This window comes from Brassica rapa, chromosome A01 (assembly GCF_000309985.2).
Source record: "Brassica rapa cultivar Chiifu-401-42 chromosome A01, CAAS_Brap_v3.01, whole genome shotgun sequence".
NCBI classification, from domain to species: Eukaryota; Viridiplantae; Streptophyta; class Magnoliopsida; order Brassicales; family Brassicaceae; genus Brassica; species Brassica rapa.
The window spans coordinates 26630211-26697651 of NC_024795.2; the positions used below are offsets into that span (position 1 = coordinate 26630211).

The following is a 67441-nucleotide window of genomic DNA, read 5'->3' on the forward strand; positions in this document are numbered from 1 at the left end:
TTCAACTCCAGTTATAAACTACAATTTACATCCAAATATAATATTATTTACATTTCGATCCAAACACCAAAAACTATTATCAAAACACTACAAGAAAACGTATTTTTACCGAGGAAGTTTAACGAGGAAAAATAATCCTCGTAAAAAAACGTTGATTTTGCGAGGAAATTACGTTGCGAAAGAAAAGCATCGTTATTTCGTCGTAAGGTAACGACAAAAAAAATTCGTCGTAAAGACGATGTAAATTGACGTGGCTTTTACGAGGAAATAGTTTTTCCTCGTAAAAGCCACGTAAATTTCGCGAGTGCTTTACGACGAAATATTTTACGTGTACTTAACGAGGAAATTTTGAATCCACCAACTTGGTAGGTGGCTCACGTTTTTTTTTTTGGCCATACAATTAATTTTCGTCGTAATTTCATAGTAAAATTACAACTACCAGATTCGAAATTTTCTATAAATATGGATGTTGGAACATCATTTTAAACACACCAACAACAAAAAACGTGAAAGAAAAAAAAATGGCTGGCTCTGGGACTATATACGAGTTGCGGAATTGGATGTATATGCATAGAGATGCTAACGGGAGAGTGACGAAAGAATACCTTGCGGGGCTGGAGACATTTATGCACCAAGCAGATTCAACACCGCTCGCCCAAGAAAGTGGTAAGATGTTCTGTCCTTGTCGGAAATGCAACAATTCGAAATTGGCAAACCGTGAAAATGTTTGGAAGCATTTAATAAATAGAGGTTTCACGCCAAATTACTATATCTGGTTTCAACATGGGGAAGGTTATAATTATGATCAGAATGAAGCTAGTAGTAGTAATAGCAATTTTCAGGAAGAACCGGTTAATCATCATTTGCATAATGAACATAGTTACAATCAGGAGGAGATGGTAGATTATGATAGGGTTCATGATATGGTAGCTGATGCATTCGTAGCTCATGATGAAGATGAAGAACCTAATATAGATGCAAAAAAGTTTTACGGAATGTTAAACGCGGCGAATCAACCACTTTACAGTGGTTGTAGAGAAGGTCTCTCTAAATTGTCGTTGGCTGCTAGAATGATGAATATTAAAACTGATCACAATCTACCTGAAAGTTGCATGAACGAATGGGCGGACTTGTTTAAAGAGTATTTGCCGGAAGACAATGTGTCTGCTGATTCTTATTATGAGATTCAGAAATTAGTTTATAGTCTTGGGTTGCGTTCGGAGATGATAGATGTCTGCATCGACAACTGCATGATCTATTGGGGAGATGATGAGAAGCTAGAAGCATGTCGATTCTGCAAGAAGCCACGATTCAAGCCGCAAGGACGGGGACGTAATAGGTGAGATGGCATGCCGAGCATACTCAGACGGATGGTGAGATGACTCATCCATCAGATGCAAGAGCCTGGAAACATTTCAACAAAGTACATCCGGATTTTGCTAGCAATAGCCGGAATGTGTATCTCGGATTATGCACAGATGGATTTAGTCCGTTCGGAATGTCAGGGAGACAATATTCATTGTGGCCAGTCTTTCTTACGCCATACAACCTGCCACCGGAGATGTGCATGCAACGGGAGTTGCTATTTTGACGATATTGATACCTGGTCCGAACCATCCAAAAAGGTCCCTGGATGTTTTCCTACAACCACTGATAAAAGAGTTGAAGGATTTGTGGTCAACAGGGGTGAGGACGTATGATTGTTCAACGAAGACGAATTTTACGATGCGAGCTATGCTTTTGTGGACCATAAGTGACTTTCCTGCATATGGGATGTTGTCTGGATGGACTACACATGGGAGATTAGCTTGTCCATATTGTAATGGAACGACAGATGCGTTTCAACTGAAGAATGGTAGGAAGACAAGTTGGTTTGATTGTCATCGTCGATTTCTTCCCATTGGCCATCCTTACCGAAGAAACAAGAATTTGTTTAGGCACAAAAGGGTTGTGAGAGACACTTCTCCACCATATCTAACTGGAGAACAAATTGAAGCACAAATCGACTACTACGGAGCTAACGAAACAGTTCGTTGGGGTGGTAATTGGCATGTCCCTCGTAATATGCCTGATTCTTACGGTGTTCATCACAACTGGCACAAGAAGAGTATATTTTGGGAGTTGCCATATTGGAAGGATCTTCTTCTGCGCCACAACCTCGATGTGATGCATATAGAGAAGAATTTCTTTGAGAACATCATGAATACAATATTGAATGTCCCAGGGAAGACAAAAGACAACATAAAATCGAGGTTGGACTTGCCGGATATTTGCTCAAGAAGCGAGTTACATATTAAAAGCAATGGACAAGTTCCCGTTCCGATATTCAGACTGTCTTCAGAAAAAAAGTCGGTTTGTTCAACTGGGTGGCATCAGAAGTGAAGTTCCCCGATGGGTATGTTTCAAATCTCTCTAGATGTGTTGAAAAGGGTCAAAAGTTCTCTGGGATGAAGAGTCATGATTGTCATGTCTTTATGCAACGACTACTGCCCTTTGCATTTGCGGAGCTACTTCCAACAAACGTACATGAAGCACTTGCAGGTTCGTAGTGTTTTATATCACAATAATTTTATAACGGTCTAGTTTGCAAAATAATATACGACTAACAATGTGTTTAATTGTTTTTGGAATATAAAAGGCATTGGAGCATTTTTCAGGGATCTGAGCACACGCACTCTTAAAGAAGAAGTTGTAGAACAGCTTCAGGAGAACATTCCCATCTTATTGTGCAACTTGGAGAAGATATTTCCTCCTGGATTTTTTGACGTCATGGAGCATCTAGCTGTCCACCTCCCATATGAAGCATTGCTTCGTGGACCTGTACATTACGGATGGATGTATCAGTATGAGCGAGCCATGAAATATTTGAAGGGAAAAGCAAAGAACCTCGCCAAAGTTGAAGGTTCTATAATTGCTGGAAGTTTGACGGAAGAAGTTTCTCACTTCACATCGTACTACTTTGCGTCAAAAGTACGTACCCGTAGAAGAGCTCCAAGAAGATATGATGATGGTGGAGTTGCGCCAACATATGCAGTTGCTGGTGTTCCAGACATCTTTAGCCAGATTGGACGACTCGGTGGGAAGTCTAAAGAGGTTTGGTGGTCGAGTGAACAAGACGCTCATAGTGCACACACCTATATTCTACTCAATTGCGAGGATCCATTGATGCGTTATTTTGAAAGGTAACATATATGGACACTTCAAAACACATATAATTAATTATATAATTGCAAGAGATTCATTCCTATGAAATGTGATTAATTTTACAGCCTATTTGTTTCTCAAGTCGAAGAAACATTTCCTGGTATATCCACAAGTGACGTAGACAAAAGGAAAGATCAGCACTTCATTAAGTGGTTGCGGAATCAGGTATTATAACTCAAACTATTTTTTCATACATGATTTGTATTTTAATGTTCTCTTTATTTTTGCAGGTTGATTATGACGACGATGCAGATTATCCTAAGTGGTTACACGAAGTAATTCAATCTCCACTTGTAAAGGTCACCACATCACAGATGTATTTCACACGAGGCTACACTTTTCACACATATGAGTATGGTAGACAGCGGGCGACCAGTAACTATGGAATATGTGTGAAAGGGGAAACAGATTTCTACGGGATCTTGACGGAGATTATTGAAGTCGAATTTCCAGGGATACTGAAGCTGAAATGCGTCATCTTCAAATGTGAATGGTTCGACCCCGTCGTCAACAGAGGTGTTCGGTCTAACAAATTTGGTGTAGTTGATGTCAACGGTGGACGTCGGTACAACAAATTCGAGCCTTTCATCTTAGCTTCACAAGCAGACCAAGTTAGCTTCCTTCCATACCCTCGGATGAGAGATTCGGGTATAAATTGGTTAGCAGTGATCAAAGTTACACCTCGAGGACGAATCATCAGTGGAGAAGAACCACCATTGCAAGAAGAACAGATAAATGAAGTCGAGGAACCTGAACAAGAAGTTGATGACATCCTTCTCATTGATCCGCATAATCACGAATACGAAGATCTTACCGATGATGCCACAGACGAAGCTGTAGAAGACGAGTTTAATGAAAATGATGATATTTCTAGTGATGACGAGAATGTCGATGTATCCGATTGATGTATTTGATTTTGTGTAGTTTGTTTTATGAATAAGGTAATGTGAGAGTTTGTTTTATGAATAAGGTAATGTGGGAGTTTGTTTTATGAATAAGAAATTGTGGGAGTTTGTTTTATAAATAAGTAAATGTGGGAATTGTGGTTTGGAATGAAAATAAAGATGGGGTTTGGAATATATGAAGTAGAAGATAAGGAATATGGGGTTTTGGGGTTTGGGGTTTCGGATTTTAGGGATTAAACGTAATACTCGTTAATTCCTCGTAAGTTGACGTCGAATGTACGACGTAATCCTCGTTTATTCCACGTAGGACAGAATCGTCGTAAAGACCTCGTTATCTTACGTGGAAATAACGACGAAACTAAAAAAAATAAAGAAAGCGAAACCCGTTAATTCCACGTAGGACGGAATCGTCGTAAAGACCTCGTAAGGTAAATAGACGTAAATACCACGTAAAGTAAATGACGAAGGAGGCACTCTTTAATTCCACGTAGGATGATTTCGTCGTAAACACCTCGTAAAAAAAATCGTCGTAAAAACCTCGTAGAATAAAAACTAGAAAAAAAAAGGAAAAGAAGAGAGACACCAGATTTATATGTAGCAAGACTTCCAGCAATTATAATACTTAAGTCTCGCCCACATAAATTCTAATATCTTCTTCTCTTTCTTTTTTTCCAAATATTTCTAATTTGGTGAAAAGCGGGACTAGCTACTTCCTCATAGTATAAAAACTAGTAAAAAAGAAAAAAAGAAAGATACTGGAATTATATGTGGCGAGACTTAAGTCTCACCCACATAAATTCTAATATCTTCTTTTCTTCTTTTTTTTTTCAAATATTTCTAATTTGAAAAGTATTTTGGTGAGGAGTGTGATTTGAGATAGGGTGTGTTTTGTGAGTTTGTGTGTGGTTTGAGAAGGAAAGTTGTGGGTATTTATAGAAAATATAGGCTCGCTAATTCCTCGTAACTGGTTAACTCGTTAATTCCACGTAACTTAATTCGTCGTAAAACGTCGTTAACGAAAACGCGGGCCTTTGTATTTCGTCGCTATTTCGTCGTAACTGAAAACGCGGGCCTCTGTAATTCCTCGTAAGTTTACGAGGAAATTACGAGGACAAGTAATCTTATATATATCCCGAGCGAGCTCGCTCCGTCTTTCCTCTCCACTTCCTCTCCACTTCCTCCCTAATTCGTAGCAATGGTAAGTCTCCCTAATTCCTCTCTAGTTTGATTAGTTTAGGATAGATTAGGTGGTTAGTATAGGGAATTTAGATAGGTTTACGGATCTTATGTTATTTAGTATAGGGAATTTATATATGTTTACGAAAATTTTAAAAATTAAATTTTTTTCTCAGGTTCGAAAAGGTAGACTTACTGCCCATTACAGAGAGATGTTCGGAGAGCCGGGTAGTCGTTTAGACCCGTCGTCTTCTTCAGCTCCCGGTTCTTCGGGTCAGGAGACTGTCCCCGAGACTCAGTACACTCAGAGAGTCATTGGATCTCCTTCTTCTAGTGCACCATCGGTTCTTCACGTGCCTCCCCAGATGCCTCCCCTCCTGTGCCTCCTACGATGCCGGCACCTCCGATGCCCGCGGCCGAGATTCATCCCGATTTGATGGTGCCTCCGAGTGCTCCTTACTCGCAGTACACCGTAGAGGACATTCTCCGTCTGCCAGGCAGAGAAGGTTTACCAGTCATCGACCCCGACCGACCGGACGGAACTTTATGGTATGTTTCATTATTTTTTTATTCTTTTTAAATTATTTTATAACTTTAAAAAATAATTTATATTTTAAATTTGTATTTTTCAGGTGGGGGATTGACGGATGTCTTGCATCGGACGTAACCGACACGATAAAAGGTTACTTCTCCATGGCACATCCGAACTGGAAAATGACGCCCCACTACGTCAGAAAGACGTGGTTCAAAATTTACGCTGTAAGTTCTATTAATTAAATATATATCTTTAAATTTTTTAATTATTTATATATATATTTTTTTCTGAAAAACTAATTATAAATTATTTTTTCCAACAGCAAAAATATAATTGGGCCTTCGGGATCACTGAGAGGGTGAGGAAGAAGTTTGAAGCGAAGGCGAAAGTTCGCTTGTTGGACACGGTCTCCAACTGGAAGGGTGACTGGATCGTGAAGGGGTATGAGCGTGGCAAACCCGCTGAGCTCACCACGGATGTCTGGGATGGCCTCATCCGATATTGGCGTCTTCCTGATTCCATTAGAATCGCCCAGTCTTGCTCTAACTCCCGTAACACAGTCGATGAGCACGGGAACGGGCCGATGCTTCACACTACGGGCCAAAAACCCCACGCTGGTGTCCGTTTGGAAATGGTAATTAAAAATTTAATTATATTAAATTTTTAGTATATTTTTATATATATATTCTAATTAACAACTTTCTTAAATGTTTTTTTAGGCCAAAGAGACGGGAGAATTCCCGTCTCTTATGCAACTTTACGAGAGGACCCACAAGAACAAGGCGGGCCGATTTATAGATGGCAAGTCCGAACAAATCTACAACGATTTGGCTGCTCGGGTTGAAGAACGCCAGACCCAGCTGACCCAACAGTCCACCGATGGATTACCCGTCACCTTATCCACACCTGAAGTGGATAAGCTTTACGAGGAGGTAAATTTTCTAAAATTTTAATTTTTTTAAATATTCATTTAATTTAACTTTAAATTTTTACTAACAAATTTATTTTTTGTTTTTAAGGTTGTCCCTAAAAAAAAGGGACGGACGTTGGGGATTGGTTCCGTCAACGATGTTCCGATAGCGACATCGTCTTATGTTCAGCGACGGGATGATGAAGTCGCTCAGCTGCGTAGGGAGTCCGAAGAGCTGCGTAGAGAGTCTACTCAGCTGCGTAGAGATTCTACTCAGCTGCGATCTCGTATGGGTGGACTCGAGGGCTTCTTGGACGTGGTAGCGGCCACAAATCCGGAATGGGCGACTTTGTTGAGGACCATGCGACAAGAAAATCCTATCCCAGGCCAGTCACCGACCGACGACTCACATGCCGAGGCGGATGTTCAGGCGAGGAGTGATGAATTCTACGAGGCGATTAATTAACGACCACCCAAGTTCTTTTTAATTTTGGTTCTTGTATTATGAATTCAAAACTTATTTATATATAAAATATTTTGGTTTTGATTTTTTTAGAATTTTAATTTCATTAATAATTTAAATAATTTAAATTATATTTATAATTATAATTTTTTATATTTCTATAAAATAATGAAACGAAGTAAATTCGTAGCTAATTTTGCGGCTTCTTTACGTGGAAGCTTAACGTGGTTTTTACGAGGAAACGTTTGGAAATCTATCAAGGTTTTTACGTTTTCTTTACGTGGAAAGCTTTCAAGGTATTTACGTCAATTTTACGAGTATTTATTTACGAGTGTCTTACGAGGAAAGATTTTCGTGGTAATTACGAGGAATGTTAGCGACGTCCTTACGAGGAATCTTTACGTGGTCTTTACGAGGAAAATTAGCGACGTCCTTACGAGGAATCTTTACGTGGTCTTTACGACGAAATATCTTCCTTCGCTTTTACGACGAAATTATTTCCTCGCTAACTTACGACGATTTAGCGAGGATATATGCGTTACGACAAACATATAACGACGAAACGGGTTTCCTCGCTAATTCGTCGTAATACTGCTTTTACGACGAACTAGCGAGGAAAACTGCCCTCGTAAAACTTGTGTTTTCTTGTAGTGAAACTTCCATGATTTATTAAAGTAAATAATTAAGTAATAAATCTTTATAACTCTACTTTCTATTTCAAGTTTTGGGTTATTTTTCAATTCCCTGAATTCATACATTAAGTTTCTTTTACTAAACTGTTTATATCGACCTTTAGTAACGTGAAACTATTGTACACTCTATATATTTCATTACACGGACAACAATTGATGTTGTATTACCAACGATTCTAGTCCAATCACTATCTTTGTGTTTTTACTTTTACTTGCTTCATCCCTTACATTACTACTATTTCAACAAGCAGGGCCGACTTAGATAAGGGCAAGTGGTGCGATCATCCCGTATCCAATCTGTTGTTCTTCTATTTTTTAATAGATGAGAGTCCAATTTTTTTAAAACATATATTTATTTTTATATTAAAAATAAAAAAAGGGCCAATATTTTTTATACGAAAGTATTTTTTTTTAAAAAAAATTTATTTTTAAAAATATTTCTAGTATTTTGAAAAAATATATCTATCCTATTTTTTTTTTAAAAAAATAATAGTTTAGATACTAAAATTGTTTTTTGCCCCATAATCCATGATATTATTGAGCCGGCCCTGTCAACAAGTATCAAAATGTTTCCCACTATTCTCAATTTCCCATCTTGGTGAATTATATGTTAGTTTATTATATACCACGGCATGTTGAGTGTTAGTTAGCATCAAACTATAGGAGGATAGTTTAGTCAAAACAAACTATAGGAGGATAGTTGTTCAGTATTGTATAGAAGCAAAAAGAGAAAACATGGCCACAAAGTCAAGTCGATTTCACATATCATTTGTTAAGTCTATATCCCTCTCGATTTTTTTTGACGGCTATCCCTCTCGATTATAAAATGATTATAATAAAGAAAAAGAGAGAATAAACTGTAAAAATAAAGAGACAGAGTGAGAAAGGAACATAAGGGAAGGTATGAAGTAGAAGTGAAGATGCATGCGATGGTGTGTCGGAAAGGCAAAGCACATGCTCCACAACTTGAGCTTCTCACTTGCGTCAGGGGTAAGTATCCTCTGTACCGTCTTACTTTTCACTTATTATGTACCACCTCACTTCTCAGCCGCTGGATCCCTATTCATTGCACAATGTTTATACTATTCATTTATAATATGAAAGTGATTTTTATTGCTTAGAACTAAACTTAATTGTCAAAATATTATCTTTTACGTTTATAGACAGCCGTAACAAACACTGTCCGTCAAAATATTTTTTTTCTTCCATAGTTGGTAATGTTTGCGTCACTTTCTGAATTCCAACTATAGTTTTTAGCTGCTTTGTAACCGTAAACTAATGAACACATAATCAAAAAGTGATTACACCAATTATCATTTGCTTTTTACATTATAAAGAGAGTTCTTAATTATAAAGTTATCAAAGTTTAATGATTTTTATCTACAGTCTCTCTCATGCACGACGTTACATAACAAACATATAGAGACTATTTCCCATTTATGAGGACTTTAATCGTTTAGAACCGATGCTGACTCGATTATCAGATATGTCATATGTTTTCTATTTCCACATGAAAAAGGATTCTGACTCATGCAAGCCACACATTTATGTGATAAGTGAGGTTTATCTGCTTTGAAAGTCCATTATTAAGGATCTTGTTAATTAATGACGTCATAGATTTTTGTTTAACAAACAGATAAGTTTCGATCTGTTTACTCATAGTAGATCTCAGACAGGGGTTTTTATTTTTTTTCCATATTATTTATGTGCTCATAATTACGTGGCTACGGAAGTCCTTTAACATAAAATAATCTAATAACAATAATCTTGGTGGTATCCCTTATATAATTTGCTAGACATAATAAAATATGAAGAATATTTACACTAAGACAAAACTACACTAACTTTAAAACGATTTTCTTGTAGTATAAATAACAATAGAACCTCTTTGGATCCAATGCCAACAAGGTTTATCAAACGAGTATTCCAATACTATTATTTTCAAAAATGTTTACTCCATATACATGGACCGCAGACTTGCAAGTCTGCAACAACAACAAAAGGGAAAATAAAATAATGATTGAAAATAAATATCATCACGCAAAACCTTAAAAGTACTATCGATGTCGTGTCATCCTCCTCTTCATCTACATCAAATAGTTCCCACAATTTTCACATCAATAGTTATTTTACTATTTTCCCAATTTATTTTTTTTTACCACTCTCTTTTCCTCTCTCCTTCGTATAATACTATATTAGTACCATTACCCATCTCTCTGTCACCACCAAACCTCTGCACATCCTCTCTACTCTCTCTCACTCACAAGCAAAAAAGATGTCAGGCAACCATTACTCAAGAGACATCCACCACAACACTCCCTCGGTGCACCATCACCAAAACTACGCCGTTGTTGATAGAGAGTATTTATTCGAGAAATCACTAACCCCAAGCGACGTCGGAAAGCTAAACCGTTTAGTCATACCGAAACAACACGCCGAGAAACACTTCCCTCTCAATAATGCCGGGGATGACGTGGCGGCGGCGGAGACGACGGAGAAAGGGATGCTTCTTACCTTCGAGGACGAGTCAGGCAAGTGTTGGAAATTCAGATACTCGTATTGGAACAGTAGCCAAAGCTACGTGTTGACCAAAGGATGGAGCAGGTACGTGAAAGACAAACACCTCCACGCAGGGGACGTTGTTTTCTTTCAGCGGCACCGTTTTGATCTACATAGAGTCTTCATTGGTTGGCGAAAACGCGGCGAGGTTTCTTCCCCTACCGCCGTCTCCGTCGTGTCTCAAGAGGCACGAGTTAACACGACGGCGTACTGGAGCGGCTTGACTACACCTTACCGTCAAGTACACGCGTCAACTAGTTCTTACCCTAACATTCACCAAGAGTATTCACACTATGGTAAAACTCTTTATCTCTTATCTCAATTTATTTTTTGTTATTTTTCTCTTATCCATGTGTCAGATATATATACATTTTCTGTTTTTAAAGATATGTGTCATAGATAATGTCTTTTCTTTTCACCAAGATATATACGTTCGTACATTTTTATAATATAGGTTATTATTTGATGCTTGGTGTTTTAGATTACCTTGAACATTTTTTAGACTGAGCTTAACCATTTTTGCTGGTGGATATTTTATTTTCTTACAAAAAAATGTCGGTATTAAAATCGCCCAGGAGCTATTTAATTTTATTCTAAAATATGTGACAATTAGTTTTGTTGCGTGTGTATGTATGTAAAATAACAACCTGAAATAACATTTTGTAATAGATATATCTCTTTGTTTTTTTTTCGTCATGTGTCATTTTGATTCTGGACAAGAAAATAAAACCCCGGCAATTTCAATAATCTTCGCAAAGTTGTAAACCAAGGAGAACCGTCCAATCAACTTAGACTAACGTGCTCGTTATTTCTTCCTTTAACTAATAATACAAAATATGTAACTAAAAGACGCTCACGTGTCGTGACGATGGTAAATTGTAGGCGCTGTCGCTGAGATACCGACGGTTGTTACAGGGAGCTCGAGGACGGTGAGGCTATTTGGAGTTAATCTCGAATGTCACGGTGACGTTGTCGAGACACCACCGTGTCCGGACGGCTACAATGGCCAACACTTTTACTATTACTCAACTCCTGATCCCATGGTAATTTTTTTTATTCTATCATATTCAATTTCCTTACGTCAAGTATGTCTATGCTACTATGCCAATAATTAAGTAGGAGTATTAAACAGATGTCGTGGCTGTTTCTCGAGATGAGACATGAAGTTAGTATTTTTTTTTAAATAGACCTGAAAGATCTTTTGTTTAATAATATTGTAAAGAAGGAATCAGGAGGACTAATACTGCACTTGAATGTAAACGCACATGGCCAATTAGTTGATGATAACTTTGTAGCCTTACATGATTTTAATTTTCTTTTTCTTCTGTAGCCTAGCTTGATTTTTTATGCAGAAGATAAAGTGATAATAATAACAGTAGTTGCGTGATGGTTTTGTGAAACAGAATATCTCATTTGCTGGAGAAGCAATGGAACAGGTAGGAGATGGACGACGTTGATGATATTTGAAAAGAAGTGACAATCTTTTAGATATTGACTTTAGATTATGAGTCCATACTTGGCCCAGTTGTCATAGAGAAACACCAAAAAGGAGGAAAATTAATATCAGTATAACTTCATTATTATGTATTTAGTTATTTACTATTTAACCAATTTGAAAACAAAAATAAAAAAGAGTAGAATTTTCTTTTTCAACATTTGAGCCAGAGAGTTAAAAATGTGTATTATTTGATGCCTGAGAATCTGAGAAAAAAACTTCAATGAAGCTTGCAAAAGGTCATTTGAGAGCTTGTATCATTTTTTTTTTTTTTTGGTAAAAATGTAAAGATATTATTACCAGTTTTAAAATTTTTGACAGAATTACAATGATTAACAAGAAGCAAAAAATAAAAAGAAAATCCTAAACAGAAACATAAACTCGAACTAGGCTAAAAAGGGGTAGACACTACAAACCATATCCACTAATCAGAGGCTCGACTCAGTCAGCACCAAACGCTTACCGCAAAAGAAAAGAACCACAGTTATAGCGAGAGACAGAACCCGGTAATTTTGGCCCCTCCCCGATGATCCGCTCTTGATGATTTGGCTCAGACAAGAACAGCTCACGATGGACCTCAGAAGCACCCACCCACACGATCAGACAGCAACGGCAGAGGTCAAGCACACCCGCTTTGACCAGATCGAGCATTTATTCGGCGCAAAAGCAACCAGCGCAACACACAAACACACAAACACGGGTAAAGAGACCTCCGAAGTCCCAAATGGAGACAGAGAAGACCTCACCACAACCAAAACACAAACACACAAACACGGATCCGAGAGAACAGCTGCTCAACTCCAGAATAGATCCAATAACTGAAAGAAGAGTTAGTGAACTAACACTGCTGCGGAGACCAGGAGCATCCAACAGCACTGGGATGTGGTAGACCACCGCAAAGAGTCACCGTGGGAACAAAATGGCGACCGGAGATCACCCGATACAACCACAACCATTACCACGCCTTACGCCGCGTCTGAGAACCAGACAACAGTTTCTTCGAAAAAAATAATTCTAAGCTGAGCCGGTGACTAACGGAACAACCACCTCTAAGAACAGGAGCAGCCATCAGTTGAAGCGAAGCCGGATACAACTTCAATCTTCAAAGGAGGAGCTGGATATGAGCCGGCAGAGAGATACATCGAGGGAGAGGGAAGTCGCAAGAGCTACTGCTCAGTGGCCATAGACGACCACGTCAACCATAGCTCCGCCACGATCCACACGCTTACGCCAGAAGCACCACCACGCGGTGGTTAAACCGCTGACTGGACGCGTCTCCGAGGAGAGAGGGAACCTCCAGAGCACTCCTAACTTCAGAGAAGAGGGATGACTCGCCAAGACACCAAGGAAGCCACAGAACCTAAACCCGGAAAGCTTTCCTACCCAGGACCATAGCGAGAATAGAACTACCTCTCACTAGATCGGTGGACAAGGACCGAACACCCACCACCACGCGCCGCTGTCTCAGCCGGAGAGAGGTAAAATGGAAAACCAGATCTCACCGGACGAAACCCTAAAAATCCGACTCCACTCGCCTAGGACCACCACCGCCTCACTGTATCTCCAGAACGGATGACTCCATCCACGGATCTAGTCCACCCCGGAGCCAAACTAGAGAATCCCACGACGGAGCTTGTATCATGTATACGTGCATGTATAGTGAATCAATGACGATGAAAGATGATTTGGGAAATGTTGTGATTCATGTGATGAGATTACAAGAAGAAAAAAGTGTGGCCCTAACACATGATTAAAGAAGCATAGCATGTGTGTAAAAATGTATGTTGTGTTACAACTTACAACGCCTTCTCTATCTGGTCCAGAGCAAAACCTAAGGACCATTTTATTCTATATTACTCTTCTTTTGATTCTCTATTGTTTTTTTTCTTTTGAATTGCAGAGAAAGTGTGGAAGGAATATCTGAATCATTTATACAAGATATTCATTCTGACAAAACGAGTTATATGGTCCCACTTGTTTCTTTGCGTTTACGTTTGCCATTTTTATGATTATAATGTAACATGGAACGCAATTGCAAATGTAAATGCAAACGAAACGATAAGGACTTTGGTATTCTATGTTTTCTAGTTCGTATTTATAATTCAGATATTCTCGTCTCCTCTCTTTGGTTCCTGAAGTGCTCTTCAAGAGTTCTCATCCACACCATAACAAAGAAGTCTGTTATCTTTCTTTCTCTGGGCTGGGCTTTAAAGCCATTTAAGTTTTCGCCCTGGATCCAAATACTAAAGTTTTAACTAGTAGTCTTGGCCATTTGAAAGATTATATGTTGTTAAAAAAAAGGAGAAAGATTATATATATACCTACTTGATAGTATTTATCTTTTTATTATGTTTGTGTATATAAACTACACGTAGGAACATAGTAAATTAAGAAGAAACATAGATATAATCATATCTCTTATATATTAAAAGAGAAGCATTGTAATAAATGCATTCACATTATAATAGACACGTGGCAGCTTCACAATGATTTGATAATAAATATGCTAACGCGTTCACACTATAATCATAAATGTGTTCACACTACGTACTTTGTGATTTTTTTAATATAAAACTCACATACATAGTTCCAATAAAACTCTAGATTTTTCGGTTCGAATAAAAATAGATAACGAATCAAAAGCTAAACTATATATATATTATTTTTATTGTTTACGGATAAAATTGAGCAAAATATTCATAAATTTTGATTTGATTTGTTATCCGTTTTGATTTGAACCAAAAAATCTTGATATTTGAAACTCTACGAAACAAATCAAATACTAAAATACAATATCCAAAAAAGAAACAAATCACTAATACCAATATTTTTAGGAACATATATCTAATTTGATATGTTATATGCATATATATACATATATGAAAAGAATTATATATATATGTTATATATATTATACTTTATAACATTTTTACAATATAAATTTATTATATTAGGTACTAGAATTAAAAGGTTATATAATGTTTTATTTTTGTAATAAAATGTTATTATTAAATTATTTTTAAAATTTTATTTTATTTACAATCAAATCGAATATTCTTTAAAATTCTAAAACATTTCGGATATCCGAGTCACCGAATATCTAGGTGGCTAAAAATCGAATCGACAAAAATGCTTCCAAATATCCAGATACTTGATATGTGTCCACCCCTATTTACGAATGTAATTTTATTTTCTTTTGATGAAAAAATGACCAATGTCAAGGTCTTTTTTATTTTAAATAAATTTTAATTTTATCTTTCATGTATTATTCTAAACAAAAATATCATTTAATATTAATTAACAATATCTTTATATATTTTTCAACTATTTTTATATATCTTTTACATAAATATACATGTGCACCTTGATGTGAGCATCTTATAACTAAGTATTCACCACAGCTGAAGTATCTAATTTTTTTGAAAGTTGAAATATTTTTTCTTAATGTTTCTTTCACTATTGACCAAATTGTAGTTAAATGATTTGTCTTAATAATTTTTTTTTCTTTTTCTTAAACTATTATCTGTTTAAAAACTATAATATGAAACTATTGGTTCGACATGACGACTATCTAAACTTCATAATATAAAAATAAACATATAATATTAATTTTAGGTTTTTATCCGAAAAAACCTAAAAATCAAATGTTTTAACCGAATAAACTAAAATGAATATTAATTTAAAATAATAGTTATATTTTAGAAGATTAAAAACAAAAAAAACGTAAAACCTAACTAATATCCAGATTAAACAGATTTATTGCCTTTTTTATTAAAAATAACGAAACTAATAATCACATTCCGCGCAAGGCGCGAGTTATTACCTAGTCCATTAGTAAAAACTAAAAAGCTCAAATCCATTGCACATGATGTAAAGGTAAGTCTTCATAGACTTGCCTTGTATGAACGATTCTCTTTTTAGTATGGTAATAAATCGCTTGATTCTTCAATCTCAAAATTGTTTCTTTATTTCTAATAATACTCTAAAAGTAGTGATTTGCTATTGATTTTTATTATATACTATTTCTTAGAATTTAAAGGAAAAAGCAGCATGCGCTATCATGTATGGATACTTCAACATCATGTAACAATGCTTTCGTATTTTATAAGGGCAGAAACTGTAAAGCTACCCGCTTTGAATATCAGAAGAAATTCATCAAATTGATGAATAAATATATAAATAGTTTTAATGAAAACATAATAGTTTTAAATATATTGGGAAACTGAATGTCATCTAGATCTAAAACATGTTGAAGCGAGCATGTGAGGAAACATTTTTTTATTATACGTTAGTTGATTTTGTGTTTTCTCACATGGATGAATTAATAGTGGATCTATTGATTATTAATTACGTATTTATTGCGTTACCGGTACATATATATTTACTGCTAATACTTTGGTAAACAAGATCGCATATTCACAAATTTCACATCAAGAAGGGAGAGAGATCAAATCTTATTCTTACGTCGACATGGACGATCATCAACAGTAGCTATACCTTTCTCCTGTGCATTATAGGTATGTTTCACAAAAATCTAAGAGAGGGAGAATCAGACAAGAGCTAGTCTTTAAAATTGATTTTATTAATTAAGTGTTTTTTCGGGTGTTGTAGAAATGGGACATGGAACTTGGGTGGTTTGTGTGATGCAGGACAGAGCCAGAGATTGATATGAAGAGGATGGAATCTGACCCTGTGCACAACAGTTATATCTCTAAAGTAGTACAGGAAATGAGATATGAACATAGTAAGGTTAAGTTTATGAACATTACATCCTTCAAGGTGTGGTCCGGATGTTCCTGAAAATTCTCCTCAAGATTGTAGTCACTGGTGCTTGCCTTTGCCTGGTGTACCGGACACATGAAATGAGATTTTCTATGCGCAGTTATTGACAATGAATTACCAAACAAAATGAAAAGAGCTATTACAAGGTCTTCCACTGTTTTATAGTACAAGTTGTTTTAGATTTTTTTTTTTTGCTTAAAAATATAATTGTGTATAGATTTTATGTAACTTTTATATTTATTAGATTTTTTTACATTGCTAGGAAGGATAGAAGTATATGTACATGCTCAGCAAAATCACAAGATAAATAAATATTTGAAGATAATTAAATATTTTCCCATTTGAGAAATTGCTAAATGCTTCATTTATACACATGTCATTTATTAATTTTTTAATTTTTTAAAAATTATGATAATCTATACTATTAAAGTAGAATCTCTCGTAGGATTCTGTCTTTACTTTTTAAAAAATATATTAATTAAAATCAGCCAGCGAATAAATCTATTTCAAAATGTTATCAAACTTATTCAGACCATTTATGTTACATAATATTACGTGTGTTAAAAATATATGATACGTTTTATGTTTCTTTTTTTCGTTAATGATATGTGCAATACGAATATTAACTATATAATTAAATTCTAACAAAAATTTATGAAATATATATCACCAAATTATATACGATTTTCATTAATTGTTTACATGTTCATCTCTGATATATACAGGTCAAAATTCGTTTTTAATATATAAAAAATAAGTTAATACAGTTCAGAATTTTTGATAATGTTATGAAATCAAAATAATATATATACTATAATAAGTTTTATCTGATATATTTTTTAAATTAAATGTAGTTTTTTTCTAAATTGATATTATATAAATATCCTTAATATATGCGCTTACAACTATAATTTTACATAAATCCTAATTAATAAATTCTAATTATTTTAAATTAATATTTAATAACTTAAAATATTGTTGATTTTTTAAAAAGCAACCTACAATTTATGGTTAAACATTTTTGCAATTACCGTTTTTCCTAGTTATTTCATCTATACAAAATATTTATCAAGTGACAATGGATTGAACAAACAGATTTTTTTTTATTTCGCTTATTAACTAAAAAACGGGTTAATAATTTTATAAATAAAATAATCCCGCGCTTCCAAAACACGTATCAAAATCTAATATATTATTAAAATATTAATATAAAAAAAGTAAGAAACTCACTTAGTGGTAGACGTGACATTCATTATCTGTTTTAATCAACAGTAAGGAAATGAGTAAAATACATAACTAAAGAAGATGAAACTCGACAAAATCATTTCGTTTTTCTTTCACAAAAGCATCACATTTTCATTTTCCTTATACAAAAAGATCAACACAACATACACAAGGCAGTACAGGACTATAATTAATAGTTTTAACAATAATGAACACATATTTGTAAGTGATTAGTGCCTTTTGAGAGCGACACCGGAGAGGACGACGAGCATGATGAAGAAGACGACCGAGACAAAGGAGGAGACCACAGCTCCACTGGTTTTCTGACAGAAGTCTCCAAACTGTTGGCAAATGGGGAGCCAGTTCGTGTTCTGGTTTCCATTGTGTGCTAGATACCCTATCGCCGCAGCCGATGACGCAGCTGCCATGTTAAACGCCATTGCCGCCTGATTTAATCATATATAAATGTTATCTATTAGTAAATCATTAGAGATTTAGCAGTATTGTTTACATGATAATAGTACTGAAGAGGTTTGAGTTATGTACAGTGTCTAGAACGAGCAAGAGGAGTCTTGGGGCTGTGGCGAGAGGGCGAACGATGGTGACTACGGAGAAAGGGAGAGATAGGAGGAGGTATCCTGAGATCATGGACATGGCAATCACAAAGAACCTGAAAAGCAACACATGACATCATTAGGTGACTTGCGGCACAAGAAAAACAGAATAATTGACATCAGACATGCAATAAACACGTAACTGGAAAGTTGGTAGATCGTCGTAGCCAGCTTCGAACTGTAAGAACTGTGTAAAGAAGGGAAGAGTCTCGTCGCTTGTAAACATCGTTCCAGCGGCTACTGATGCTGCAATAATGGCAGCTAAACGGAGGAGGAAGTCGAAGATTGAGAGACCTCTCTTGTATCCACCTGAGTCACTAGTAGTGTGGTCTCTAGCCACACCGATTAGAGGAGCTGATCCTTTCATGGCTGAGCTTGATTCCGCAGGGACATCAATGACGGTAGATTCGTTCTTCATCTTTCTTACGACTAATTAAATGTTTTGTTTTGCTTTGAAGAGGAGAATCCGTAGGCAGTTTGATGCTTTGGTGGTGAAGAAAGTAAGAGGATTAGGGCTTTTTATAGTACTTTATATGGTTTTGGTAGAATCAATGGAGCAGACGAAGTGGGGATTGAAGAGTAGTTGCTAGCTCACTTATTAGTATATATGGAGTTAGCAAAACATAAATATATATAGTAATACAAGTCAACAGTCTGTAGACTTTTTAACTAAATATACATATACTGGTGGTTTAATAATTTATTATCTTCAGTTATGTCAATGTGGCAACTACTATGCATGATTTTCAAACTTAACAGATAACCTAGGCGCTGAAAAGCTTTGGCTATAAAAGTATACTCCATTTACTATCATATGGCTCATTACTTAACACATGAAAACAAACAACCTAAAAGCCTTAAACCCTATGTCCCTATCTGATGCAACAACTTTATCTCTCAAACGAGACGAAAAACTCCAATTAAATCCACTTCCACCTAGACTTACCAAGAATCACTATAAAGCTATATTAAGCTGGATGAGAGAACCAAAAAGAAAAAGAAAGAAAAAGAGTGATTTTACAAAATTCCTTTTACTAGACAAAGCAGTAATCTACAAGTTAGTTCGTATAGTCTTGGAAGTTAAAAAGAGAGGAAGATCTCATGGACTGACTCTCTTTCAGATCTTCACCCATATGAGTCTCTTTTTTTTTTTTTTTTGAAACACTCACCCATATGAGTCTACAATCTGCAATTAAAGGCATTGAGTTTTCTTTAAGGACGGTACTTTCACCTTTGCAGTACTTTTCCACATATTCCGGTATGCGGATTCAAGAGCAACAGCAAAGGACGGACCAAGGCTTATCCTCAGTTTTGAAAGAGCGGTCACGTCAGAAGCTAGATCAACATATAACTGCACGTACTCATCCTCATTTTAAGCAACAAGGTGTCCTAAACCTGAATAAAAAAGACGGGATGTCCCAAGTAAGAAGCAATTTTGCCAAGAAACAAAAACATTACCGAGACCTTACCAACGTTTACTGAGAAGACTGACACCAACATTATGAGCATGTACTGAACCAGCCATAGTAACAGTAACACATGGAACTCACATGTATAGGGAGATTCACAGGTAGTGGTTGTTCATCATAAGGGAATGTGTCCAAACTGCATGAAATATAAATCATACTCAAAAATTTCATAATGTCAATATATTAGCCTCGGCATTTTTCAGTAATACAATGTGTCAAACTCCATCTTTCTTCAACACTTTATCCCTAAACCTAAATGTTTTTGCATATGCCTGCAAAATCATGAGAGATGAGTTGCTCAAAAGGGAGGAAATGAATCGCTTTAACGGAAAACGTATATAATACATATATATAAAAAAAATCAAGAAAAGAAAAAAATACCTTAACGACCACTGAATAAACCACGACTTTGTACTTTGTGTAATCATGATGCCTGAGAAGCGCTTCAATGAAATAAGATACTGAATGAGTGAAGAAATCTGGGAAGATATATGTCCGACGGTGGTAGTGGTTATAACAGAATATAAACGGCACAATTAGCACCATGAAAGTAGAAAAACAATCTAAAACTCATGGAGGACTATAATTCCCGAGCAGTGGTCTCATGTCAGGATACCTTGTAAATAACAGGAGAGAAAAAAATCAAACCTAAGTTGTTAAAAGTTTCTGCTTAAGTGGATTTTGCCTGGATTGTTTCTCGATCATGCTGGCAGCAGCATCCATTTCCCCCTGTAATATTACCATTCTATTGACTCTATTTATTATTTTTAAGGAATCATTGAGACACCCTTGTTCTAATATCAAACCTGGACTGTGTGTAGACCAAGCGACTGCGCTAAATTTGGTTTGATTTGACAGAGCCCATCTACAAAGGTTTGGAAGTATTATTAATTAGCCACAAAATTTGTTATATTTTATTACTGGTTACTAATATTTTTCGCACAAAATTTCTTTGAGCAGTGGCAAATAGTTAATGTCTAATTTTAAATTTACCCAACATCATAAATAGATATTGGACTGCCAAGAAAGATGGAATTTATTTTAGAAGGGGTTATGATAAACCATCGGAATTTGAACGTCACTGGAATTTTGCTCCTTAATAGGTGGTTTTATGTGTCATGCACAAAAACCGTTATAAAATTATTAAGTATTTTTATCTATGCTACGTGCATATCTATTTTTAAAAATATTTTTATTTTATAATATTTTTTAAATTACCTAATACAGCTAATTTCTCTATAAAGCTGTACTTTTAATTTAACTACCATTGTCTATTTATGCTGCTATAAATGTAAAAATTGTATTGATGAATAAATTTATAAAAATATAAATTGTACTTTGTAAATATTATGTACCGTGTTCAATTTGGTTAATTTTAATTTATATTAAATATCTTAGATAATATATACAAAGTAATAAAAATGTGTGTTTGCTAATGTTGACTAATATTTTATCATTGAGATATAATTAAGAATTTTGAACACGAGTCTTCAATTTTAGTTGGGTCAAAATCGGTCCTAATGGTATCAACAGTTAAAATCACTTAGACATAGCAAAACGTGTTGTCCACACGTAATCTAGCAATGAAGTAACATTTATGTTACCTCTCGTAACAACAAGTGATTGCCATCTCCAAGTCACCACTGTTCTTATATATGACACCCATGTTACAATATGCTTCGGTATACATGGGCCTCTCAAGTGCAGCTTTCACGTAGCAGCACAAGGCACTGTCATATTGCATCATTTCGGAGTACACAACACCTAAGTTGTACAATGAAGATTGTGAATTAGAGTTAACAATTAAATAGTACCAAGGCAAACCACATAAAAATTAAGATTGTAAAATAGAGAATCAGAGAAAATACTGAAGCTCCTAGGAAGGTAAAGAAAATGATCTTTCACAGTACCCACTTTATCTTTTCTATCACCTTCGTCACTTTACAAGCACCGACGAGTATAATCAGAACCTTTCAGTCCCATGGCTCATGTCCTGGACAAATCGGTTCAGTAAACCAAAGTCAAAAAGGCCTGTTTACTTTTGAGAACGATAACACTTTTTACTCGATCCAAAAACGGCCCATGGGCCTAAAATTAAGCCCGATAAGGGTAGAAGCATAGTTTCAGTAGGACTCTCTCCCTACATATATATATGACCACGCGAAACTCTTCTATTAGCTCACAATGTGTCTAGCCGTCATCTAGGCTTCATCTCTGTAATTTATGGTTTTCCTATTCTTTTGGTGTTTTCTTTTTCTTCTGTTTGATTCTCAATACAGCGAGGGTGATGATTCAATTAGATGTGCGAATGGAGTTTCTCCATGTTGAGCTTAAAAACTTAATTTGGCAATTATTAATCTGACTTCGCCGTCATCATTATTTTGTTGTTTTTTCATATTTGGGTTCAATTGGAAATTGGAGGAATGGTTTGTGAATGATGATTCAATTAGATGTGTGAATGGTTTCATCATGAGCTCAAAAACTCTATTTGGCAATTTTTTCTGACATTGCCGTTCCTCCAAACTAATAACCAAGCTTTTTGCCCGAATTCAAACCTAATATTGTTCTTTTAATCCGGTCGTGTTTTTTGTTTTTATTTTCAAATGGCTGATCAAATGGCTGATTATGACCGTAATTGTTAAAAAAAAGAGTCAGTTTTTGCTATTGTTTAAAGTTTGATTTTTCATCCTATTTTCCACAGGATGAGAAAAACTTTCAGTCCGGTTAATTTGATTTTGTTTTTCTTTGTAGAAGCCACTGTAATTTTTGTTGATATAAATAATAACCAAATGTTGATTGGATAATTGAATGAATGAATAAGAATGTGTTTGTCTCGCATCAATAAAACACATTTAGACGAATAATATAAGAGATTTGATGTAAAGATTGACGATAAACGTTTGGTACAAAAAAACATATTAACCGAGGAGATATAGAATTGGCCCATAAAATAAGAGATAGAATTGAACGAGAATGTAGGCCTAAAACAATCTGTTGACTAACTTGGCCCAATACGCTAAATGCCTATAAATTAGGTACAATCTATCCACTAAAAATTACAAGAGAAACAAATTAATAAAAGAATACAATTAAGCAAGAACAATAGACATAATGATGTATAACATAAATCTGAAGCATTCAGTTAGCATTAAGGGTTGTTTGTTGCTACTAAGAAACAGGAAAAATAAAATGCCGACGGTAACTATAAAACCCAACAATAAAATAGAATAAAATTTCATTTAATATCAATTAAGACATAACCTCGTAATTAGCGGAAAACAAAATTCCGACATGGTCATCAAAAAATGTAAAAATCTTGAAATTTTCTCATTTTTATATTCTGCACAGAAATTTTTTGAGAGGGAGAAAGCGGAAAAGACTTTTACCAATTAACTACATATACTGTAATGGTATTATAAGGAATACTACTAAAAATAACAAGGAAAAAAAATTGCTGACCGAAATTATATCCAGTTATCAAATAGATTTGTATAGAATAATTGACAAAAAAAAGATTTGCATAGAATAAAATAATTTAATACCAATTAATACTTGAACCTCGTAATTAATAAGACTTTACATTTTTAACCACAGAAACACATTCTAAGAATCGCCCTTTTTTCAAAAAAAAAACACATTCTAAGAATCTCCAACACTTTACCAATTAACCACATCTACTACTGTAATGGTATTTCGAAGAATGCTACTAAAATAAAAAGAAAATAAATTCCTGACCGAGATTATAAGAATATATCCAATTATAGAATAGATTGTCATCATAAGAATAAAATAATTTAATACCAAAATTAAGACTTGAACCACGTAATTAAACCACAGAACAGAACACACAATTCTAAGAGCATCATTAACGCAGGTTCTTAGCTGGAGTTTTTAAGAAAATTAGGCAATTAATTAAATGAAAACAAAAAGAAAATTGTATAACCGATCCTTAATTCATAGTTTTTGCAACCGATCACAAAGCAGGTCCTTAGAACACGTGTCAGGCAACCAAGCCTTTTTGATTTTTTGTTTTGATTTTTCTTTTTTTCTTTCTTTTCTTTTATTTTCTCTCATATTTTCTTGTGTTCTCCTTCAAGACGACGACGACTGCGTTCATGAAAGAGGCCTCTCCACCGTTCAATCGGCGTCTCCACCGTTCAATCGACGTCTCTTCCGTTTAATCGGCGTCTCGTCTGTGCAATTGACGTCTCCTCCGTGCAATCGACGTCTTCTCTGACTTTCCCTTGTCTCGTCTGCTCCGCCGCTAAAAGGCGTCTCCTTCACTGGTCTTCTCCGTCGCGAAGGAAAGTGATTGATTAGGTGGTGATTAGATGATGCCACCCCATCTCCTCTATCTTCTGATCGGTGAGATCCTTTTGATATTCACACTTAATACGATTGATTAGGTGGTGATTAGATGATGAGATTGAACCTTGATTTGAATTTTTTTAGGGAGGAGGCAGATGGGGTCCGATCCTTGTTGGCTAATTACGTGGTGATAGATGATGAGATTGAACCTTGTTGGCTAATTAGTGAGGCTTGTTCTTGTTCTTGTTAAAAACAAGTGTTCTGTTTTCATTTAAGTTAAAATGTTGGCTAATTAGTGTCGCTTGTTCTTGTTGTGGTTTCCGTTTAAGTGGCTTGTTCTTGTTCTCTTTTAATTGTGTTGTTGCTTTAAGTGTATTGTTCTTGTAAGGAAGAATCTCTGTTGGTGTTGTGTAATGAAGAGTCTCTGTTGTTGCTTTAACTGTATTGATCTTGTTATATTTTTTTGTGCTCTTTTCTTGTGTGTAAATGCAGGTAACATGCACAAGACGAGTTATGAGCTTGGAAGAGATGAGTTGGAGGAGATGAGTCATGAACCCCTAATTTTATTTTTTTAAAAACCCCTAATTAAGAAACTTCCAATAAAGCATAAAATCTATGGGATTCTTAACTACATTTCTTAAATAACTTTTATTCTTAAATTAATCACTAAGAAACCCAAATGGGGTTATAGCAATAATGGTGCTCTAAGAGCATGTACATTGGTGTATCTTAACACCGTAGCTTAGGGAAATTAGGTTTAAAAAAAAAGATTAAATGGGATTAATACAAAAGACGTAGCTTAAATAACAGACAGAAGGAACGTCCCTTGGTCGCCACGCGTCGCATCGCAATTGGAGAGAGAATCGGTGTCGCTGGCGTTTCCTCTCTCTCCTTCTTCTCTTTCATTCTTTCGTGTTTTTTTTTTCTCTGGCGATATGGCGATTTAGCGTCTGCTAAAACCGAAGGAAGCTGCAAAAAAAGAAAGTGTGAGGATGGTGCTGCTTGTTCAAGCTCCCAAGCAACTGAAGTGAAGCGTCCACCGGGTGTTAAAACCGCCAAGGCCAGTGGCAAGAAGACTGTGACTGAGGAGAATGCGACGATGGAGTTTCACAGCATGGTGTCACTAAAAGAAAGGGATATCGCCATGAAGGACCGCATGTCTAAGATGAGGCTACTGGAAAGTCTGATAAACAAACAACATCCCCTTCTCGCGTACGAAGAAGGCCTGAAGAAGAAGCTGGTTGATGAGTTGATGTTGTCTTAAGTTCCATGGCTCTGTGTTCTTGAAGTTTCATCTGCTGTTCTCATTTTAGTTTAAGTTGATCTTGTTGTGTCTGAATGCTCTTGATGTTGTTGTTATGTTCTCGTTATTGTTTGATCTTGTAATGGTTTTAAAGTTTAAGAAAAATGTTGTTGTTATGGTTTAATGTTGCTGCGCTTTGAACTTTTTATCGTTTGTTGTTGTAATGGTATTAATGTTCTTCTTCATCTTGCAGGTCACGGGTGAGAGACAGAGGTCACGGGTGAGAGACAGAGGTCATGGGTGAGAGACAGAGTTCACGGGTGAGAGACAGAGGTCACGGGTGAGAGAGAGAGGTCATGGGTGAGAGACAGAGTTCACGGGTGAGAGAGAGAGGTCTGTAAAGGTGTCTGTAGAGGTCTGTAGAGGTCTGTAGAGGTCACAAGAGTTTGTATTATTGTTTCACGGTTTTGATGTACGTAGAGGTCACGAGTGTGTAAAGAACACTTGAATTCTCAACATTATAAATTGCAAGCAAACTCTCATTCCCAACATTCTCAACATAACAACAATCTCATGTTCTTCTCTTCAATCTCATTCTTAACATTCTCATTCAACGGTTGTAACCAACAATCTGATCCCGCTTCATTCAACCTTCCTTCTCTTCTTGTAAACCAATCGTCCTTCTCCCCTAAACTCATCACAACCCAAACTTGTAACCCAAGCTTCCATCTCTTGTAAACCCAATCTTTTATATCTCTTTAAACCCAACCCAATATTTTATCTCTCTCTAAACCCAACCCAACCCAATCGTTTCTTTCACAAATACATATATAATCATGGCCTCTTCTTCTCAAAACCCAATTGATGACGAGTCAATTGATGAATTTTTTCGTCAAAAGCAAGACGTTACCGGAAGACTTGGTCTCTCTGCACTTCAAAAGTGTACAGCAGCTATTCGGGTGTTGGCATATGGTTCTGCGCTTGATGCGGTCGACGAATACCTCCGGCTCGGTACAACCACTACTCGGTTATGTGTGGAAAATTTTGTGGAAGCAATAATAGATTTGTTCGGTGATGAGTACCTACGAAAACCAACACCGGCTGATCTTCAGCGTCTACTTCATATTGGAGAGCTTCGTGGGTTTCCTGGAATGGTAGGAAGCATCGATTGTATGCATTGGGAGTGGAAGAATTGTCCCACCGCTTGGAAAGGCCAATATTCTCGTGGTTCGGGAAAACCCACCATCGTTTTAGAGGCGGTTGCTTCATATGATCTCTGGATATGGCATGCGTTTTTTGGACCTCCAGGTACCTTAAATGATATTAATGTTCTTGATCGCTCACCTGTTTTTGATGATATAATATATGGTCGAGCCCCGCAAGTGAATTTCTCGGTCAACGGAAGAGAGTACGATTTGGCTTACTATCTCACCGATGGTATTTATCCAAAATGGGCAACTTTTATCCAATCTATTCCAATTCCCCAAGGACCGAAAGCAGTTTTATTTGCGCAACGTCAAGAAGCTGTCCGAAAAGATGTCGAGCGTGCTTTCGGAGTTTTGCAAGCTCGATTTGCCATTGTCAAAAATCCCGCTCTTTGTTGGGATAAAGTCAAGATTGGAAAGATTATGAGAGCATGTATCGTACTCCATAATATGATTGTAGAAGATGAAAGAGATGAATACCCTCGATATGATGTTTCAAATTTCCAACAAGGAGAAGGCAGCGGAAGTTCACATGTCGATCTCAACTATTCCACAGATATGCCAACAAATATCGCCAATCAGATGGGTGTTCGAACAAGAATTCGTGATAGACAAGCACATCAACAACTAAAAGGTGATTTGGTTGAACATATATGGCGTAAATTTGGACGTGATCAAGACAACAACTGAACTTCTATGTTTCTTTCAAATTATTTTCGTTTATTTTTCTACTATTTGTTTTCATGTTTTCATGATTCTATTTCAAAATCTTAGTTTAAAATGTTATGTTTGACTTTCTTTTATTTAATAAATAATTTAAATTTTTGTTTAAAATGTTATGTTTAAAAATAATAATATTTTTTAATTGTTAAGAACCTTAATTAAGAGACCACCAATAAACCACTATAATTAAGTGTCTCTTAACAAAATCCCTTATCTTAATTTTAATAGTAAAAAAATCACTAAGGGACACTTAAGGGTTCCACCAATGTACATGCTCTAAGACCACCCGCAACAGTGGATTTTATGCCAAAATCCTTAACAAAATAATATTAAAATATTTAGTGGGTCCCTCATTTTATTAAGGATTGTACTACAATTGACTCTTCCAGTCCTTATTTATGGATCTCACTTCTGATAATCTCTTCACTGTGCGCGGGCTCCACTGCCGCGTGGAAGCCTGCGATTGGCCAATTTTTTTTTTTGTTTTTTTAAATTCAGATAAAAAAGAAAAAATAATAAAATATTCTAAAAAGTGTTGTTAAGGATTTTCTGTTAAGGACTATGGTTGTGGGTGCTCTAAGAATCTCTAACACTTGCCCCTCATCCACCGTCGGATTCGAAGTTCCCTCATCTAACGGCTAAAAATCCACACCCATCAAAAATTTGACCGTTGGAGAATTTTCACTTTAGAGCGTCTCCTCTCCCATAAGAAGCATTCTCAATCTCCTTTCTCTACAGCGCATAATCAAACAAAAAGAAAGAAAGAAACAAACTACTGTTAACGAAAAAACACAACTTGAAAAAAAAAAACTAACGACGATCATGGCGACGAGACGAGTTAGAGGCGATCCCGTCGAGAACCGTCGCGCTCTCGGCGACATCGGGAACATCGCTTCTCTTCCCGGAGGAATCGAAGAAGCAGGAAAACTTAATCGGCCCTTGACCCGTAACTTCCGCGCCCAGTTGCTTGAAAACGCTAACAAAAAGGTTCAATTTTTATTTACTTTTTTTGCAAATCTTGTTTTTTTTTTGTGAGTACTTATGATTCTTGAATCTTACTCTGTGTGTGTGTGCTCAGGAAGGTGTAAGGGCGGTTCAAAGGAAAGCAAGAGCTGCTGTTGTTGTTAAGCCGACGCAGACTCACGAAGTGATTGTGATCAGTCCCGATACAAACGAGGTTGCTAAAGCTAAGAAGAATGTTACTTACTCTTCCGTTCTCAATGCTCGAAGCAAGGTAAGTTTTTTTTTATAACTTGCAATGGTTCTTAGATTGTGTACTTATTGTTATTGGTTGAAATCGTTAGGCTGCTTCCAAGTCTCTTGATATTGACTCTGCGGACAAAGACAACGACCTTGCCGCTGTGGAGTATGTTGAGGACATGTACTCTTTCTACAAAGAAGTTGAGGTACCCTTTATGGTCAGACCCTTTATGGATATGTCGTGTGAATGTTTCTTGACGTTTGTTGTTTTGTTTCCTTCTCTGTTGCAGAATGAGAGCAAGCCTCAGATGTATATGCAGACACAGACTGAGATCAATGAGAAGATGAGATCGATTCTTGTAGACTGGCTTGTAGACGTTCATGTCAAGTTTGATCTCTCCCCTGAGACGCTTTACCTCACCATCAACATCATTGATCGTTTCCTCTCTCTGAAACCTGTTCCGAGAAGAGAGTTACAGCTTGTAGGCGTTAGTGCTTTGCTCATCGCCTCCAAATACGAAGAGATCTGGCCTCCTCAGGTCAATGATCTGGTGTATGTCACAGGCAACTCGTACCAGAGCAAGCAGATTCTAGTGATGGAGAAAACCATTTTGGGAAACCTGGAGTGGTACTTGACAGTTCCAACGCAGTACGTGTTCCTCGCGAGGTTTATCAAAGCTGCGGTTCCTGACCCGGAGATGGAGAACATGGTTCACTTCTTAGCTGAGTTGGGTCTGATGCATTACGACGCTTTAAAGTTCTGCCCTTCTATGCTGGCTGCTTCAGCGGTTTACGCCGCGAGATGCTTCTTGAGCAAGACCCCGGCTTGGACCGAGACTCTTACATTCCACACTGGTTACTCTGAACATGAGCTCATGTTAGTGATCTTGTTTACTTCTTCTCTCTGACAAGCTTTATCCATTCTGATTTGTTTTGTATGTGTGTGTGTAACTTTCAGGGAGTGCTCGAAGCTTTTAGCGTTCATTCACTCGAGAGTTGGGGAGAGCAAGCTGCGAGCTGTGTTCAAGAAGTATTCGAAAGCTGAAAGATGCGCTGTTGCTTTGGTTTCATCACCGGCCAAGTCTCCTCTTCTGTCTTCTTCTGCCTCTTGCTCCTTGGAGAAGTCTTGAAAGAATATCAGCAAAACTATGAAATTTGTTTTAGATCTCTCTCTGATCTTTTGGATGTGTAAAAATGCTTTCTCCTGTTGAGAAGTATTAATTGAATTCTTGTACTAGAATCGTTTTGGTATTCTATGATATTTGAATTTGGAATTCTTGATGATATTATTATATGTAGAAAACAAATTATTTCTTCTCACTAAATTTATATCAACGTTGTTCGTTTATAACTTGTAAAGTTTGAGAAAGTGCTCATGCCAAAAAAAAAGTTCTAAGAAAGTATTGCATTAATCCTCTGTTCTAAAAATTGGCCATCTCGACGCCAAGCGTTACTCTTCCGTCCTGATTTATACCAAATCGATTTAAAAAATCGGATATCCGATTTTTTCTGCCTAGAGCGCCTAATCTTTTTTTTAAATTTATTTGGTCTAAAATTTTATAAATATCATTTATATTCATAATTTCGATGAAAACTACACTATATTAAGTTTATATATTCTATTTGTGTGTTTTATACAATCTTAAATATGTTATACATTAAACAATTTAAAAATTTCGTCCTGCATAATTTCCGATTAATTTCGATTCTCTTTAAGCGCTAGGCCCAACCCGACGGTCCGATTAGGGCCTAGCGCGTTCCCGGACAGGGCACTAATCCATCATAATGGAAACGACGATGTATTCACGAGTCAAAGCGCTGAGGGTAATTACGTCAATTGCAAGAAGTGTTCCAATGTAACCCTAATATATAAAGTGTAGCTCTGAGTGTGTCCTTCCTTCCGCACCCAAAAACCCTAGCAGCATTTCGTCTTTTGTCTCATCCATTGGTGAACATGGTAATTCTCCCCAGCTCATATCTGTTCCGGAGTAGTTTGTTTTCGTTAGTCTGTTAGGGAATCGAACTCTTCAGTTCCTTAGATTTCAGATAGGTTTGTTTCCCTGCTAGATTCTGATCTTTATAGAGCTCTAAGTGTTCTCACCGTCCGTGTTGTGTTCTAACTATGTTTTTCTGAACCATAGTGAAAGTATGTTTGGTTTTGTAAAGTAGAAGTGGTTGTTTGTGTACCAACCAATGACGACGATGTTGTTACTTATCTTTTTTGGTTTGGTCTCTCGATTTATTTATAGTCGAGGAGAAAGACCAGAGAGCCCAAGGAGGAAACCGTCACACTCGGACCTGCTGTTCGTGACGGAGAGCAAGTGTTCGGTGTTGTTCACATCTTTGCTTCTTTCAATGACACTTTCATTGTAAGCTTTCGCCTTCCCTGTCGTGTATAATTATTTTATGCGTGTTGATGTTAATTTTTATTGCAGCACGTTACTGATTTGTCGGGAAGAGAAACTCTCGTCCGTATCACCGGTATGTTCTCTTGTTCCTGTTTATGTTTTTGAATAAAATCTATATTGTTAACACAAAATCAAATTTGATTATTAGTATGATTATGCGAGTTGTATCCTAAAAATATTTATTTTATTTGCGTAGGTGGGATGAAGGTGAAGGCTGACCGTGATGAGTCCTCTCCTTATGCTGCTATGCTTGCCGCTCAAGATGTTGCTCAAAGATGCAAGGTCAGAGAACTGTTCACCATTCATTGCGTTTCTGGATAACATGTTCATCCTAATAATCTCTAATGTTGTTATATGTGACAGGAGCTTGGCATCACAGCCATGCACGTGAAGCTCCGTGCCACTGGAGGAAACAAAACCAAGACGCCAGGACCTGGTGCTCAGTCAGCTCTCAGAGCCCTTGCTCGTTCTGGCATGAAGATTGGTCGTATTGGTAAGTAAATCTCTCTCTGCCTCTTTTGATTATACAGAGAACTGTGCGGTTTGGCTAAGAATAATCGTGTTATTGAATGTATTTTGCAGAGGATGTGACTCCGGTTCCCACCGACAGTACACGTAGAAAGGGTGGACGAAGAGGAAGAAGACTCTGATTGCTCAATGAGCCTCATCATCGTTCACTTGTTGTGCCCTTAGTTTCTTGGGTACAAGTTAGTCTTGCCTCTCTCTCTCTCTCCGGTTTTTCTTTCAAGTTGCTTCGAGAACTTTTATAAGCTTTTGCGAACTTCTTCAGCATTGTAAACTTTTGCATTTGGGAATGAGAAAAAAAGTGATGTTGTGTTATTGTTATTTTGGATTTTCTTTATACCATAGTCTTTCCTATTACTCTATTAGTATAAATTGTAAATCTATACTTCCGATTTTTATGAGGATATGATGGATGTTGATAAAACGGTAAAAGTCTATATAAGTTTATGAGAATGTAATTAATGCTCCGAATGGTAACCGTGGTTTGAGTGATGCGGGACAAGCGGTTTAACTGCGGTGTGATTTTCACAGCTATAAAAACGTATAGATATATGGTATATATAGAGATTTTTGTTAACTGTGGTGCGGGACGGGATGGTTCGTAACATTCGAACCCTAAATATTAATTACTTAATGTCTCCTTTTCTGCAATAAGGGTGTTTGGTTTAGACCATCTCCAACCCACCTCTATTTTTATCTCTATATTTTCTTTTAAAATAGAGAAACTCTATTATAGAGTTGGATTTGTTTCGATGTATGCCTCTATAATAGAGTTCTTCTATTTATAAGGGAAAATATAGAGATTTGCTATTTTCATCTCTAAATATAGAGGTAAAAAGTATGATTTCTCTATATTTTCCTCTAAAATAGAAGAACTCTATTATAGAGGCATATATTGGAGCAAATCCACCTCTATAATAAAGATCTCTATTTTAGAATAAAATATAGAGATATACAATGGAAATGTTCTTAGTGGAATAATTCTCGGGTGCGAGAGGTCCCAGTTCGACTTTCTGAACACCCCCACAATTTTTTTAATTTTTAATCAATTGGGCTTTAAAATATATTGGGCCTGGAACCAATAACATTGGGCTTCGAAACGACTCAGTAGATACCGCCATCGAATGTTTTTAATCTATTTTCTCTCCGCAATAGAATTGAGCAAGTTACTTCCGATCTGAGAGAAAACCCTAATCTCTCTCCGTCTCCGTCTTCTCTGATTCCGCAAGTATGAGTCGATCAGGCCAGCCTCCAGATCTCAAGAAGTAAGTTCTTCTCTTCACCACTTTTGATTTTTCGTTTCTTCTCTCCATCTTCTTCGTGTTTCTGATTTTTACTCTTCGTGGTTTGATTTGATGCAGGTACATGGACAAGAAACTCCAAAGTAAGTTCGATTTCTTCTCCCACGTTTACTCTTATAGAGCGTTTCAATTTCACTTGGATTAAACTCTTGTTAACTGAACCTGGTGGTGATAATGTATCATTCATTGGATTTGGATAGGACAATCTCATTACAATCAGCTATATGTTTTGTCTGGGTTGGTAATGTTGTTTTTTTTTTCGACTTTTGTTAATTAGAAGAATTTTAGGTGGATTTTGATTTAAGAGAAGTAAGTTCTTGTCTCATTTTTTGTTTTTTCCTTGTCGGAATGTAGTTAAGCTTAATGCCAACAGAACGGTAGTTGGAACTCTCCGTGGGTTTGACCAGTTCATGAATCTTGTTGTGGATAACACCGTTGAAGTCAATGGTGATGACAAAACTGACATTGGCATGGTGGTACGTTTTCTCTTTCTCTTCTCCTAAACCACTCATAATCTCTTAGTTATTTTGATCATTTTTATAATTTTGTATTTCCGTATTTTGTGGATGCAGGTGATAAGAGGAAACAGCATTGTCACTGTTGAAGCTCTTGAGCCAGTTGGAAGATCTTAGCTTTTTTATTACTTTTGCACCACCAGTTTCCGTATTTTGACTTGAGTTTACTCTCTGTATTGGAACTTAATTAGTATCTATCAGCATGAATCTTAAAGAAGTTTGATATGATGAATTTATTCCTCTTTTTTGTTCTGAGGATTTCTTTGAATCTGCTGTGAGGGGCAGTCTGATAATGAACTATACCAGATTAAAGGGCTCTCTCTAGGTCGGACAAGTTAATATTTTTGTAAGCATTGTTACAATTTTGTACAAAGAAATAACAAAGCAGTCATAGTAAAAAAGCTAATCGTGATTGGGCCAGACCACACATAAAGCAAAAGCCATTCGTTGTGGGGATTTGAAATTTGGGTAAATGAGCTCCCAACGGTCATTGCATTTTGCTTTATTACCATCTTAAATCTTTTCTTCTTCCTAATTATTCTGTAGTGAGATAGTAATAATTATGCCCTTTGGCCCCTCTGTTTTTATCAAAAGATGGTTTTTATGAATAAGAACTGAAAAAAGGAAAAGAGGAAAGGCCATAAAAGAAATAAGGAGCCGTGAAAGTGGAAGAAAGGCATGTGGAACACGACACAAAGCATTTTGTTGCAAGACAAATGAGAATGAAATGATACATCTCCAATAACACACCGTGAAAGTGGAAGGAAGGCATGTGCCCACACGAAGCCTTGTTGTAACTTGTAAGGCAAATGAGAATGAAATGATACCACCACACGTAACATACAACGGAATGTTCGGCATGTGGGAGGTGTTTTAAAGCTTTTTTTAAGTTATATTATACACATCGTCTACAGTTTTACTACAAAAGGGTCTATGAGTCGATGTGTTTTACTGGTGGAACGTAGGTTGTATTTGTGTATTAATTTTTTTTGTGGAAGTCACTTGCAAGTTAACGTGTTTTATTAGCAGGTAATCCAAAAGAGAAATTGATGTATATCCTTGGTTGGGGGATCTCCAACTCATCATATAACAAAACATCATTTTAAAACACACTTTTGATCTCCAACTAATCCAAAAAGAACTTTCACCAACTTCACTATTCTTTTACTTTTCCTTTTCTCTTTAAGTTATGGCAAGAGGTAAAGGTCCTAGAGATGGCCTCCTTATAACGGTAACAGTATTTTTTAATGCAACATAGATTATCAAGTAACCATTTTTTTGCTTAAAACTATCAAGTAACTATTTCACTTATTCGAAATCTGATTACACATTTACCAAACAACAACAAAAATCTAGCTCTGCAGTTTGGGAGCTCTTGCAATGGACAGTTTGGACTAGCAAGCAAAATTGCAAGCTGCAGAAAGTCCATCTCCATATGGAAGCGACAACCGAAACCTAGCTCTGCTTTCCGTATTCAGGAGCTTCACCACAAGATTGATGAGGAAACAAAGAAGCGTTGCTTCAATGACGACAATCTGTGCAAGCTTAGAGCAGAGCTGAATGAAGAATATCACAACGAGGAGCTCTTCTGGTACCAGAAATGCAGACTCAACTGGCTAAGGGCAGGAGATAAGAACACCAAGTTCTTCCACGCAGTCACAAAAAACAGAAGAGCCCAAAACAGAATCCACAGCCTCATCGACAACGATGGAAGAGAGTGGTTTGCAGAAAAAGAACTGGGGAGACTTGCCGAAACTCATTTCAAGCACCTCTACTCCTCAGAAGACATTGGAGTCTCACTCTCCAACTGGAATGAGATCACCCCGATAGTCTCAGGAGAGCAAAATGACATGCTCATGAAGCCAGTAACACTGGAGGAAGTCAAAGAAGCTGTCTTTGACATCAACCCCAGCAAGTGCCCAGGACCCGACGGTATGAGCGGCTCTTTCTTCCAACATTTCTGGGAAACAATGAGTGTGGAAATTACAGACATGGTCAAGGAGTTCTTTAGAACTGGAAAACTTGAAGAAGACATCAACAAGACCAACATCTGTCTTATTCCCAAAAAGTTGTATGCAAAAAAGCTTGATGAATATAGACCTATCAGCTTATGCAATGTAGCCTACAAAATTATATCAAAGCTTCTCAGTAAGCGGTTGAAATGTGCCTTACCCGATGTAATCACAGAGACACAGGCTGCATTCATAGAAGACAGGCTAATCTCAGACAACATATTGGTCGCACACGAGCTACTACATGTGCTCAACTCCAACAACAAATGCTCGCGTGAACACATTGCAATCAAGACAGACCTCTCTAAAGCCTTTGATAGAGTAGAGTGGCCTTTTCTTGAGCAAGCAATGAAATCTCTCGGTTTCTCGGAGGAATGGTGTAAGCTAATAATGGAATGCATCACTCCTGTGCAATACCAGGTCCTGATCAATGGAAACCCACATGGAGACATCAGACCAACCCGAGGGATAAGACAAGGAGACCCCCTCTCCCCCTACCTCTTTGTCATATGCACGGAGATGCTGGTTCAGAAACTCATTCAAGCAGAATCGCGAGGCGAGATTACAGGGCTGTCAGTGGCAAGAGGAGCACCGGCTATTTCACACCTCCTCTACGCTGACGATAGTATGTTCTACTGCAGACATACAGATGAGGAGCTGAACACCATTCTTGCCATTTTGAATGAGTACAGCCTCGCCTCAGGACAGAGAATCAACTACCAGAAGTCAAGTATATATTTTGGAAAAAATATATCTGCAGAACGAAGAGAAGAAATCATGGAGAAGCTAGGAATGGATCAGGTGGGAGGAGATGGTATCTATTTAGGACTTCCTGAGTCCTTTGGAGGCTCCAAAGTATCCATTCTTAACTACTTAAAAGAAAAATTGGAGCAGAAACTTGGTGGTTGGCAAAACAGGTTCCTCTCACCAGCAGGAAAGGAAGTTCTCCTGAAAGCAGTCGCATTGGCCCTCCCCACATACACGATGAGCTGTTTTATCCTGCCTAAGACACTCTGCAAAAAGATAGTAGCTTTGATGGCAGACTTCTGGTGGAAAAACAACAAAGACTCGAGAGGAATGCACTGGAAAACCTGGAGCCACATGAGCAAGCCAAAAGAGAAAGGAGGACTCGGTTTCAAGGATTTGGAGGATTTCAATGTGGCGTTACTAGGGAAACAATTATGGAGACTGATCACACACCCAAACTCCCTCCTCGCCAGAGTTTTCAAATCTAGATACTACAAATCCTCAGACCCTCTAAATGCTACACTAGGATCTCGTCCCTCCTATGCATGGAGAAGTATGATGGCTGCGCAGAAACTGATCAAGCAAGGCGCAAAAGTGGCAGTTGGAAACGGTAGGAATACCAAACTATGGGAGGAGCAATGGTTGGGGAGCAAGCCTGCCTTCGCACCTCGAGTCACGAGGCTGATACTGCCTCAATACCGACAGGTAGTGAAGTCGAGCATGGCAGTTGTTGATCTGATGACTGTCCCTGGAAAAGAATGGAACAGAGAGCTCATCGAAAACATCTTTCCCGAGCACATCAAAGAGCAAATTCTTGCTACAAATATACAAGGGAGCCACGGAGAGGACACCTACTACTGGGAATACACAAAGACCGGCCACTATACCGTCAAATCTGGGTATTGGGTGCAGCAAAGCATAAATAAACCAGACCAGAGCGACAAGATAGTGGACCAACCAAGCCTCGACGGCCTCTTTCAGCGGTTATGGAAGATGAATACAAGCCCTAAAGTTCACCACTTCCTGTGGAAATGTCTCAGTGACTCATTACCTGCAGCTGCAAACATGAGGAACAGACATATAGCAAAAGATGGCAGCTGTGGAAGATGCGCTATGGAAGATGAGACGATCAATCATATACTCTTCACATGCCCATATGCTCGGTTGATTTGGGCTCTGTCCCCAATTCACGCTCCACCAAACGGAGTATTGTCAGACTCTCTCTACGCAAACCTGGCCCGTGTGATGAACCTGGAGCATCAAGATCCTACTGAAAAGGAGTATGATGATCTCGTTGCTTGGCTGCTATGGAGAATATGGAAAAACCGAAATGAGTTCCTCTTTAAAGGAATAGACTATACAGCGCCAAACACAGTCAGTAAAGCAAGAGAGGATTTGGAGGAATGGTTGAAAAGAAAGGAGGAAGAAAAAACTGTAGCCAATACAGCCCCCCCGCAGCAGTCAACACCATCGATCGAAACCACCACCCACTAGCTGGATAAAATGCAACTCAGATGGAGCATGGCAGAAAGATCGACATCAAAATGGAGTGGGCTGGATAAGTAGGAATGAACATGGCAGACTGCTCTGGGCGGGCATGAAAAGCGTCCAGGGACTGAGATCACCAGCAGAAACAGAAGCAGAAGGAATCAAATGGGCAATGCACTCCATGCGCAGCCTAGGATACAAGCAGGTGATTTTTGAGACAGATGCACTCTTGATTGTCAAAATGATTGCAGGAACTCAAGAAATATGGCCAAACCTCAAGCCAATCATTATGGAAATACAAAGCTGTCTCACTGGGAACGCTGGCTACAGGCTCGAGTATTATCCAAGAGAGAGTAATAAAGCAGCAGATAGGATAGCAAAGGAGGCTTTTTCACTACAGAATCATGTCCCTAAGCTTTATTCTATTGTGTCAGTTTGGTTAAAATCTGTGTTTGAGACAGATTTGTCTACTGTAGTTTCAAACATTATGGGATGAATGAAAAGTAGTAGTTGAGCCAAAAAAAAAAAAAAAAAAACAACAACAAAAATCAAGTTTAGTGTTGAATATAATAGGACCATTGGTTGTTGCACAGGTTACCAAATACATGTGACTGTGTTCCTAGTGTATACAATCTTTTACTTTTTTTTTCTTTTGAACCACACAATCTTTTACTCTTTCTTCCCAACTGATTCCGTTTTTTAATCACTTCACATTCCCAACTGATTCAAATGGAAGATAGCTCGTAGTAAATTTGATAAAGGTGACAGCATAATATACTATTAATAAAGAGACACTTAAAAAGACAGCTCCACCTTCATCTTCCTCGTTAGCCCTTCTTCAACTTCTCTCACCTAACTTCACCACTTTCTATCTCTCTCTCTCCTCTTTGAGCAAGAAACAAAAATTGAAGTGATAATTACAAACCACCAACTAAAAAAAAACCCTTTCTTCAATTCAACTCTACGCGTCGCTTAGTACCCAAAAAGTATTAATAATATTTGGAGTTTCCCATTATTTTCCCAACAGCATCATTAATTACCCATTACTAATCCCCATTTAGGTTTTGTCTGAAAATTTCCCTTTAAAGATTGTTTCTTTATCAGCCTTTGATTTTGACATCCATCACTGTTCCTCCCCTTGAGAGAGTACCCATCACTCCAAGATTTGATTTTTATAGGATTATCCTTGACCAAAGATGGCGAAAGTACTCAACTCGACCCAATCATGTCGTTTCCCTTCACCCTCAAGCTCCTCCTCTTCTACATCATGCGGAGGAGTCAATGATGGTAACAGAGACCCACATTCTCTTTTTAACATTTCTCGCGAGGAAGAGGAAGAAGAAGAGGAGAGAAGCGAGAAAGAGGAAGAAAGATTCGAGCTTTCGTCTGCATTGGAGATTCTCGTCTCTGCAATAAGAAGGTCTGTGATTGGTGGGTGTGTTGGTGAAGAGGATCTTTGTTCAATGGAGATTGGTGTTCCTTCAGATGTTAGACATGTCGCTCATGTCACCTTTGATCGTTTCCATGGCTTCCTTGGCTTGCCTGTTGAGTTTGAACCTGAAGTCCCTAGACGAGCTCCTAGTGCAAGGTTCGTTTAGTTTTTTAAAAAATGATTTTTTTAGAGTGATTTTCTAGATTTTTTGAAGTACTTTTGCTAATTAATTAAAGTTAATAAGTTATATATCTTTTTTAAATATGAATCAAAAATATTTGAAATAGTTAAATATTATTGGTTGAAGTTATTGTAAATTGTATAGTAAAATACATAATAAATTTAATTGTAAATTTTCATTATATTTTTAATATGCATAAATTGTTTAGAAAATCTTTTTTTTTTTAGGATATGGAGTAGATGTAACTCTCTAAATGATTAGTGATTGGAGGTTTATAGTAATTAAGTAGATGGCTTTGTTAAGGATCTTGAGTGTTGGTAGATAGATTTGATTGATGACATCTTGTGTGCAGATAGATTTGATTGATGACATCTTGTGTGCATAGCTGTTTTTATCTTTGATTTTGAGTGAAATGTCTAATGAAGTTGATGCGAATGCAGTGCAACCGTGTTTGGAGTCTCAACTGAGTCAATGCAACTATCTTATGATACTAGAGGCAACATTGTGCCTACAATACTCTTGATGATGCAGAGTCACTTGTACAGTAGAGGCGGCTTGCAGGTTCGTGTAATTGTATGTGTTTTGCTTAAAACCAATGTTCAAGAAATCGCTAGGCAGTGGTTAAGCATCTTCTAGAGGTTTAGTGTTTAGGCAGGCCGATTTTTTCGGACGTCTAATTTTGGAAAAATTGTTTTGTTTCGACCTGATTTGCCGACTAGGCAGCTCCTAGACCGGATTTTAGAACACTGCTAGTATAACCCTTTGTGCCATATAGGTAGAAGGAATATTCAGAATTAATGGTGAGAATGGTCAAGAGGAGTACACAAGAGAAGAGTTGAACAAAGGTGTTATACCAGATAACATAGATGTACATTGCTTGGCAAGTCTCATTAAGGTATATATATGACCTATACTTGGATCTTACTCTCTCTTTATTGTTTCTTTCTAACTTCTTGGATTTGTTTTTTTTCTTTTACACTTAGGCTTGGTTTAGGGAACTTCCAACTGGTGTACTGGACTCACTCTCACCAGAGCAAGTCATGGAGTCTGAAACCGAAGATGAGTGTGCGGAGCTTGTGAAGCTTCTCCCTCCAACAGAAGCTTCTTTGTTAGATTGGTCAATCAACCTGATGGCAGACGTTGTGGAGATGGAGCATCTCAACAAGATGAATGCTCGAAACATCGCTATGGTTTTCGCACCCAACATGACTCAGATGTTGGATCCACTGACAGCTCTGATGTATGCTGTGAAAGTCATGAACTTTCTGAAGACACTAATAGTGAAAACGCTTAAAGAACGTAAAGAATCTCGAGATAGGTTGGTTCAGGGATCGAACCCGGGTCCTAGGGACCATAATGGTGATCAGAGCAGCAGACAATTGTTGCATCTCATGAAAGCTAACGAGGAGGAAGCTGTAGTAGATACCTTTGAGGTGGAAATGAAAGAGAAAGAAGAGTCTTCAGAACTTCAAGAACTTGTGGGCTTGAAGTCTTCTCTGATTAAGAGCTGTCAGTACGGCAAAGGAGGGTTTGGAGAGAAACAGAATGGTTGGGAGGAGGAGAGGAAGATGAAGAGGACAATGTCGAATGCGAGTAGTATTGTGGGACGTGTGAATTACAGAGTTGAGCTGTTTGAAGCTTGGCGGTGAATAAAAGATTTACATTTATTGATGGTTTTTGATCCAACTTTTGAGTTTTTATTGGTTGATTTTGATATTGTGAGGATGAATGGGATGCTTTTGATGCTGACGGTTGCTTGTGTATCAAGAAACGCTACATTTCTGCATATAATGTCAAAGTTTTTTTATTTGCTATTCTACAATTGATAGAATATAAATTCTCCTACGAAAAGTATCATATAACACACATGTTTGATAGCCTCCCCTCTCAAAGCAACTAAGACGGTTCTTCTCCAAAAACCAGATTCTGCCAAAGCATTTGATTCGTTCCTGGAGAAGAGGAAGCCCACTGTTTCAATAGCCTCCCCTCTCTCCACAAGGGAGGAGCTAAGAGAATCTCTACCAAAGGCGGAACCATCCTCTAAAGAGACTGTTGTGGGTAAAAGCTCAGACAACAACGGTGAAGCAAGTGGAGGTTCAGACACAGATGATTGGTCGGCTGTGCAAGAAAGAGCTTTGGTTCAAGCGTTGAAGACATTCCCTAAAGAGACGAGCCAGCTGCAGCTGTTCCTGGGAAGACGGTGATTCAATGCAAGAAGAAGTTTGTGGAGCTTAAGGAACTCATCAGAAGCAAGAAAACCAGAGTCTAAAAGTGAAAATATTGTCGGAACTCCATGAGATGGAGCACCTTTGAACCTTTTTATTATTTGTAATGATTCATAGGCTTCTCATGTCTTCATAGATTGACCACCACTATCATAGATTTTAATCCTATGTACTGTTTTGAGTATAATTTGTTTTTCCAATTATAATAGAAATCAAACAGAGTTTTACTGTCTCAACTATAAGAAACCGCAAAGTCTTCAAAGGTAGCAAAGTAGCATGAAAATAGCATGTGGTTCATTTTGTTACAAGGACCAAACAGGTGCTTCACCTGATGACTCTTCACCCACCAAGAAGAAGCGCAAGGGCGTCATTCAAGCTGCTTGAGTCTCTAACAATCCCAAAACGGCTTTGCTGGTCTTGCCAGCTCGACTCCAGTAAAACATCAGGCCGTATTACATCAGCTCTCTTTGGTTCCCATACCTGATCCAACTCTTCCGTCTTCACAACTGCAAAAGCTTCAAATATCAAAGAGGGACTTCTCAGCTACAATACACCAAACACAGTACCTTTACAACCAATCAACGAGTAAACTTTGATCTCACCTGATGAATTTCCACCTGCACCTGATGTGACATTATGGGTATCACCTCCACGTGGTACATCCTGAGTACCATCGGTTGCACAAGTAGTTGAACTGAAACTGTGCTTTGCACTAGCTTTGATCTTGGCTTCATGAAGCAGCATATCTAGCAGGCCGGTGTCGCATGAGGAGAAACAATCTGGCTCATCTATCTCCAACGGTGGTGGAGATTGAATATAAGTATCAACAGAGTCCAGTAGATCTGATTGTGGAGTTGACGGTGTCGTCCACTGATCAAATCCACTAGCTTCTGAATATTGGAATGAAGGGAGCTCCAGCTTCACCGCCCCAAACAAGGGCTTAGAAGTAGGAACCATGCCATCCGTAAAGGTATGATGGCTATCTTGAATCATCACATCGGTTCGATGCTGGTTTCCATACAAAGGATGATCAGAGATACTGCAAGATCTTGGATTCTTTTGTGGAGCAGCGTTCTGAAAATGTTCTGGAGATTGGAATGCTTGCCTTATGTTACTGTGGGAAGGCAATATTGGTGACATGTAGCTACTTGCACCAGTGCCTAACATATCTGAGATGTCAGAAGCTACAGGTAACAAGCTAGTAGCGAAATTTAGATCCTCAAAGAGGACGTTAGCAAAGGTTAGATCGTCAAACAGAACATTAGCTTTGGAGTTTCCCAACTGCAAGATGTCTTGATGTCTTCTTCTGTCGGTGACATTACTCGTTGATGGATGATACTCTTGACTCCAGTGCAGGTCTTCAACATGGGTTCCAGGAGGGTAAAGTGGTAAGCCTGCTCGTTGCCGCCTCTTGATACGCGTGTTCCAATAATTCTTTATCTCATTATCTGTTCTCCCAGGCAACTGACAAAGACAAACAATACCAAAGATTCAGCCTTTACCACAATGCTCTTCTAGTCTTAGAATACTACTTACATGTTCAGCCATCTGTGCCCATTTATTGCCCATCCTAGCGTGCATTTCGACGATAAGCTGTTCTTCCTCTTTGCTAAACGCTCCTTTCTTCAAGTTCGGCCTGAGATGATTAGCCCACCTGAGACGACAGCTTTTGCCACAACGTGCAAGGCTGGTGTGTTTCTGCACAGTGTTCCAGTTACCCTCGCCGTGCCTCTTGACATAATCAATCAAAATCCCGTCTTCCGTTGAGGTCCAGGGCCCTTTCTTCAGGACACTTCCTTTCCCTCTGCTTGTGCAGCCACTGCCAATGTTATCAGCAGCAGATGGTGACTCGTTGTAGATGCTTGAGTACATAGCGTCATCACTCTCATCCGTCACCATCGTGTAACTCATCTCTCTTTCAACCATGTAGACATCAATGGCTCTTACCTGAACGAGTATAGAGAAACAAGACAGAACCTTTATTAGTTCAGTATCATCTATTCATCAAGTAAACATCTTTGGCCAAAGTTTATGTAAGAACACTACTAAAAAAAACAAATTTGAGGAATTATTAGATATGTATTTAGAGTTGAATGAGAATCCACCAAAAGCACAACACTTGGAGTAAGTCGCAGCTAAAAAATAAAGTCTTGGAGTAGTTATACTTGGTTTCAAGATAGATCCTAACAACACAGAAGCTCTAAACACTTGAAACGAACTCATGTATAAAACTCCAATTCCCAAAAATCAAATTCTATTATCCACAAAATACGATTCGAAAGGTATATATATACACGAACCTAGATATAGATCTGCGTTATCACAAGAGACGAAGCGTAAATGGAAGAACAAAGCAAGTAAAGAGGGAGATAGAGAGAGAGATTACGCGGGAAAAGGTAGAGCGATGGGGGAATCAATCAATCAATCTCAGAGGTTGAAGATGGAAAGAGATCAGAGTACCAAAAGCAATCATTCATCATTCATAGCTTAGCTCCGAGAGAGAGAGAGAGAGAGAGAGAGATGCTCTTACCAGATCAAGTGGGAACAGAAGCAAACTAAAGTAAAAATATTTAATTAAAACACTCTTTTTTTTTTCATTACTGCAAGAATAATTCTTTTTTTTTTAATTTACTTTTTTTTCTTTCCTGGATAAATTATAGAGGAATTTCTAATTTTATAGTATGAAATTATTCTATATTTAAAAGATCAAGAATAGTTTTTTTTTTTTGGAAAAAAGAGTATATACAAATAAGACTGAAAACTTATAGATAATGCCAATATTGTGTTGTAATTAAGTTTGTTAACAAAATACTCCTTTCCTTTCCAAATATAAAAAAAATTATATAGTATTCACGTATATTAAAAATATAATAAATATTTAGAATTAAATTTCTTATTTATTTTTACTATATTTAGCAATTAAAAATATTTAGTTAATTCAAATATTTGTAAATGTATACAAAGTATTTCAAAAATATATAAATTTTATCTTTGTGGAATAATTTTTTTTTTGAAAAAATCTATTACAGATCATAATCATAATAGTAATATTTAAGAAGTGTGTGATAAATTGCAATTTATACTGTTTTTTGGTACAATCGTCTACTATACGTCTTGAGAAAAAAGGAATACACCAAACAAAAAATTCCAATGTGTACTCCATTTAATGATGTGATTTTGAGTTTACTGACGTTGAGATTACGATGGTCCGCACTCAAATGAATGTCATCCAATGATTCTATCTGACAACAAATAGATAGTGTATGACTCTCTAATCAGACTGACTAATCGACATTAATTACTGTCAGGAAGCCAAATGGCGATCAATTATGCGACCGACGGCTCTAACCTTTTTCATGCATTTTCTACTTATATAGCCTGTTGTTACTTCAGCTTTTTCACTAAATTTACGTAACTCACAGAAGAATGATGTTTTATACAAAAAGAAGATAATTGCGGATCTAATTTCAAACCATTTAAATGCTATTTATAGGCGAATCTAAAAGAAATACTCGGATGATTCAACTCATGTATGTTTTTAGCTACAGTTCTGACGGAAGCTTGACAACAACAAAAAAAAAGATGAGGAGAAATGTTCGAGTAAATAAGCAATTTAAATCTCACATCTATTATTACATCAAAAAGACTAATATATATCTAATTCAACTCTATTTAGTATAAAGTTTTTTGAGGGGAGAGTTGTTAGAGTAAACAAACAATACAAGACCAACATCAGATATTAGACCAAAGAAAGTTTAATATATATATGGTCCAGTTTCACTTGGTATGAGACCTTTTAGGAAGTATCTGACTCAAGAACAATTATGTGAGGGTTTAAAACCCAAATCGAGTAATAGCATATTAAACGAAAAGTTGTATATCTAGATTTAGTTGAGCATTTGGTCCGGCTCTAATAGAACATTTGGTTAGGAATACATCTAGTCCGTTTACAACAAGAAATATGATAAAAATGTTTAAGGTTATATGGTCCATTGCACCAAACCCACAGGCAGAGCTGGAGTTTTCGCGTATCTCTTTAGATCATTTATCCTGGTCCATTTGCACCAAACTGATTTTACTAACAAGCGGTACGTAATACTTCAAGATATTCCAATACTGCTTAAGATATTTCCACTCATCGACGTATACGGAGAAATGTTTTATTTACATGACATTTTAATTTAATTTTGTTTCTATGCATGTTTTTTGCTTAAAATGGTTGCAGCGTATAGACAGACTCATACGCAATTCGTGCGTTCTCGATCCGGTTAGTTTGCTCTTGTGTACTGGCTGCAATCACCAAACCTTTTTTCAAAAACCTTTGTTTGATTATTCTGCTAAGTGCAAAAAAAAAGAAGAAAGGATTATGCTGCTAAGTGCTGCTTTTTCAATTAGGTTAGAAATAATAGGTTTTGAATTTTAATTATCTAGTATGTGCGAAAAAGTATATAATAAAAGGGATGGAGGCAATACTATAGAATCATGGAAAGCAGTGTAATTTGTAAACGTACGAGGAACGTAAGATTATCAGTTCCACTCCCCCGTGTCTCACGCTTGTCTCTCTGCCTCTTTTCATTTTTTGTTTTCTTTCAATTGATTTGATTATATATATATAACTTGATAATTTATTCGATGAGTATTATTAAAGAGTCTTAGTGGTGAAGACAGCAAAGTATTATCTTATATGTGATAAGCGATGTAAAATAGCTAAATTAGAATAGCAGCCAGCTTGTGTTACATAAAAAAAAAAGAAAAAATAGCAGCCAGATTAAATCTATCTGCAATAACAGATCCTTGTGTATTCAAGACTCATCCAATATTATCCAGCTAGCACCACACATGAAACTTGTTAATTATCGATATATATATAGAAATTTTCTATGATAACATTTTTAATTTATTTTCACAAAAATAGTTATCAATGAAGAAAATGACAAAAATAAGTTTTATTAAAGAGTAAAAATACATATTTATTCTATGGTTAATTAATCTACACTTAGGATTTAGAGTTAATGGGTAGAGTTTTTGGGATAAAATTTCAAATATTAAAAAATAGAAAACATTTGAGAGAATTGCCCATTTATATATATCGATAATTAACAAGTTTTATGTGTGCTAGCTGGATAATATTGGCTATATATATATGCCTACTTGATTAATTACATGATCAATTTTATATATTATCTATGCACATCATTGGAGGAAACACCAAATAGCATCTCCTTTATCGCTTTATACAGGTCTCTCTCCCTCTCTTCTCTCTCTAGACTCCAGATTAAGGATAGAGATTAGGGTTACATGTTGCTGTATTGACTCATGAAAAATACCGAAGACAGAAATCCAAATCATTACATTTTATCATCAACCAGCAACTGTTCGCTGTTGGAGCATCATCAAGATTCACAAATCATCAAGTCTAAGCATATTCGTGTAATTGAATCCACATACATAATGATGCTTGGTGTATGTATGAGAATCTTGATGATGCTGCAGCTGCAATCAGTGGCTTACACATCTAAACAGGTATGTTTCGATTACATAACATATTATGTATATAGTTCAAATTCTAGTATGGATCGATCACTTAGATCGGCCGGTTCACAAGAAGAGGTGTTTTCTTAAATAAAGTTCGAGGATTTATGGTATGTTTTTTTTTCTTCTTGAGTTATTGTCTTCTTGAGAGATTTCTTGATATTCTCTCAAATCCGAAAATCCTTAATATTCTGATTCGCATATGTTTTTCTCTAGATGTATATTAATCCATTTTTTCTGTCCCTCAGTTTTTCTTCCTTATGATCTTTTATTTTGGTAAACTTAAAACTAAACCTCCTTAATTCATGTCCAGTTACTGTTAGCTGTTGGAGCATCATCATGATTCACAAATCACCATATCAAGTCTATGCGTATCCTGTAAATGAATCCATATATAATGATTTTCTGGTACATATATATGAGAATCTTGATAATAATGCAGCTGCAATCAGTGGCTTAGTTACACATCTAAACAGGTATGAATCTCTAGTATGAAATATTTTGTAGTTCAAATTCTACTATTAATCTCTCAGATGAGCCGGGTCACAAGAAGATGTGTTTTCTTGTTAAAGGTCTGAGGATTTATGGTATGTTCATTTGATATTTCTATTTCGTGAGAAAAGTTTGATCCTCTCGACTAATCCTAGTTTCCGAAAATCATTAATTTTCTGATTTCACATCCCCTATATATTATTTGAGAAGCATTACAACATTATTTTGTAGCCACTTGTCATCACTAGAATGATTCTTAGAATCCTTAGAGAAATAGTTTGGTCCATCTAAATATATAATAAGTTTTTTATTAAACTAACCATAAATACATTATTAATGTGATTTACTATTTCCTTAAATAAAATTACGGAATTTCCTAAAGTGGCTAAAGTATATATGACAATTAATGATTTTGAATAATAAAGATTTAATAGAAATGAGGGTATCTTATATCATATTTGTATAATTTTAAACTATTAAAATAAATTAAACAACCATATTAACCATATAATAAAAATGAAATTTTTTCTTTATATGTTATATTTTCAATTTTTAAAAACGAGTATAAACTACCAAAACTGTTAAAAGTCTCACATTCAAATTTTGTGATCCATGATTTATTTTTTTTGTTAGGACATGATACAAATGATTAAAAAATCATATAAGTCGAAAGTCTCATTTAATAAGTATTAAAAATAAAGATATATATATATATATATATATATATATATCATTTTAAATTAAATTATATGCCATATAAAAATGCATAAATATCTTAATTTTGATATTTACTTTGGACAAATTTTTTTGATGAAAAATTTGAAAAAATATTATAAATTACTTAAACTATTAATCCTATAGTGAAAATTTTGTTATTAGTAATTTATTTTTTTGCTATAACAAATACAAAAAACATATGAGTAGAAAGTATCATTTAATAAATATTAATATTAAAATATACTATATATATATGTTACTATCACTTAAATTTAATTATATACCATATCAAATAGAAAAAAATATTTTTTAGATTAATAAACTTTTATTTATATCTTCGCACCAATTTAATTATATAAGTAATAGTTAGTGACTTTTTAATTATTAAATATATATTTATTATTTCATAATATGTTAGAAACATATAATATATAAAATATATATATATATAATGTTCATCCCGCGCAAGGCGCGGGTCTTAACCTAGTATAGTTTTATTTTTAGATGTACAGTATAGGATCCATTTTCGTTATACAATATTTTATTTATCTCAGTTTTTCTTCCTATTCTCTATTTTCTGAATTTATACTTTTTGATTAATTCTTAAAGGTGTTTGCGGGTATATTGGAAGATTAATCCATTCTCGACCTTTCTAGTACAGGGAAAGTGCTAAACTGAGCATCTCCATTTTTGAATTAGGAAACATACAAGTTAGACCAAATCTCGCACACGGAGGCATCATGTCTTTATCTATCTCCTGGCTCGTTGCAAAAAAAAAAACATCTTTTAGTCCTTAACAAACTACAAAGATTGGGAGCGACCACTTCTTTCAAAAGTTTAATAGTATTACAAAAATCAACTTCGCAATATCTTTCTAAAAAACTTTATATGTAACCTTTAACATTACGGACTGATTGACAAGGAGATATGAAACACCATTACAACAAGGAGACAAAGGAAGCACTTCTGTAACTTGATGTCTCTTTGGTTGAGATGAAAACTTGTAACGTTTGTCTGGTCAAATCTTTGAGACTTTGTCCCTCCCTGTTTCTTATTTTTATTTTGCCAAGGTGGTACAGCTTCTAGATTTGCTTTCTCATCTGTAAATCATATTTCATTTATATGATATTTACATTCATAGAAAAAATGAATGATGCACTCTTGGAATAGTCTGAACCATATGGTCAAATGTATCGCTTGTGATATAAGATAATGATTTCATATTAAGTGACGATAGCCTCGAGACTCGTCACGTGATTATCCTTAAGCATCATTTATCTTTTAACCTAACATTTGATTTCATCTTAAATGAACGAAAAACAGGTTGATACTGAACGAATCCACGGAGTTGGCGGTAGGCCAACAGTAACGGAAAATTGGCAGCCAAAGTCTTCTGGTCAACTAATCCAACATTTTCTTACCATATATAGAAACTTTGTACAAATATGTACTATCTTACAAGAAGATTGTAAATTTCAAGAGAACAACTAATTGATACAGAATAATTCTATCAACAAATTAATATTTAGAAAAAATCAAGAATTCACAATATTGAGTAACAAAACTATTCATCCCCAAATATTTCTTCAACATTAGTTATGGGAGAGTTAGTTTACATCTGAAAAAGAGCAAGATTTATAAACAATAATACAAACATCTATGAAAACAAAATTCAATCCAGACTTTAATCGCAATCAAAATAAATCAAGAGGAAGCAATTAAAAACCGGAATAGAAATTTACTAATTTGATTTTAATGGAGAAAAGGCTCGAAAGTGCTCACCACCTTCTTCAACTGATCAAGAAACGATAAATACGATACCGTTCCATCGTTTCCAGCAAGAACCCTATACTTATCTCTCCTCGTGAAGTTAGTACACTCGAACCCTAACGTAGCCGCCAAGATTCTCTGAACATAATTCGCCACGTCATGCGGCCTCTTCCCTGACGAACACGTAGCCTCAACCGGAAGCTGGTTCAAGAACGTAACCTCGTAAACCGGTCTTGGATTCATAAAGAAGAAAATCGGGTCTAAACCTTTCCAGCCTCTCGCTGTGGTCGCGTGGAAGAATCCAACTCTATAGTTCATAGCAACCGGAACAATCCTATCCGTTAACTCAGCGAAAAGTCCGCTAAATCTTAGCAAAAACGGTTCACGGCAAGTGGTTCCCTCTGTTGGAGCAAATGGGAGTACGAGAATCAAGGAGGTGATAGAGATTGGAGTTGGTCGTTATCGTTTTGTTTTGGTGTTTATCTTGTCGAGTCTTGCGGCTCAAGTATTGTTAGTTCTTATCTTAGTTTATGACCTAAGTTTTCGGAGTTATCTATTAGAGTTTGTAAGGCTATATAAAGCCATGAGTTTTCTATGAATAAGATGCAGAGGTTTTAGTTTCAGATAACAGAGCAGTATACTTTACAAAGTGGTATCAGAGCTCCGTTGAAAAAACCTAAGAGATGGGAGATGATAAGATGAAACTGCCACAATTCGATGGCCATTGGGATCACTGGAGCGAGGTGATGGAGAACTTCTTCCGAGCCAAGGGGTTATGGAGTGTAATTGAAACCAGTTATGAGGAACCGACGGACACAACAGTCTTGACAACCGAGCAGAGAGAGGTGCTTGACAACGCCAAGACCAGTGACCACAAGGTGAAGCACTACCTGTATCAATCCATTGATAGGGTAACATTTGAACAGATCTTGGACAGGAGAACATCCAAGATCATCTGGGATTCAATGAAAAAGAAGTTCGGTGGAAACGATCGTGTGAAGAGGTCGTTGCTTCAAAAGCTCAGGAGAGATTTTGAGTTACTTGAGATGAAAGATTCTGAGAAGGTGGAAGAGTATTTCACAAGAGTTCTGGCCATCACAAACCAGATGAGAAGTAATGGAGAGGAGATGCCAGATTTGAAGGTGGTGGAGAAAATACTCAGGACCTTAAGTGAGAAGTTTATGTATGTGGTAGTTTCCATAGAAGAGTCTAAGGAGATCGAAAATATCACACTAGAGGAACTGCAGAGTTCGCTGGTAGTACATGAACAGAAGTTTAGAAAACCAAAGAAAGAAGATGATAAATTGTTGATTGTGTCTCAAGGAAGAGGAACAGGAAGCAGAGGAAGAGGCTTTAATGGAAGAGGTAGGGGAAGAGGACGCGGTAGAGGCTTCACAAATAGAAGCACCGTTGAATATTACAAGTGTCATAAGCTTGGACACTTCCAATACGAGTGTCCAAAGTGGGAAGAAGAAGCAAACTATGCTGAGGACAGTGAAGACATGTTGCTAATGGCTTATGTTGAAGAAGAAGAGGACGAAGTCACGTCTGATCTGATATTGATGGCCCAATCAGAAGCACGAGAATCCACAAAGAAGACAGCATGGTTTATTGACTCAGGATGTTCTAATCATATGAGTGGGAGCAGAGAACTATTCTCAACAATGGATGAGAAGTTTAGGCACTCTGTTAAACTCGGAAACAACAAGAAGATGGAGGTTGTTGGAAAAGGAAATGTGAAGATAGTACTAAGAAACACAAACTTCACTATTAGTAATGTCTTTCACATTCCGGAACTCAAGAACAATCTACTGAGTTTGGGACAGCTTCAAGAGAAGAACATCTCTGTAATCTTTCAGAAGGGCATATGCAAGATATACCATGATGATAGAGGACTACTGGTTGAAAGCAAGATGAGTGCAAACCGGCTGTTCATGCTGATAGATCAAACCAGTGATGCAGAGAGATCAAAGCAGCATTGTTTTCAGACAGTGGCAGAGGATGTGCCAAAGTTATGGCATGAACGCTACGGGCATCTTAGCCATCGTGGAATGAAGATGCTGCAGAGTAGGAACATGGTACGAGGGCTTCCTGCATTTGATGAACAGAGCTTCACGTGCTCTGACTGCTTAGTAGGGAAGCAACCAAGGAACGCTATTCCTAAGAAGAGTATATGGAGAGCTAAAGAAACGCTGGAACTGATCCATTCTGATATCTGTGGACCCATAAGTCCCACATCTCCTAGTGGGAAGAGATATATTCTTTGTTTCATCGATGACTACAGTCGAAAGGCGTGGGCATATTTTTTGAGTGAAAAGTCAGAAGCATTCGCACAGTTTAAGATGTTTAAAAGGAAAGTGGAAATCGAAACTGATAAGCATATCAAGTGTCTGCGAACAGATAGAGGAGGAGAGTATACATCACGAGAGTTCTCTGACTTCTGTAAAGAGGAAGGGATCAGAAGGCAACTAACTACAGCCTACACGCCACAGCAGAATGGCATTGCAGAGAGAAAGAATCGAACCGTAATGAACATGGTTAGAGCATTACTCTCAGCAAAGAAAGCACCGAAGTATCTCTGGTTAGAAGCTGCAAATTGGACATTCTATGTTCTAAACCGGTGCCCAACAAGTGCTGTAAAGAACATTACGCCTCAAGAAGCTTGGAATGGAGTCAAACCCAGTGTAGAACATTTCCGTGTGTGGGGAAGCATTGGTCATGTTCATGTGCCAGATGTAAAAAGAAGCAAGCTAGATGGAAAGAGCGTAGAATGTGTGCTAGTTGGTCTATCTGAAGAGTCAAAAGCGTATAGACTATACAATCCAGTATCGAAGAAGATGATGGTGAGCAGGGATGTGGTATTTCAGGAGAACAAGGGATGAAACTGGGAAGAAGAGAAGGATCATCAAGCAGAGTCTGTCCTCACTTGGAATGATAATGATGAAAGTTGGGAAGAAAGTGAAGAAGAAGGTAGCGACAATGAGACTCCAGTGGCTGCAACATAACCAACTATCGAACCAGAACCACCTGTAGAAGTAGCAGCAGAGCCTCACAACGATCCAGTTGTACAAACTAGGGAGGGACGAAATACAAGACGTCCACGTTACTTGAATGATTATGTCACTGAAGTTGCAGACATGGACGATGATGATGAAACTCACATGGCTAACATGGTAGAGTTTAACTTGACAGATCCATCTACGTTTGAAGAAGCAGAGAAAAGTCAGAAGTGGAGAGAAGCCATGGATGTAGAGATGAACTCAATTGTGAGAAATCGAACTTGGGAACTGGTGAACCTACCAAACGAAGCTAAGTGTATCGGTGTTAAGTGGTTATATAAAACCAAACTTAATGAGAATGGAGAAGTGAGCAAGTACAAGGCACGTTTGGTGGCTAAAGGATATTCACAAGAACATGGCATAGACTACATGGAGGTATATGCACCAGTTGCCAGAATGGATACCATCAGAACTATTATTGCAACAGCTGCACACAGATCTTGGGAGGTGCATCAGTTAGACGTAAAGTCTGCGTTTCTTCATGGAGTTCTCTCAGAAGAAGTATATGTGCAGCAGCCAAAAGGGTACGAAGTTGTGGGACAGGAGAACAAGGTATACAGGCTTCACAAGGCACTGTATGGCTTAAAACAAGCGCCAAGGGCTTGGTTTAGTCGTATTGAAGAGTACTTTGTCAAGGATGGATTTACAAAGTCACAAAATGAAGAAACTCTGTTTCTAAAGACAGAGGATGACAATACATTATTGTGAGTGTCTATGTCGATGATCTTATCTACACAGGGAGCAGCCTTAAGATGATGGATGAGTTCAAGAAATCAATGAAAAGAGAATTTGATATGACCGAGCTAGGGAAGATGAGATATTTTTTGGGTTTCGAAGTTCTGCAAACATCAAGTGGGATTCACATTTGTCAATCAAAGTATGCGCTTGAGATACTGAGACGGTTTGAGTTGGAGAATTGCAATTCAGTGAGAAATCCAATGGTTCCAGGGAGTAAGATCGATATTGATGATGGAGGAGAGCGAGTTGATGAGACGTTCTACAAACAGATCATTGGAAGCCTTATGTATATCACCAATACCAGACCTGACCTGCAATTCTCAGTGAGCCTTCTAAGTCGTTTCATGTCAAAACCCACACAACTTCATGTTCAAGCTGCGAAGAGAGTATTAAGGTACTTAAGAGGGACTCTAGACTACGGAATCTGGTACAAGAGAGGAGGAAGAGGAGAGTTGCAGATATACACTGATAGTGACTTTGCAGGTGATGTTGAGAGTCGAAAGAGCACTTCAGGATATGTCTTTCTTATGGACGATGCAGCAGTTGCTTGGCTTTCTAAGAAACAGCCAATTGTGACACTCTCAACTACAGAAGCTGAATATGTTGCTGCATCAGTCTGTGCGTGTCAAGCAGTTTGGTTCAAGAGGGTCTTGAAGGAGTTAGGACATCGTGTGAAAGAAGGAACCATCATTTGGTGTGACAACACTTCAACAATTAAATTATCTAAGAACCCGGTGTTCCATGGAAGGTGTAAACACATTGGAGTACGTTTTCACTTCCTGCGAGAACTGGTTAACAATGGAGAGATACGTTTGGAGCATTGCGATTCACAGGAACAAGTAGCAGACATCTTTACAAAACCATTGCGACGAGAAGTGTTTGAGGACTTAAGAGACAAGCTTGGAATTTGCTCTGCAGCAAGTAAGCTAAGCCTTGTGAACCAAGCTTAGTTTAGGGAGGGTTTGTTGGAGCAAATGGGAGTACGAGAATCAAGGAGGTGATAGAGATTGGAGTTGGTCGTTATCGTTTTGTTTTGGTGTTTATCTTGTCGAGTCTTGCGGCTCAAGTATTGTTAGTTCTTATCTTAGTTTATGACCTAAGTTTTCGGAGTTATCTATTAGAGTTTGTAAGGCTATATAAAGCCATGAGTTTTCTATGAATAAGATGCAGAGGTTTTAGTTTCAGATAACAGAGCAGTATACTTTACACCCTCAGGACAAACAACAAGATCGCCTTTAGACAGTTGTTGTTTGATCTTTGCTGCGTCTACATCTCGGACTCTTGTCAATCTAACGGTTGGTATGGGAGATAAGATCTCGGTTAAGCGTGAGATTGAGTAAGTAACGGCCGGGATGCTGCGTTCTAGCACGTATGATAGTACCACCGGGTCCATTAGGGTTCTATGAGTGCACACGAAGAGAACACCGGAGTTTCCGGCCGCCGGTGGCTGAGGAGGCTTGCCTTTGACGATGACCTGGCCGCCGAGTATCTTGGAGACGTACGGTGTTGTCCAAAATGGGAGGACGGATCCAAGAAAGATCCGGATGGCGGCAAGAATGATTCCTAATGGGATCCATGTGAGGATGAGGAGAGACGTGGGTGGAGTTGGCCGCTTGACAAGGCGTCCGTCGTGGAAGATTACCGGAAGTGGCCGTAGCTCAAGGTGTTTGTTGCGGTGGTTGTAGTTCTCCGGAACTGGTGCATGAATATGCTCCTATATATGAATATTTAATATTAATTTTAATCATAATATATAAAAATTATATGTTGTAAAACGTACAAAAATTTGCGCATGTTAAATTAGATATTAAATAAAAAGTTTTGCCAGTTGAAATTATTTTTTCACAAGTGTAACAATTAAATTATTATATTTTATATGATTCTGTTCAAGCAATGTTTACCTCACATAACGATAAGAAAGTTGTAGAAATTGTCTTGCCAGGTCTTGCAAGACCTATCTGAGGCTTTCTATCAACAAACAAATCAGCAACACGGCTCAAAACAGATTGATCGATATCGGATTCACGTGTCAGGCCGGTGACAAAACCGAACCGGTTCACTATCAGCTCTGAACCGATGACTTCGTCAGCTTTAAGATGCTCCTTTGCAAACATCTCCACCATAACTCGAGGCATTCTCGTAACCACGACCTTCTTCTTGCACGAGCTGTAAACTTTCCAAGTGTCTATGCTTACGTCATCCATGTAGAACTTAGGCAGGACGGCTCTAGCCACCGATTGAATCTCCGGTTCGCGTAAACCAACGGTGGCTACAAAAGTCATGAGCTTGAGAGCGGCGTTCTTGTAGCTGAAAACGTCAAGGAGTGTGATTACGGACCAAAGAAACAGCAAGGCGGCGAAACGAATTAGACCAGATGCTTCAAAGGCAACGAGCATGAAGTAAGAGAATGGATCTTCGTTCCGCAGTATTGTCCCTTCAAATTCTGACACGACAGAATCCGGAGTCGCTCTAGCTTCCTCCATCACCATTTTTTTTTCTTCTCTTCTTTTGGTTATGTGATCGAATATTAATTTTGTGTCGACTGATGAGAATGGAAGAAAGTGAAATATAACGTTTTATGTTATAAGGTTTGGATTGATTCGTCTCTATTGCAATGGCAGTTTATCAATATTGCACCTACCGGAATTGTGCATGTTTCTATATATTACAAAATGTTTAGACAAGTCAATATTATATATAGTCATAGAGAGATGTCAAAAAAATACGATTATACACGTCACATGTTTTCTGATGAAATAGTGCATTACGTGTATAGAACAAAATTAATGGTTTTAAACTAACCAATTAATTTGGTCCAAACTGTTTTTTAAACTAACCAATTTGGTCCAAATTGTTGGCAGAATGCACCGAAATTAGGCAATGGCTACAGCTAAATATACGGATTTAGCTAGGTTACTGACCTTATTATATAATCACAGCATATAGTCCATGAGAAAAATAATTCTAGCTTTAAGTGTAATGTATTAATGTGGCTATATTTAGAATCTGAAACGTGGACAAGTATCATGTAAATGTAAATTAGTGGTACAGATTTTTGGTAGAGATATTATTGATATATGTTTCTTTACTGTTTGGATTTGATTTTGTTTTGTTTAATTCGACCGAAGAGAAACTTACCAGTCCAACCGAATTAGTTTATTAGGTTCAGTTTATTTAGTTTGGTTAATTTATCGTATATGTTGTTCTGTGAAATCATTTGCCAGAGTGAAACCTTATCTCAATTCAATAATAATTAAACTGGTTGTTTGGTTGCCTACCTGACCGATAATGTTAAAGATGAAAAGAAAGCTTGGAATTCTAACAGAACGTATGTGTCATAATAGTATTTTTCATACAGATATGATCATACGACTTATAGTTGTTATGTAACACAACAACACAACGCTTTCAAGTCTATATTAATTAAAAATTTAGACACAAACTTGAGTGTTTACAAAACATTTTTCCTTTGCAGTTTCTTATCCGTCTCTTTAATTATGTTAGCTGAGGTTTGGATGGAATCAAATGGTATGGAAGAAATTTGGTTGTCATGAAATCTATGTAAAAAAACCCAAGTTGAATTGGCATCGTCGATAAGTAAACACCAATTACTAAAAGGGTTTTTAGTAATTAAACCTCTGAACTAAAGATGAATCGTAAATAAAACTCTCAACTAAAAATCCTTTGAAATAAACCCTCAACTTTAATTCCGTTAACATATGTTACCCTCTGTCTAAAAAACCGTGACGGAGGATGACATACGTTAACAGTTTATAAGTTGAGGGTTTATAATGTTAAAAACTTAGTTCATAATTTTTTTTAAGATTCAAAAATAGTTGAGGAGTTTTTTCACTAAAAATCATTAATTTTTTTTAAAATCTTTATTATCATTTATATATTGTTTTAGTTTGATTTATAAGCTTTTAAAATTAATTTATAAATTTTAATACATAACTTTATTATAAAATTAATTTATACATCCTAAATTAATAATTTTAAACACTACTTACAGCTTAATATAACTTCAAAATATTAAATTATTTGATATTTGGCAATAGTGGTATAAGAAAATTTGTGTGTTTATATTGTCATTGTCAACTATCAAATAATTTATTTTTTCTAAGTTATATTAAGTCTTAAAAATTGTGGAGGATAATTCACCCACGAAGTCAATCTTTCTATTTAGAGTTAGGACACACTTTTTCTTATTTTCATGATTTCCGTCATCTCGCTCATACTTTCTCCATATCCCAAAAAATAATGCATGATTATTTTTATTCCAATACATTATATTTTTGTTTGTTTTCTTGATCAATAGAAATATATTTGATTTATTATTATTGTATTGCAATATATGTTTCAGTAGTATCACGAATAATGTTAGATTATTTTATCCTAAAAAGTAGCAGAATCTGTAAAAACTTATAAAATAATTGTGAAACCGTATTAATCATATGTAAAATTATTAAAATGTTTATGAAGTTTTATAAACTGTTATAAAGTAATGTACTAAAATTTATAAATTAGCTTTAAAGGCTTATAAATCAATCTAAAACAATATATAAATAATAATAAAGATTTTAAAATTTTAATGACTTTTAGTGAAAAAACCCTTCAACTATTTTTCAATCGTAAAAAAAACCCTTCAACTAAGTTTTCAACATTATAAACCCTCAACTTACAAACCGTTAATGTATGTCACCCTCCATCATGGTTTTTTAGACGGAAGATAACATATGTTAACGGAATTGAAGTTGAGGGTTTATTTCACAGGATTTTTAGTTGAGGGTTTATTTTACGATTCATCTTTAGTTGAGGGGTTTAATTACTAAAAACATTTACTGAAAAAAGAAACCAAACTTAATTTACTGAATAAAAATAGATACATATATGAATTTCTGTTTTATGCCAATTTTAACTAAGTTACACAACATAAATGTTTAGTGATGGATGATTCATACTCTTTGTTCTAGGAAATTAGTCACCAATCTATGGTCGAATCTAAAGTCTGTATGTGCAAATATATCTCTGTAATTAAATTAAAATGTTTTTTTATATCGTCTCCGAAGATCTGCACTTTCTAATCCTTATCGACATTTCTTTCTCTTTTCTTCTTCCCCCTCCGTCCATCACCTCGCAACACTGTCTCCGTGGTGCCTGTCAACAAAAAAGCATAAAAATGTAAATTAAAGCTTCAAAACCTAATTTACAATGTTACAAGTTTCAATATTGGACCAAAAAGCACTAACCTTGTTCCAATACTCAGGAGCCATCTTCATTGAAGTCACCAGTATCCTCTTCACCCTAGTTACCCGAGAATGCTCTCTCTTTCCGCAATAACCATAATTCTTATCCCCTACACTATACCAAGTCTTAGTCCCACTATCCCGCACATCCTCTGCTCCATCCATGAAATAAGTGACGGGACGCTGACACGGGTCAGGTTTCAAGGGCCTTGTGTTAAACGTGAAAGGTCCATTTCTCAAAGACCGCCAGGTTTTGAAGGTTTGCAACGGCTTCTCCAGCTCCTTAGCGCTCAAGAAGTAAGAGTATATCTGAATGGAGTATCCCCAAGAAATGGATATGGACCACTGACGCTTGCGGTCATGGCAGTTAACCTGCTGGAGTATTCGATGCGGGTCTAAGTTGTAAGGTTTCGTTAGGGTTCGTAGCGACTCGATAGGATTTTTGTTAGGGAATATTGAGTCTAAGAAACCGAGGTGATGCAATGATACAAGGGGAGTCAATGGATGTGCTGCTAGAAACCCAAATGGATCTCCTCTTATGTCAAGCTACAATAAAAAAAAACAACGAATGTTGTTAGTCCACGCCATCCGTACATAAAATGTAAATAATCTATATTATTCTAAAGTGATGTTTTAGGAATATTTTTTTGTTTGTTTTAGATTAAATGATGTTTTCACGTTTCTCAGCATAAATTCAATATTGTCTGGTGTTTATTACCTTTTGTAGTATACAAAATGATTTTTATTGATAGAACTAGATATAGTTAATGTTGTTTTTATGTAAAACAAGATAAATAAAATAAATTTTTATAGTTCTTGATCGGTTTGAAAACATCTTAAACATAACAAACAGATGATAGTGCATGCTTTTTAAAGCACTAACCTAAGTGATTAATACGTTTGATCCCTTTAATTAAGAAAGTCCACGTATTAAGACTCGACTTAAAAAGCTTTTGTCGGAATCTAAACCTATTGAATGTGTCAGGATCCAACAAACGAGATAAAAAAAAGTTCTGACACATGTCCGAACAACCATTCGAAAAGCTAACACGTGCCCTAACAGAACTCACTTGGTGAAACCCGCGTTCTTCGGTGAACGGAACGCCGATCTCGCTAACGCAAGCCGCGATTCTCTGATCCGAACCGTAGAAGTAAAAATACCGTTGGAGACAACCGTCCATCGCGCCTGCCAAACGCGCCGCGAGTGGACGGCTAATCGCGAAACCGCCGCCGCCGAACGCCATATCGTACGCGTGCATCACGTCCTGCTCGACGCTCTCCGAGTTTCCACCAATGTACCACATCTGCTCGTGGTCGTACTTCGAGAGAACCTTCACGAGATTATCTGTAAAGAAGATTGTGTCGTCATCTCCCATGACGAACCACCGTACATCCGGTAGCTTTAGTTGGTAACTATCCCATATAGTCCTAGCGATCCGAACCGCGGCTCTCGAGCTGGAAAATCTAAACCGGGTCCAGCCTGAATCTGAAACTCGAACCGGGATTGAGAACCGGTTATCGGAGTTATTTTTCGGAAGCTTCACCGGTTTATCGAGCCAGACGAATCCACGTGTGGTATTGCGCCACCACAAGGAGGTGTACCGGCTACGATCGAGCCAGGTCTCAGCTGCTCCGGCTATACAGAACTGAACGTGGGAGATATTAATCGGACCTAAGGATCTTGTCGGAGGGAGAGCTAAGGCTTTCTGAGGAACGGCGGAGAAACGGAGACCGTAAGAGGAGGAATAGTCCGATGCGGAGGAGGAGGATAGAAAAGTGATGCGGAGAACGAGAGAGACGGAGAAGATGAGGCACGTGAGGACGGAGACGCGAGTGAAAAGCACGAGGTAGTCACGTGGCCGCTCCGGCATGAAAAAGAAATTTGAAAACTTCAGGGCCTCGTGGTGGTGGTGGTGGCCGTGCTCTCCGCTGCAACCGCGATTCAGCTTCATGTTTTTTTTTTGTGGATGTGAGAAGAGAACAACGTGAAATCTACTCCGGTGTGAGGGAGTGGATCTTATTCATCACCGGAGATCATTTTAATTTACAGAGTTACCCACTTGCCTACGCCGTGGGAATGGAGTTTTGTTAGAAATTTTACGGGATTACCCCGACGGTGGCTGGAACTTTTTTTTATTTTTAGTAGTTATTTTTGTTTTTTACCTTTTTTGGTTTTCCCGTTTTTGAGTGACAACTGTGGGATAAACATACATAAATAGAAAAAGAGGTTGACACGTGATTGAAACACACAAATGTCGGAGACAACCTCAGTCTCAAAGATAAGAGAACTTTCGAATACATGGTAACAGATTGAGTATCATCCAAGGCGGTAACTGGTTCTCAGTTTTATAAACATAGTGAATGTGTTAAATAACTTATTCTTTTTTTTAATCAAATAGTGTGTTAAATAACTTAAAATTATACAAAATGGAATAGAAACAAATGAGAAAGTATTAGTTAAGGGAAATAAGATGAATTAGAAATAAAATGAAAGCATTTGTTGTCGAACGTATATAGTGATAAGCTACAATATAACTCAACTCACAATTTGTTTTGCGCTTTTTGATACTTATAATTTGAAACAAAGTTGAGATATGCTTTTGATGCATAAACGATCCTAATCCTGATGAGTGATGACTTTGAGGTATCAATTAAGACGCTCATGTTCAGGCCGGGCCTGCTCATGTTGATACCTTGGATTGCCAAATCGTAGATATGCTCTGTGAGCTGATTGCAGGCCTTTTGGGGACATTTTGGGCCTTTATAGGTACGCACTCGATTTCCCGCGAATACCATCGACTCATTCACTCTTTTGAAGTTTGTTACTTTCTTCTCCATCGACGAATGTACACAACATATCGAACACTCGGCTTCTTCTGAAATCATAGTTAACCATCATGTTCATATCTCTAATCATGTGGCAGACTTTGATGCATACTAGTAATGGTTGCGCAAAAAAAAGGCTTGATAGTTCGTTTTTTTCTTCTTCGTGGAATATTCACATAGATAAAAGAGAATCTAGCATGCGAGTGAGCATATGAAACATCAAGGGAAGAATTGTGTTACGGCAATATCTAAAGCTTTAATTGATCAAACTTCAAGAAGTAGAAAATTGGTCTACGTACTATTTCAAGACATCGCTTATGGAACCTTATGATTAACCTCTGTTGCTTACCACTTTATCCGTACATATTGAACAATGACATGGGTTTCTAGATTAGATCTACACTTTGCTAGATAAAGTTTGGGTCATGGTGTGTTGAGGTTCGTAAACATGTTAACTTGACTTCGGCTGCCTGCAACCTCCTATATATCAGATCTAAACTTGAACGCAAACGAAGGAAGTTTCGGCTTGAAGCTAAATAATATCTACAAATTTTCTGTATATGGTTTTTGCATACGTATCTTTAGGTTTAGAATTACTTTCGTGTAGTCTTATATTACTTTAGGTTTGGTTTACGTTCATTTCAATCTTTTTCGTTAACGGTTACTTCATTCAGGTAAACTGATTACTAGCGATCATCTATATATGAAATAAAGGTGATGGAAACTAATGGCCGTAATCACTTTGTGATTTTGGTTCACTATTAGTTTAAACAATTGACATCACATGATTTAATCATAGTAGAGTTTACAGTGAATATTGTGGTAGGTCCCGCCGTCGCAGGTTCTGAATTCTAAATACGGAAAAGACAAATAATACTAGAAAATTGTTGAAAAATAGAAAAAAATATCGTATGCTTGCATGTTGGGAAAATGTCACGGTGCATGCCGATTCCACGGCGATGTATAATAAATATTATCGGTACACAGATGTCAAAAACTAGTCGCAATTAAATAGATAACAGTTGTATCTATTTATTTAGTATATCTTTAAAGAATCAGAATATATATAACAACGCTACAAAGGCACAGTTTTGTTCTAAGTAATTGTAATATTTCATGTTAAGGCATTTTGGCTTTGCATTTCATAGTCCCTTAACATGTGTTAACAAGCATACATTGTAGATTAAATTTGTAGACCATCAACGTACGCATCCTGAAGTCCAACAACGACTGAAGTATGGAATAATAAATAAGAACTGAACGGACAATCGAGTGTTATCTGAATGTTCTCATATTATTTAGACTAATCTATAGCCTCTAGTTTTTAGATAATATTTTGAGTAAACGAAAGTGCTGTCTTTCCATCTCGTGAAGCATCATATGGGAAAGAAGTTCCAAGACAATTAAGGTTACGTGTTAAAAATTATTGCAAATAGTGTAGTCTCCTAATTAAGTATGTAATATACAATCAACCAAACCGGCCAGCTATATTGTATTCTATTAATTTTTTTAATAAAAAAGATCTACGCACCAAAATATCCCATTGAAATGCTCTTAAGGTCGTCCCGTTGATCTCTTTGTTATAGGTTTGGTCACACGCATTGTTGACAGTCACGTGGCGATACGGGTACGTCTGTTTCGTTACAGCTATATTATGCAACGTGTTGTAGTATAAGTGGGATTGTCATGCTTTCTTGCTGTCCCAAGCTTGTTGAATTTAGACCTGCTCCTTTATACCAAAGAGGACGTGTGTAACAATCTTGTGGCTTCATCATAAAATATCAGTGGGAAAATTCAAAATATCTACAATCATTATTCCCATGGAGTATATAAAAGGAGAAAGATTTGTTTTTAATGTTTACTTATTGCTACCATATTCATTTGAGACTACCAGCTGTACCCATAATGAATAATTTGTTATTCATTATGTACTTGAATGTTCAAAAACTCCATAGTTTTTTATTAAATACAAGGAATAAGCTTTAAGTTTTAAATCGTAGATGTCTCAGATAACGATCCATATTCAAACCGTGATATGAAGACATATTAATATTTTCACTGCCAAAGAACATTTATAGATGACTCTGAATTTCTTTAGTTTATTATAACAAATTTTAAACTATTTAATTGAAATTTTAAAGATAAAAATTTAATCGACCAAATACTTTTACCGACATAGTAAAGTCTAAAGTTTATATATAACTAAATCTCGTGATGTAAATATTTTTATAAAGTTGTGAAGGTAATAAAACAGGAAAATACGTCCAACCAAAAAAAGAATATAATTCGGCTAAGGTGTCTGAACTGGAATTGTATTAGAAATACAGGGTATAATCTTAAGCATCAAAACAAAAGAGCTGTTAGTCATAATAAATAAATATTACGAGGTCTTATAAGACAAATACGGAAACGTGGATGAGCGCCGAATTCGAGTCATGGAGAAGTCACCGAGAAAGCATCTTAAAGTATCCACGTGAGACTAAACACGTGTCGCTTAGGCTACAAAAGAAAAACAAGATACTTTGGGCAGGCAAGAGTCAGTTTCAGACACTTGAGAATGAGTGGGTCCCAGAAAAAGGTGCGTGTTCCACACTTTCTCATGGGCATACGTAGACATCATTCAATTTTGGTCACAGCTGGATGCGAGGGAGTTAGTGTGTTGCAGGTGCAGCAATATCAGGCAGTAATATAGTGACATATTCTATTCCACGGCTCGACTGTGGGCCTGTGGCGCGCGTGTCACGTTCTTTTTTCGCTTGTTTTAGATTCTCTGTGTTTTGTGTGATGACGTCTTTCTGATCAAGAACAAGAACCTGACTGAAAAACTTAACATATTTAGAAGCTGATCATCACTAGATATGTTGAATATATATTGTAAACTTTCACGTGGAAAGAAAATTACAACTGGTTGATTTTTCAGCTGAGCATTGTGCTCACGTACGTTCAACAATAGACATACGCTTTGTAAAATAATATTTTTAGCACATTTTGACACAAAAGTCTATGATATCACTATGTTTCTGTATTTTTTTTTTAATTTTTAGTTTAGTATTTATAGGTAGATATGATATAAATGGATATAACGTTTTGGATTTTTTAGTTATGATTTTCAGAGGAGGAGGACTAATAATACTTTAATTAGTTTCCTCTTCACCAGAGGATTGCTCTGCACTATCAAAACCTTTTTCAGCAGATCTTTATTTACGCGAACCAATGCTCTTCTACTACAAAACTTACACTTGTGATTTTCTATCTTTATATCTAACATTCCCCAACAAATAATCGATTGATCTCATCTACTATGCATACTTTGTGATCACGTAAGTAAGAACCAAGACAGAAAAAAAGACAGCATGGAAATTTTTTATATCAAATTATACTTTTAAAATCAATTCTGAAAACACAGTTCATCGAGTTTTTTGAACTTCTTTACTCTGTAAAATTGTATCTCCAATGTAAAACTTTATTTTTCCTTCAAAATGGAGTAAAAGTGAAAATAGAGTAAAATTGCTTCAATACTATTCCATTTCTTTGTTCTATATTCACATTTACTCCATTACATAGGAAAAAATGGAGTATGGATGGAAATACCCTAAGTAATCTTTTTTTCTGTCACGGAAGCTCTATTGCTCTAAGTAATCTTTATCTCCAAACTTGTATTTTGAGGGTCTTTGCTGAGCAATTTGTACACTCGCTGTATAGTTCATCTGTATGCTCTTCTTAGATATTAATTAATTGTGTATTTTCTTTGCAGTTATACGACGGCGCATACATAGACGTGGTCGTATACACATCTTCGTGAATGGTGAATCAGTGTTGCGAGTGGAATCTGAGCACAAGTGGGAGACGAACATTACTACGTGTCGAATATCCAACATTTGCATCGACTAAGCATCGGAGAAATCGTAAACAAATAAAAATACTATAAATCAGTCGTCAATACGAACCCAAAATATCTCAAGCATTCTTTGTTTGGTCGACAAAGAGATTTCTCAAACATTTTTAGAAAATATCTCAAAATATATTCTGAATTTTCTTTCTGAAATAACTATAATTAAATTTGCATGGACAGTGCTGAAATATATGCAGTCAGAGTATTCTGAATCTCCTATGTATATAAATCACTGTATACATTTAAAGCCTAATATATATCTCTACATAGTACATACCACATACATTTAACACTTAGGAAAAGCTCCTAACACATAGTAGTATATAATCTTCTTTAATTACTAAAGACTCTGATACATGTATCTCAGAGTGGTTATTGGTTCGTAATTATTTTATGAAAAAGTTGACAAAAAAGAGTATAAGTCAGTAAAAAAGATTCACTCTTCCATTATTGTTGACCTCTGATTATAAGTATTTAACTAACAACATATTGTATTTAAAAGTAAAATAAACAAAAATATAACGAAGGGTTGGACCACATGCGTGTCAAGAAAGGCCGGTCGTTACCGTTAAAAAGTGTCGCGCTCTGATTGGGCCACGTTAACGGCGTATTCAAAAGAAAACGGCACACGTGTATAGATCGCAAAGAGCGAAAAAGAAGAATGAACGGCAGAGATTGTATAAATTACGTGCGGAACCTTTTTTTTTTTTCCTTGTCTCTGTTCTTCCCCTTTTCTTTTTAAATCAAACCATTGCATCTTCTTATATATATATATCTCTCTCTCTTCATCTCAGTGATTGTATCTTGCTTGTTTAATTTTGATCTGTTATTGAAGAATTTGAAGTTGTTGTTGTGGTGGTAAGTGTTGAGAATTGAGATCACATGGCTGGCATTTGCTGCGGTGTTGTTGGGGAGAGTGAACCGGCGGCACCGGTTGATTCGGTTACTCGAACTTCTCTCAAACGGAGGTTAGATCTACTCCCGTCGATCAAGATCGTCGCCAAATCCGCCGTCGCTCCTCCGCTCGAAACCCGCCGTAAACGTCAGAAGCGCGAGACACCGTCTCTGGTTTCGACGTCACCGGATCTGGAATCGAATTCGATTTCTACCTCCGCGACGGAGGAGGCAGAGAGCTCTTTCTTCTCCGACGCGCCTAATATCGGTACGACGTCGGTTTGCGGGAGGAGGAGAGACATGGAAGACGCCGTATCCCTCCATCCTTCGCTTCTCCGGAAAAACTCCGAGGATCTTCACTTCTACGGCGTGTTCGACGGCCACGGCTGCTCTCACGTCGCGGAGAAGTGCAGAGAGCGGTTGCATGAGATCGTCAAGCACGAGGTTGAAGCTATGGCCTCCGATAACGAGTGGAAGGAGACGATGGCGAAGAGCTTCCAGAAGATGGATAGAGAAGTTAGCCAGCGAGATGCGAGCCGGAGCGCGAAGAGCTCATGCCGATGCGAATTGCAGTCTCCTCAGTGCGACGCCGTTGGATCCACCGCCGTCGTGTCCGTCGTCACGCCGGAGAAGATCGTCGTCTCTAATTGCGGCGACTCTCGCGCCGTGCTTTGCCGTAACGGTCTCGCCATCCCTCTCTCTTCAGATCATAAGGTTAGTTAAAAGTTTATAAA

The 67441-nt window shown here is 36.9% G+C and overlaps 11 protein-coding genes, 1 long non-coding RNA gene and 2 other non-coding genes across 21 annotated transcripts in view; 10 read left to right on the plus strand and 4 right to left on the minus strand.

The window, feature by feature from the left end:
* The first annotated feature begins 7866 nt into the window (after positions 1–7866).
* LOC103849927 (B3 domain-containing protein At3g11580) lies at positions 7867–12099 on the plus strand. The gene is made up of 3 exons (XM_009126637.3): positions 7867–10740; positions 11327–11487; positions 11848–12099. The coding sequence occupies exons 1-3, from the start codon at positions 10161–10163 to the stop codon at positions 11899–11901; spliced, it is 795 nt and encodes a 264-aa protein (XP_009124885.1). The 5' UTR covers positions 7867–10160; the 3' UTR covers positions 11902–12099.
* A 113-nt stretch (positions 12100–12212) lies between these two features.
* LOC103849928 lies at positions 12213–14048 on the plus strand. The gene is made up of 2 exons (XR_629594.3): positions 12213–13718; positions 13840–14048. It is a non-coding gene; the product is annotated as an uncharacterized LOC103849928 (long non-coding RNA).
* Positions 14049–16256: 2208 nt separating this feature from the next.
* LOC103849929 (casparian strip membrane protein 2) lies at positions 16257–23617 on the minus strand. 3 transcript variants are annotated; one of them, XM_033286290.1, is made up of 4 exons: positions 20410–23617; positions 18703–20300; positions 18492–18615; positions 16257–18391 (listed from the first exon to the last, which is right to left on the minus strand). In XM_033286290.1, exons 2-4 carry the CDS (start codon positions 18975–18977, stop codon positions 18176–18178), a joined length of 615 nt encoding a protein of 204 aa, XP_033142181.1. In that variant the 5' UTR covers positions 18978–20300; positions 20410–23617; the 3' UTR covers positions 16257–18175. The 3 variants fall into 3 exon arrangements, with proteins under 3 accessions (XP_033142181.1, XP_033142178.1, XP_009124886.2); XM_033286287.1 differs by having other exon boundaries at positions 18703–19954; positions 20029–23617; XM_009126638.3 differs by having other exon boundaries at positions 18703–23617.
* On the plus strand, positions 22303–22400 carry LOC117129144. The gene has a single exon (XR_004452747.1). It is a non-coding gene; the product is annotated as a small nucleolar RNA Z266 (small nucleolar RNA).
* Positions 22451–22543, plus strand: LOC117129146. The gene has a single exon (XR_004452748.1). It is a non-coding gene; the product is annotated as a small nucleolar RNA Z266 (small nucleolar RNA).
* A 2798-nt stretch (positions 23618–26415) lies between the features above and the next one.
* LOC117127146 lies at positions 26416–27474 on the plus strand. The gene is made up of 2 exons (XM_033276552.1): positions 26416–26749; positions 26963–27474. Exons 1-2 carry the CDS (start codon positions 26416–26418, stop codon positions 27472–27474), a joined length of 846 nt encoding a protein of 281 aa, XP_033132443.1.
* Positions 27475–28249: 775 nt separating this feature from the next.
* On the plus strand, positions 28250–29996 carry LOC103845968 (cyclin-B1-3). 4 transcript variants are annotated; one of them, XM_009122884.3, is made up of 5 exons: positions 28250–28494; positions 28586–28741; positions 28812–28913; positions 28998–29584; positions 29666–29996. In XM_009122884.3, exons 1-5 carry the CDS (start codon positions 28330–28332, stop codon positions 29835–29837), a joined length of 1182 nt encoding a protein of 393 aa, XP_009121132.2. In that variant the 5' UTR covers positions 28250–28329; the 3' UTR covers positions 29838–29996. The 4 variants fall into 4 exon arrangements, with proteins under 4 accessions (XP_009121132.2, XP_033142171.1, XP_033142161.1 ...); XM_033286280.1 differs by having other exon boundaries at positions 28259–28494; positions 28824–28913; XM_033286270.1 differs by having other exon boundaries at positions 28278–28500.
* A 518-nt stretch (positions 29997–30514) lies between these two features.
* Positions 30515–31977, plus strand: LOC103845969 (40S ribosomal protein S14-2). The gene is made up of 6 exons (XM_018655758.2): positions 30515–30664; positions 30957–31076; positions 31143–31188; positions 31312–31397; positions 31479–31608; positions 31698–31977. The coding sequence occupies exons 1-6, from the start codon at positions 30662–30664 to the stop codon at positions 31763–31765; spliced, it is 453 nt and encodes a 150-aa protein (XP_018511274.2). The 5' UTR covers positions 30515–30661; the 3' UTR covers positions 31766–31977.
* Positions 31978–32711: 734 nt separating this feature from the next.
* LOC103870221 (probable small nuclear ribonucleoprotein G) lies at positions 32712–33724 on the plus strand. Its single transcript, XM_009148332.3, has 4 exons — positions 32712–32905; positions 33002–33024; positions 33296–33417; positions 33514–33724. The coding sequence occupies exons 1-4, from the start codon at positions 32871–32873 to the stop codon at positions 33571–33573; spliced, it is 240 nt and encodes a 79-aa protein (XP_009146580.1). The 5' UTR covers positions 32712–32870; the 3' UTR covers positions 33574–33724.
* A 4609-nt stretch (positions 33725–38333) lies between these two features.
* Positions 38334–41130, plus strand: LOC103845972 (rho GTPase-activating protein 4). Its single transcript, XM_009122887.3, has 4 exons — positions 38334–39291; positions 39757–39877; positions 40092–40211; positions 40300–41130. Exons 1-4 carry the CDS (start codon positions 38900–38902, stop codon positions 40963–40965), a joined length of 1299 nt encoding a protein of 432 aa, XP_009121135.1. The 5' UTR covers positions 38334–38899; the 3' UTR covers positions 40966–41130.
* Positions 41131–41696: 566 nt separating this feature from the next.
* On the minus strand, positions 41697–44102 carry LOC103845973 (transcription factor MYB65). Of its 3 annotated transcripts, none has more exons than XM_033286265.1 (4): positions 43928–44102; positions 43078–43488; positions 42159–43005; positions 41697–42056 (listed from the first exon to the last, which is right to left on the minus strand). In XM_033286265.1, the coding sequence occupies exons 2-4, from the start codon at positions 43465–43467 to the stop codon at positions 41881–41883; spliced, it is 1413 nt and encodes a 470-aa protein (XP_033142156.1). In that variant the 5' UTR covers positions 43468–43488; positions 43928–44102; the 3' UTR covers positions 41697–41880. The 3 variants fall into 3 exon arrangements, with proteins under 3 accessions (XP_033142156.1, XP_009121138.1, XP_009121136.1); XM_009122890.2 differs by having other exon boundaries at positions 41697–42047; positions 42144–43005; positions 43928–44101; XM_009122888.2 differs by having other exon boundaries at positions 42144–43005; positions 43928–44100.
* Positions 44103–48853: 4751 nt separating this feature from the next.
* LOC103845974 (glycerol-3-phosphate acyltransferase 5) lies at positions 48854–57571 on the minus strand. Its single transcript, XM_009122891.3, has 3 exons — positions 55751–57571; positions 55059–55563; positions 48854–50450 (listed from the first exon to the last, which is right to left on the minus strand). The coding sequence occupies exons 1-3, from the start codon at positions 56336–56338 to the stop codon at positions 50035–50037; spliced, it is 1509 nt and encodes a 502-aa protein (XP_009121139.2). The 5' UTR covers positions 56339–57571; the 3' UTR covers positions 48854–50034.
* Positions 57572–58476: 905 nt separating this feature from the next.
* Positions 58477–66275, minus strand: LOC103845975. Its single transcript, XM_009122892.3, has 3 exons — positions 60166–66275; positions 59099–59641; positions 58477–59006 (listed from the first exon to the last, which is right to left on the minus strand). Exons 1-3 carry the CDS (start codon positions 61045–61047, stop codon positions 58902–58904), a joined length of 1530 nt encoding a protein of 509 aa, XP_009121140.1. The 5' UTR covers positions 61048–66275; the 3' UTR covers positions 58477–58901.
* A 245-nt stretch (positions 66276–66520) lies between these two features.
* LOC103845976 (protein phosphatase 2C 37) overlaps positions 66521–67441 on the plus strand; it is a 1649-nt gene continuing 728 nt past the window's right edge. Inside the window, exon 1 of the mRNA XM_009122893.3 lies at positions 66521–67421. Within this exon, the coding sequence (XP_009121141.1) occupies positions 66696–67421 (726 nt within the window). The 5' untranslated portion in view covers positions 66521–66695. The remainder of the gene's footprint in view (positions 67422–67441) is intronic.

What these genes read in the sequence shown, in the direction of transcription:
- LOC103845975 (XM_009122892.3), bottom strand. Translation starts at nt 61,047, where the DNA reads ATGAAGCTGAATCGCGGTTGCAGCGGAGAGCACGGCCACCACCACCAC. An exon ending in AAGAACGCGGGTTTCACCAA is followed by an intron (nt 59,642 to 60,165) that starts GTGAGTTCTGTT and finishes TTTTTATTGTAG; the next exon opens with CTTGACATAAGAGGAGATCC. An exon ending in CTCCTGAGTATTGGAACAAG is followed by an intron (nt 59,007 to 59,098) that starts GTTAGTGCTTTT and finishes TTTTGTTGACAG; the next exon opens with GCACCACGGAGACAGTGTTG.
- LOC103849929 (XM_033286290.1), bottom strand. Translation starts at nt 18,977, where the DNA reads ATGAAGAACGAATCTACCGTCATTGATGTCCCTGCGGAATCAAGCTCA. An exon ending in GACGATCTACCAACTTTCCA is followed by an intron (nt 18,616 to 18,702) that starts GTTACGTGTTTA and finishes GTTGCTTTTCAG; the next exon opens with GTTCTTTGTGATTGCCATGT. An exon ending in TCTTGCTCGTTCTAGACACT is followed by an intron (nt 18,392 to 18,491) that starts GTACATAACTCA and finishes TGATTAAATCAG; the next exon opens with GCGGCAATGGCGTTTAACAT.
- LOC103849927 (XM_009126637.3), top strand. Translation starts at nt 10,161, where the DNA reads ATGTCAGGCAACCATTACTCAAGAGACATCCACCACAACACTCCCTCG. An exon ending in CCAAGAGTATTCACACTATG is followed by an intron (nt 10,741 to 11,326) that starts GTAAAACTCTTT and finishes GGTAAATTGTAG; the next exon opens with GCGCTGTCGCTGAGATACCG. An exon ending in ACTCAACTCCTGATCCCATG is followed by an intron (nt 11,488 to 11,847) that starts GTAATTTTTTTT and finishes TTTGTGAAACAG; the next exon opens with AATATCTCATTTGCTGGAGA.
- LOC103870221 (XM_009148332.3), top strand. Translation starts at nt 32,871, where the DNA reads ATGAGTCGATCAGGCCAGCCTCCAGATCTCAAGAA. An exon ending in CAGCCTCCAGATCTCAAGAA is followed by an intron (nt 32,906 to 33,001) that starts GTAAGTTCTTCT and finishes GATTTGATGCAG; the next exon opens with GTACATGGACAAGAAACTCC. An exon ending in CATGGACAAGAAACTCCAAA is followed by an intron (nt 33,025 to 33,295) that starts GTAAGTTCGATT and finishes GTCGGAATGTAG; the next exon opens with TTAAGCTTAATGCCAACAGA.
- LOC103845974 (XM_009122891.3), bottom strand. Translation starts at nt 56,338, where the DNA reads ATGGTGATGGAGGAAGCTAGAGCGACTCCGGATTCTGTCGTGTCAGAA. An exon ending in CTTTCTTATCGTTATGTGAG is followed by an intron (nt 55,564 to 55,750) that starts GTAAACATTGCT and finishes ATTCATATATAG; the next exon opens with GAGCATATTCATGCACCAGT. An exon ending in TCTTGTTGTTTGTCCTGAGG is followed by an intron (nt 50,451 to 55,058) that starts GTGTAAAGTATA and finishes CTCCAACAGAGG; the next exon opens with GAACCACTTGCCGTGAACCG.
- LOC103845968 (XM_033286270.1), top strand. Translation starts at nt 28,330, where the DNA reads ATGGCGACGAGACGAGTTAGAGGCGATCCCGTCGAGAACCGTCGCGCT. An exon ending in ACGCTAACAAAAAGGTTCAA is followed by an intron (nt 28,501 to 28,585) that starts TTTTTATTTACT and finishes GTGTGTGCTCAG; the next exon opens with GAAGGTGTAAGGGCGGTTCA. An exon ending in TACTCTGAACATGAGCTCAT is followed by an intron (nt 29,585 to 29,665) that starts GTTAGTGATCTT and finishes TGTAACTTTCAG; the next exon opens with GGAGTGCTCGAAGCTTTTAG.
- LOC103845969 (XM_018655758.2), top strand. An exon ending in AACTCTCGTCCGTATCACCG is followed by an intron (nt 31,189 to 31,311) that starts GTATGTTCTCTT and finishes TTATTTGCGTAG; the next exon opens with GTGGGATGAAGGTGAAGGCT. An exon ending in ATGTTGCTCAAAGATGCAAG is followed by an intron (nt 31,398 to 31,478) that starts GTCAGAGAACTG and finishes TATATGTGACAG; the next exon opens with GAGCTTGGCATCACAGCCAT.
- LOC103845972 (XM_009122887.3), top strand. Translation starts at nt 38,900, where the DNA reads ATGGCGAAAGTACTCAACTCGACCCAATCATGTCGTTTCCCTTCACCC. An exon ending in ACAGTAGAGGCGGCTTGCAG is followed by an intron (nt 39,878 to 40,091) that starts GTTCGTGTAATT and finishes TGTGCCATATAG; the next exon opens with GTAGAAGGAATATTCAGAAT. An exon ending in GCTTGGCAAGTCTCATTAAG is followed by an intron (nt 40,212 to 40,299) that starts GTATATATATGA and finishes TTTTACACTTAG; the next exon opens with GCTTGGTTTAGGGAACTTCC.
- LOC103845973 (XM_009122888.2), bottom strand. Translation starts at nt 43,467, where the DNA reads ATGGTTGAAAGAGAGATGAGTTACACGATGGTGACGGATGAGAGTGAT. An exon ending in GGGCACAGATGGCTGAACAT is followed by an intron (nt 43,006 to 43,077) that starts GTAAGTAGTATT and finishes TGTCTTTGTCAG; the next exon opens with TTGCCTGGGAGAACAGATAA. An exon ending in TGCAGGTGGAAATTCATCAG is followed by an intron (nt 42,057 to 42,143) that starts GTGAGATCAAAG and finishes TGATATTTGAAG; the next exon opens with CTTTTGCAGTTGTGAAGACG.
- LOC117127146 (XM_033276552.1), top strand. Translation starts at nt 26,416, where the DNA reads ATGGCCTCTTCTTCTCAAAACCCAATTGATGACGAGTCAATTGATGAA. An exon ending in AATGGTAGGAAGCATCGATT is followed by an intron (nt 26,750 to 26,962) that starts GTATGCATTGGG and finishes GAGCCCCGCAAG; the next exon opens with TGAATTTCTCGGTCAACGGA.